This window comes from Centroberyx gerrardi, chromosome 3 (genome assembly GCF_048128805.1).
Source record: "Centroberyx gerrardi isolate f3 chromosome 3, fCenGer3.hap1.cur.20231027, whole genome shotgun sequence".
Lineage (NCBI taxonomy): Eukaryota > Metazoa > Chordata > Actinopteri > Beryciformes > Berycidae > Centroberyx > Centroberyx gerrardi.
Window position 1 is genome coordinate 25290457 of NC_135999.1, and position 63702 is coordinate 25354158.

A 63702-nucleotide genomic window follows, 5' to 3' on the forward strand; every position below is an offset into this window, starting at 1 on the left:
CTGCTCTACTTAACTTACTTACTCGTTCTACTGTGAAAATGTGACTTTATTATTTTTCAGTTACAGGCTACTGTAAGCTGTCGATGTTGCTGTAATTCCTTTGTCGCCAATAGAGGTCGATAAACATCTTAAATTACTTAATGCCACGTTTAATATTTATAGCACAGAATATGTGCTGTTAAAGGCCCAATCCGTCACTGCAGTATGGTGCCCACACCGTGTACAGTTTTCCTCCATTACTGCCTTCGTAGCAGGTGTCATTCTTATAAATTATGTATTATGTATATATAATTATGTCATTTTGGAATGGAATAGTTGGTGTTTTAACAGTATGAGGCAGACTCTGCAAACCTTTAATGGTACATACGGGTAATGTGTCTCGCCAAGTCACTGTGTCGGAAAGGTCTGTCTTGTGACTTCCAATGGAAACGCTCTCTCATAATGGGTTGTTAGCTGAGCGAGACTGTGCTCCGTCTCACACTTGACTCATGACACACTGACACACACACAGGCCTGCAGGCACACACACACACAGAGAGAGAGAGAGAGAGAGAGAGAGAGAGAGAGAGAGAGAGAAGCCTCCAGGCACAAACACACACTGAAAGAAAGAGAGAGACAGATGGAGTAACGGAAAGAAAGAGAGAGAGATTGAGAAAAGCCTGCAGGCACAAACACACACATTCGGAAAGAGAGAACAAGCCAATTAGAGAGAGAGAGAGAGAGAGAGAGAGAGAGTGAGTCTGCAGGCACAAACACACACAGAGCGAAGGAGGGAGAGCGAGATGCACAACAACACAAGGAGCGTTAATATATAATCATGGTGACTCATGCGCTTTTGTCAAAACAGTCACACACACACACACACACACGCACACACACCAAACACAAAGCCCCGGTTGCCATTCTGCCCCGGTCCTTTCAAACAGCAGATGAAAGCGGCAGGCCAGGAGTGACATGGCAGGGTGACCCACCGCACCAAATTGCCCTGATGTAACAGGACATGCCCCGCCCCACCCCTCCCTGCCCTGCCTCGCCCTGCCGACCCTCCATAATGACAAAGTCCCCCCCCCCCACCCCCCCCCCCCGGTGTCAGTAATGCACTTCACTTTTCCACTTCTTCCTTCCCCGAAATCAAGCTTGGCGCCCAATGACAGCTCGTTCGGGGGGCAAAAAACGGCGTGCGATTGGCCGCCTGGGGAGAAACGGATAATCCTTGGCTTCTGATTGGCTTGTTCAGTCTGACGCTACTTCTCTTGCTCAGACGCTTTACTGTAACCTGCTTAACGATACCTTCCCTCTCCGACAGGAAACATAACGGACGGTTGGATTCGATTAGACAGAATCTTTACTGTAACTACGAGACGGCTGGAATACGTTCTATGGTGATGTTTTCTGTTGATAAGATGAAGATCGATTACAGGGATGCAGTAAATCGAATCAACCTCAACATTTAGCAGGCAAGCTGATTATACTCACAGAGATGTATGTCAGGCCTATGGATTTCTAAAACTTCAATAAGCCACAACCTATATGCCAATGCATACAGACAGTTTCAACATGCTTCATATTTTATTATTTGTTTGTCAACTATTCGATTACTCACGATTTGTTGCACTTGGATGAAGATCTTGGGCAATAATCCAAGGTAATCCAACAGAGGTTGAAAGGGGGTAGAAATGGGTGTATATATGTGTGTGCATTTGTGTGTGTGTGTGTGTGCATGCATGGGCTATGTAATAACCTAGCTTCTTTCAAAAGAAAAAAAACATTGATACATGCATCCAAAGTAGGTATATCAAACCAAAATGGTGCAATAAACAAATAAATTAGCTGTAACAATAGTGTAGCAATAGCAGTAGAAGACAGTTTCTCTTCTCCTCTTTCTCTTCTATTCTACCTTAGGACACAGCATTGATCAAATATACAAACTGTTGCATTTTTAATAAATGTGTAAGGACTCCAACAGGCAACATAGCATGCACTCCCTAGTTTAGTGAGGCAATAACAAACACCAAGCCAGAATCATAAGAAAAACACCACATACCAGTGATGCTTTTATTACTTTATAGTGATACAGTACTATGCTTGTCAAACCAAGCATTACTTGGATGGGGGCTGTGAGTGTGTGGTGACTTCAGAGAAAGCGCGCCGAGTCGTGTCACGAAGTCTCCATTAAGGCTCTGGTGATGACACTGTGGCGCTCCCAGGGTGATTCACCCCTCCTCATTTCCTGTTGATCACATCCAGGGAGCCACAAAGCGCCACTTGGATGAAGGGGGACGGAGAGCAGCGGACCACCCCAGATCAGAGGCGGGAGCGTGACTCCTCCGCGGCCGGCCGCTTCGTCATCGTGTACGCCGTCGTCACGCCGCGTTCTCATTAGCGGACGCGTGTGATATGATAAGGTGTGAATGACGCCGGGAGTCTGGCGGTCCAGATCTTACACTGTCGTGGCCTTGCGTCTAATTGGCCTGGTGGCAATTGTACTCAATGTTGTGGATCTTGTTGTTGTTATTGTTGTTGTTGTTGTCATCGTTGGGGGAGGCATGGCTGGTTGGAGGAAGTATGGAGATAACGAAGCGTGAAATAACAAAGGAATGTCTTTGATACGCTTTCACACAAACCCCAACCCACACAGGCTCTCTGCACATACACACACACACACACACACAGAAAGGGATACAGGCTCCCTCGCACGTATGAACACACACACACATATTCTAACACACACCCGCCCACACACACACACACAGGCACAAACACAGAAACACACACAAATACAAACATGAGCACAACTTCTACAAAACAACTACACACTGGCTAATACACATATACACACACATGCATGCACAAATACACACGCGCCCACCCTCACACACACGCACACACACATGCATACACACACACACACACACGCACACACACACAATTACATCTTCAGGCTCTATACCCGCAGAACAAAAAGATGCCACATTGAATTCCACTGACAGAGGTGTGTGTGTGTGGAGGGGGGTGGGGGTGGTTGGGGGGGGGACATCGCAATTACCACTCTCATGCTACGGTATTACTGTATAGCCAATCCTACAGGATTAAGGGTGCAGAGGAAGAAGAGTTAGTCATTATCCTCGTATGCACGTCATCGCTCCCATCATACCATTCATCTGGTGTGCAGATAATATTAATTGTCGGGCTAACAGGAGCTTCAGCAGAAGACAGGGGATGAGACGTTCAAAGTGCCTCCACAGCGGGGGAATTTCAGCCGCTGCCTCCATCCTGCTTATGATGCATGACGCAGCTGTCAGATGAATTCAGGAGGATGAGGCCTGCATGCTAAGAACACTGGCTCCCGCTCCATCCACCTCTTATTACTGTAACAGCAGTAATCCTCAGCGTGATCCTCAGCGTTCATAAACACTGCAGGTAACCATGGTGTCTTAGCAAAAGGAAACAGGCTTTTCAGGGGCGAACAGCCAAAACTGCCTCTCCGTACCATGTCGCTACTCGAGACACTTAGAAAGTTGCAGGTTTTATATGACGGGAGGGGCGGAGGGGGAATTGTTCAAAACTCTGTGATAGTTCCTGTTCCACTTTGCTGCTGCATGCAGGTCAAGATGTCCCTGCAATATATTTGCATTTACTCGCACCTTTCCAAACACGACCAAACACGAAAACCTTCCAAGAAATGTTTACACATTCACACACACATCATGAGTCACACCTCCCATGTCAGTTAAAATAATAGCCTGGTAGCCACACCCCACAATGACTTGAGACATGCCTTAAATACTTTAGCATGTGTGTAGCAAGTATCTACAGTATTTTGTATTAATATCACAGCCACAGGAATGTGTGTTGGCTGAGTCAGCTGATGTTGGCGTGTGGCCAGAAAGCCTAGTTTCCCCTATAGGACCAAACAGGTCCAGCCAGGACTGACTTGTTGTTTATGGCATTCAGTTTCTCCCAGTATTTCTCTGATTATGGGCTGTATGTTATATAAAAGATATAAATAGGAATATAGTTTTCCATCTAAATGTTTTGTTCTTGAGCCTGTAAACGGAAAATGAACTAGTTAGAACTTTTGAAGTTTGTCCTATCACAAAATATAAGTTACAATGTTCAGAAACATTATACAAACAAATGTTTTATAGCTTCCAATCCATGTAAAACTCATGTTTAGCTGCCACATACTGCCAGTCATTGAATCAAAATCTCACATAATAAATTTCAGAATTAAAAAATCTGTTATATCTAATAAATAACAATGTAAACAAAGTCAGTGGTGGGGCGGTAGTGCTTAAATAAAGGGCACAGTCCTGCAATTATGGATTGGACCTTTAAGCAAAAAGCATTTTGGTTATGTACTATGAAGAGTTTAATATCAAAATGAGATATAATCCATTTGACAAAAGTGGTATCTACTCTTACATAACTTTTTGAAGGACAGAATTTAACTTTTGGTTGAGAAAATTACACTTTTACAACCTGGATCCTGTATATTTTAGAGATATTGAATGCTGAATTTCAATAAATGGACATGTCTGGTCATGTCAAGCCCTACTTGGCCCTGCTGTGGAAACAGTCCAGACAAACAGCAGCCACCAGTCATACGGCCTGAGGCTCGGAGCCAGTGGCTCTCCCCCGCCTCGTCATGTGGTGTTCAGATCAAGGCCTGGCCTGTTGGGGCGAGAGGTGGATGACTGAGAGAGAGAGAGAGGGATGGGTTGGATAGAGAGAGGGAGGGAGGAATGGGCAGAGAGAGGGTTGAGTTGGATAGAGAGAGGGATGGGTTGATAGAGAGAGAGAGAGATGGGTTGGATAGAGAGAGAGAGGGATGGGTTAGATAGAGAGAGGAGTGATGGGTTGGATAGAGAGAGAGAGGGTTGGGTTGGATAGAGAGAGAGAGGGTTGGGTTGGATAGAGAGGGATGGGTTGATAGAGAGAGAGAGGGTTGGGTTGGATAGAGAGGGATGGGTTGATAGAGAGAGAGAGGGATGGGTTGGATAGAGAGGGATGGGTTGATAGAGAGGGATGGGTTGATAGAGAGAGAGATGGGTTGGATAGAGAGAGAGAGAGGGATGGTTGGATAGAGAGAGGAGTGATGGGTTGGATAGAGAGAGAGGGATGGGTTAGATAGAGAGGGATGGGTTGATAGAGAGAGAGAGGGATGGGTTGGATAGAGAGGGATGGGTTGATAGAGAGAGAGAGATGGGTTGGATAGAGAGAGAGAGAGAGAGGGATGGTTGGATAGAGAGAGGAGTGATGGGTTGGATAGAGAGAGAGGGATGGGTTAGATAGAGAGGGATGGGTTGGACAGAGAGAGGGATGGATGGGTTGGATAGAGAGAGAGAGGGATGGGTTAGAGGGATGGGTTGAATAGAGAGATGGATGGGTTGGATAGAGAGAGGGATGGTTTGGATAGACAGAGGGATGGGTTGGATAGAGAGAGGGAGGGATGGGTTGGACAGAGAGAGGGAGGGATGGGTTGGATAGAGAGAGAGAGGGATGGGTTGGATGGAGAGAGAGAGGGATGGGTTAGAGGGATGGGTTGGATAGAGAGAGAGAGAGATGGGTTAGATAGAGAGAGGGATGGGTTGGAAAGAGAGGGATGGGTTGGACAGAGAAAGGGAGAGATAGGCTGATGGAGAAAGGGATGGGCTGATGGGCCGTATCTTGCCATCCAGAATAACAAAACTGGTGACTCATCATCCCCCTCTTTTATTTCATCATTCCCTCAGCTACATGCCTTTTACGTTTTCTCCATTTCATGTGTCACATGGCTTCTTCCCAATGCCCTTCTTTGTCTTTCACACACACACACACACACACACACACACACACACAGTCAGATGCCTGTGGCTGCCTGTCAGTGACACACTCTGTGATGTGCCCCTGTCTCAGCACTGACATGTCTGCTGTAATCAGACTGCTGTGGCATGTTGACTTCACTCTGTGCTCTGAGAACACAGAGCTACATTCATAAAAACAAACCAGGTGCACTGCCGGTGAATCAACCTCAGAAACCAGGTGTGGACCAACAATATTGTCGGTGACCTGGAAAAACTTTGCATATCCAAAAAGCTAACTTTAGAGACTAGAGGTAGTTAAAAAAACAAAGAAAAACAACTAAGAATTTAAAATAATAAGCCTCAGCATTTTCATAAAAATAAATGTACGTTTTGCTACTCACCATTGCCAAGTGATTTAACACATAAGTGATTGAACCTATATCCAGATCATGAAAATGTTTACACTTGCTGTTCTAAACACCCAGTGTGTGGTAGATCTTTCCCGGGAAAAATCCTCTGCCGCACAGGAAGTGATGCGCTTCCGGCAGCAGCAACAGCAGGTTGGTTTGGAATAAACAGAAGAAGAAGAACTGGGTAGTTAGCATGAGAACTGCATCAACAGAAAATCCAAGGAAAAAGAAGTCACAGTACTGGACACACTGTTTGATTGACAGGTGATTTCTGGGAAGCGCAGCGCAAAAACAATGACCGCTTTTCAAAATGTCATCAAAATAAAAAATAATGTGGATTCACAGATTAACACTTTAAACTACCTATTATCCCTTAAAAAGCAGCACTATTATTTTTTATTCATTAATTTTTTTTTTTTACTGTATGCATTATATGTCTGTGTGTTTGTTTTTATACCTGCCTACAAATCAGTTGCCCTCTGGGATTAAAAAATAAAGAATTTAACTGAACTGAACTATCTTTCATCTTGTAAGAGTAGGTGTCACTTTTTCCAAATGCTGGACCTCTCATTTTGAAATGTGAGTCATACACATACTCATATACTGCCTACATACATCTACTCATACTCGTATACGTACATATCCTCTATGCTCCTCTATGTTTCTTCATGAAGCAAAGCAGACATTATGAGATGTGTGTTTGGCAGAGCTCTTGACGTTCGCCCTCCCAACAGCCTTGCGGTTGCACATTTCACCTGCCAAGCCCTGAAAGTGTCTGAGTCAACAACATGAGTGTGGATGAGTATCATCTGAGACAGCTCCAGGCCAGCTGCTGCGACTGGATAGGCCCTCTGAATCCACAGGACTTTCCTCTGCCTCAACAGTCCGCACTCCTACACACTCATATACAAAGAAAGACACAGATACGAAGGTGGATTTTCGTTATTATCCTAGAGAATCAGTACCTGCAACACCTGGAGTATCAGTGCTACATTTGACATACGTTCATACGTTTGCGTGTTCGCTACTTTGATATTTATCTCCACACGCAAACACATATGCACATGTACAGATATACACACCCATACACACACACAAGGGTGGGTACAGGAAGCATTGCTGATCACTGAGCACATGGCCGTGGGCTGGTATAACTGGAAAACTATTTGATTTATGATACTCAGGTTGGGAAATACTACAGGAAAGCTAAGCAGATGGAGACAGACAGACTCAATTTGTCTGTAGACAAAACATGAATTTATCATCCTTACATAATTTAGAGACCAAATTATGTCATCAAGGTCTAAATCAAAGGCTACAGCAACTGGATTGAGGGTTACAGTATACTCATGATGTTAAATGTAAGACCCGCTCATATCAGTGGTTCACCTAGGCTAATGTTAGCATAACCAATGTCGCACATCGGTGACCTCAAGTAACTGTTTGAATTTTGAATATCCAAAAATCAGGAAATGTGACACCAGTATACTGAGCACTGCTTGGACCTGTGGGGGTGGAGGTGGGGAAGAAAATCAAGTCAAGTTTATAGTCCTCAATCACAAAGCATGTCTCAAAAGACTGTAGAGAATGAGCCTACATATCTAATCAAAAAGCAATCACAGAACAAAATGATGCAATACAGTATGCGAACAAAATAAAAGACAAGGGAACACAACAAAGTACAAGACACAAACTAGCATGCTGGAACGACATAATGGGCCTATTTTCTTCCCTCTGCACATGTGGATGGAGAAGAAGTCCACCTGTTTCTGGGTGATCTTCACATAATTCATGTCCACAACACGCAATCTGCCGTTCGGAGTTTGTGCTCCTTTCATGAAAATTAGACTATGTTGTCTTTCGTTTTGCAGCCCCACTTTGTTATTTAGGCTGATAAATTGTGTGTATATTTACGTAAAAATCTGGCCTAGTGCAGCTTTAACATTGTATTTACTTCCAAAAGAACTAGGTGTAAGTTGTTGTCTACAGTCAGTTTTAACAGCATCTGTTTTTACCGGCTAAAGTTAGCGTTAGCTGGCAGACACAGCTAGCATAAACAATTTAACTGTCAAAGAAGCACCATGAAAGAAGCATATAGGGTAATATTGGATATCTCTAATACTATAGGAGTGTAAATGCTACCAGTTTATAATAATTAGATGCAGTTGGTTTGGAGATAAATATAACATTAATGACATAAAGTAGGCTAGCTGTCAGCTAACAATTGCTAACTTTATTGATAGCTGAGCAGTCTTTCCCTCAACATCGCAGACATTTTTTCTTACATCTGCCTCACAGCTTTCCACGTTCTGTGTTCCCCGCCCCGAGTATGACATAGATCAAACATGGCCGCTGTGTGAATGAGTTGAATTACGGCCTGTCCCCCCCGCTCTGCCTCAGTAACACAGATTCATTCAGAGAGGATAAAGAGTGATGGAGCGACGAGAGGAGAGGAGACACTTTCAAGGATAAGTCGAGCGTGGATGATGGATCCCTCCGGACTTTTTTTTTTTTTTTTTTCCAGATAGCTGTACAGTCGTCATCGCTCTGGTGCGACGAGCAGAGCACTGACAAGTCACACTGCATGACATGGAGACGGGGTGTGTGTGTGTGTGTGTGTGTGTGTATGTGGAGAGACAGGAGGAGAGAGAGGGAGTGGGCAGAGAGAGGGGAGAAAAGGAGAGAGAGAAAGAGGGAAACAAGAGTGAAATGGAAAGAGAGTGGGGGGAGAGCGGAGAGGAAGAGAGAAAGCAAAAGGAGGAGAGATGGAGGGGAAAAGGAGAGAGGGGGAGCGAGAGAGAGAGAGAGAGAGGGAGTGGGGGAGAAAGATGGAGGGAGGGAGGCAGGGAGAGGGAGAGAACGAGGAGTGAAAAGGAGAGAGAGTGGGGGAGAGTGGGGCAGAAGAGTGTGAGCGAAAGAGAGAGAAAGAGAGGGGACGGGAGATTGAGAGTATATTGAGAGTGAGGGATGGAGAGAGGTTGGAAGTGGGTGGAGGGAGAGAGAGAGAGAGAGAGAGAGAGAGAGAGAGAAAGAGAGAGAAAAGTAGAAAACAGTCCACTGTAACCACCGCTTGATAAAAATACACACAGTTAACCTTGACTGTTGAACAAGGACAGCCTGCCTGCCTGCCTGTGTGGTGACATCGTGACCAAGTCAGCACCAGGGAAGTGTGTGTGTGTGAGTGTGGGTGTGTGTGTGTGTGTGTGCACCTACATGTGTCAGCAGTAGTTGTCTATGTAGAAGTGCGTGTGTGTGTGTGTAAAGCAGAACAGTGGAGATGACACGTCACTCCACCAACCAAGCGCTCCTTCACACTTTTCAACAGTCACATCTAAAAGGGACGGTGCTCAGCAGAAAAGGGGAAGGGGGGCTGTGTGTGTGTGTGTGTGTGTGTGTGTGTGGTGGTGGTGGGGGGTCGATGTGCAGAAGACAAAGACCTTCCTACCGAACCACGCAAGGCTGGGATTCGTCACTGGCCGCCCATCTGTCACGCTGTGAGGCAGACAGGAAGCAGCGAGCGCTGGCTGTTAGTCATGTTCGGCCTCGCCGTTTCCTCCGTTTGTCTCCAACCTGCTGACCGGCCGCAACACGCCGCTGTCACTCATTTAGCGTTTGTTTGCATCGCGAGTCCGAACGGGATTCATGGAAAACGTCGGAGGAGATCTTGACCATAAAGAAGGCGGCTGGTCGAAGACTGGCTCTGATGCGATGGCTTCCTCCAGGAGCAAAGACACAACAGAAATATTGTTGTTGGGGGAAAACCTTGTAACCTTGTTTTCATGTTTCATCTTAAATTGAAGGATTACAAGCTGCTCTAGGGGTTGAGAAAGTTCAGTGACCCCTGGGCTTTTCAAAACCTTTCAGAACCCATTGGATAAACTGAAAAATGCATGCAGGTTGTTGAGCTAAAAACCAGCCTGATTTTCTTCGTTCCTGAAAATGTAACGTTTGGAGAAAGGAGGTTTTCACCCGACAACAGATATATGTGAAAAATAGATGCACAAAAGTTCATATTTTGTTGTTAAAATCAACTTTGAATGTCTCAGAAATGCAAAACTCCTACTGCGCAAGTGCTGTTCTCCTTGTCCATTTGGCATTTTAGTGATACGCAGCCCAAAGACCTGCTTTTATTTGGATATCACAAAAAGTTGCATATTATAGCTTTAACCTTTCAGTTGAAATCCACTTTGAACATTACAGAAAAGGAGAACAAATTCTAAAAAGCCACAATACTGTGGTCTAAAGCAGTCCATTGGGTTTGCAGTCACTTTATTTTGAGTGAATGCCAAACCCCATGATTCATTGTTAGAATGATGCATCAACTTAAAAACACTTATGCAAGAGTTTTGTAATAATACATCAACCGCCATCACACCTGCTGCCAACAGCCTCCTCTCCATCTAATTTTATAATCCTCCTCTTATTAAAAGCATTTCTTTCATCATGGCGGTAATTAGCTGGCATGAATCAACTCTATTTTCATAACATTTGAAATAAGCAGAACAATGAGCACCTGTGTGTAAAGTGTGACCATGCAACTGAAAGCATGCAGTGAATCTGAGGTATTTGAAAATGGTTTCTCTGTGCTGGCATCTGGTGAAGTTCATTGTCTACCCAAACATTCGGAAAGGAAAAACATTCTCCACAAGAATGCAAGCACTAAATTCTTGGTGTTGATACACAAACACACACAAAGTGATGTGTTATGATTTCTGCTTGGATATTGATGACTGATTGACGTCTGATTATCTCCACCAGCCCCAATCCCAGTTTAAATAAGGATAAAATGTGCAGCAATCTTTTTCACTGACCTGGAAACTTGCTAGAAACTTTTTGGATTGCCTGGGGAATCGCTGGAGGAACAGATGATTGTTTGTTGTGTTTAACGGAGGACTTTTTCAAGGGTGCATCTGTTGCTTTTTTGCCAAGTTTGACGCACACAGCAAACACAGAACGAGGAGACTTAAAAAAGATTACAGTATTCTTCATGTTCTCCTCCATAGTCGCTTTGTAAATACTCTACAGGCTTCCTTCAAAGTGTTTCAGCAGCTTGCCAGCCCAGCAGTCCACCTGCCTCTGGTCTGGTCTCTCCAGGCTTCTCCACCTGCCAACAAAGAGGAATGTATTTATGGGAGAGGTACCACTCCTTGTGTCAGTTGGCTGTTCCTTGTCTCTCTCTGTCCCCAACGCTCGCCCCCGCCTGCCACAGCATCCTAATGAACTCCAGAGAAGTCAGATCAAATTTATTTATGAAATGCTTTTAGCAAACAGATAAAAAACAAGAGACACAAACTCTAAGAAGAACAGCAACAACAGACAAATGAGGGTCAGAGCCAACATGTCCAGGCTTAATCCTCCTTTCCCTCATTAGTGTTAACCAGCGTTTCTCAAACTAAGGGCCAGGAGCCAAAATGTGTCTCAGCCAGGCCCTGTTTGTGTTTCTGGGTCTCCACATGACAGGTGCGCTAGTATGTTTTAGTGATCCTGGAGCACCAGAGCAAATATAAACTTTAAATCTGCGTCCCGGGCTCGAAAAGTTTAAGAATGGCGTAAAGCACGTCGGTTTTCGACTGTTTTAACTTGTGAGTCACCGAGGAGAAATCTGTTCAAATACGCTCTCCGTCTGTCAAACCCCTCTTTCATCCTGCTGGATTAGCTACTTGAATTCAACTGGCAACCAAATGAAAAAAAAAACACACACCACGTTTTCTGTTTGCGTGGGCGAGTCGCAGGTCAGAACGTGGAACTGGAACATTACCGTCCAGGATTTTTGTTTTGCGTTCGCCAAGGACCGAGAAGACTGGAGTACGTGAGGTTTGGGGTCGGAGTTACGTGCCTGGTCTCCTGACAGCATGACTAACGTCACACAGAGAGAGAGAGGGGGAGAGAGAGAGAGAGAGAGAGAGAGAGAGAGAGAGAGAGAGAGAGAGAGAGAGAGAGAGAGAGAGAGAGAGAGAGAGCTAGTAATGACTGGCTGCCCTGGAGCTCGGTCAGATCCGGGTCATGACGTCGACAGGCCTCCAAACCAGCTCTTCTCCCTGCAACTACGATTACACTCACTGTCTGTCTGACACACACAAACACACTGATACACACACACACACACACACACACACACACACACACACACTTATAATCTCAGGCACAATCATACACAAATGGAAATACACCTGCATGTACACCTGGAACAAAGTGCACACATGAAGCAGACACACAAGCATACATGCACACATAGACACATGCATATGACCCTATATGGATATACATGCACACACACACACCCACACACCCACACACACATACATACACACAAACACACCACACCGCCTGATCATCTCGAAACTACACCACACCTCAGCTCTTCACTGCACCCCGCCTCTCTCCTCAGAGATGTGATACATAACTTTCCTTCACCCCCGACACACGCACACACACACACACACACACACACACACACACACACAACCCCATCAGGAGTGAAGGACATTTGTGGGGAATTGCTTTCCTCCTCTGATAAGGCCGCTGTGATGTCAGCAGCCCAATCGCCGTGGGGACGATGACTCATGTGGATCACTGGAGGAACCCCCCCGCCCTCCCTTCCCCACACACACACACACACACACACACACACTCCGCCCACCCAGCCTCCCGTCGGCCCACTGGCTCGCTTCACTTCACTTTACCTCCGCAGGACCGATTCCACATTCCCCCACGGGTTTCCCCCTGTTGAGCTATCAGTGCGGTAATTGGTTGCTTGGGTTTGCTTCGCCGCATGGGGAACAGGGAGAAGGGGGATAAAGGGAAAAAAAAAAAAGAAAAAACACAACAACATGGAGATGAGATCCAGAGTATGAGTCATGCATCGGGGAAAGGAATGAAAGTGCAGCTGAGCAGAGCGCCTCCTGTGACATTTCTTACAGCCAGCCAACAGTCATTCTGTCTTATTTCCAGCCAGGAAACCAGAAGCATGCCAGAAGCATTTTAATTAGCCGTCAATAGCCCACTTTTCCTGTTTCCACACAAAACAAGCCATTTAGTTTGTCTGTGGAGAGCAGCGATGGTGTTGGATGCCCACATTCGCCCGTGTGACCCCAAAGACCTTCATCTGCAGAGTCTGGCTGCCCCAATTCAGTCCAAACCGATCCCAACACTTCATGCAAAAAGTCTTAAAGCAATATTCCACTTAGTTTTAACATGGGGGTTATTCGTCACTTGACCACCATGAAAACCAGAATATAAACTAATCACTAAGACTGGATGCAGCTAGATGAGTTTGTAGCATTCGGATTTTTACTTCCCATTCCCATTTCCCCGAAAATAGCCTGAAAACTGACACTGAAACTGAAACTTTGTGAACAGATTCAACAACAGATCCTGCTTTTAAGACATTTAAGGCATTTTTATTCTTGGTTTACACTAAAATTAATATTTAAAACAACTATCTCTCCTAAATGGTATCCCACTGCTATGTTCTCTTCTATCAATAAAAATGCTATTTGGCGAAATTATGCTCTAAAACGCTGGACCAACAGTTAATTGAAAATCACAGCAGTGGGATCTGTTGTTGAAAATGTTGTATTTTCATGGCCTCATTCAAATAAATGGGAAGTAAAAATCTGAACGCTACAAACTCGTTCCCGCTGCATCAGATCTTAGTGATTAGTTTATATTCTGGTTTTCATGGTGGTCAAGTGCCAAATAATCCCCCATGTTAAAAATGGAATATTGCTTTAACTGGTAATTATCCAAGATTATTCTCCAGACGTCCAAAAGCGATCCCACTCCACTGTTTGTGCTTGTGAAAAACTGGCGTCGGTCTCCAGTTAATATTTGTCAGCAGTGCCAGTGCGAGCCAATGGGGAATCAAACCATTTTTTTTTCCAAAAACCACATCCGTGCTTTTCTATTTTTACTTACATAATACAAAGCATGGACTTTGGATAGTCAAATGTTGATACTCAACTATGAGGTGACAAAAAGTAGATGTTCAACAAATTGCCACTTGCCTCTTCTCTCCTCCTCCTCCTCGTCTCTATAGACCAGGGAAAGGCAACCGTGTGTCATGGAGGGCCGAGAGTCTGCAGGTTTTCATTCCAACCAAACGCTACAGCAGCTGATTTATCTGATCAACAGCTGCTGTAGTGTTTGGTTGGAATGAAAACCTGCGGACTCTCGGCCCTACATGGCACACAGTTGCCTGCTATAGACTATGTAACCCTAACCCTAAGATTAACCCTAACCCAGACATTGAATAGCTGTAGACTCTTTTTCACACTACTGTATCGCCTGAAACTCATCAGATCTTTCAGTGACACATTATAGTCCCTTGACAACTTGCTAACTTGCTAACTTCTCCAAGACGGAAACGTCGGTGTGACAGCTGGCAGAACATCAACACATGAGTCTTGGCTGGTGATCAATAGCTTCTTCTTCTTCTTGGAAAGATTTGCTTCCTGATTAGATGGTGAAATCCAAACCGGGCTTGTTGGGACTGCTATTGTTGGGACTTTTTCTTCATCGTTAAACTTGCATTGCGTAATCTACAACTCTGTGGCTTTGTTTTTGAGAGATGAAACCTTCTTTGATGTGAATTCTGGGCTGTGTAGAAACCTGAGTCTGTAGCAGTGCAGCATTCAATTTAGAAAGCATGAATCTGTGTCAGGGGTTCCCAAACTTTTTAACATCTTGGAGCCTAAAATAGATTCACATTACTGCAGGCCACAGATGCCCATAAGTCTGATTTGTCTGATGAACCTCCATCTCCAGGTTGTTAGATATGATTTAATTCAGAACTGCAGGAGGGGAGATAACACATGCAGAGAGGGAAACTTATGATCAGGATAATCATTTTCTTATTGTGATTGAAATATTAGTGAAAGTAAACTCTTTCTCATTTTTTCATTTTAGTTGTTGAGGCAGAGGGAAGATTCTGTCAGTCACCTTCCCTATCAGGATTTTCTGCAGGGATTCTTGTGACCTCACAGCCTCGCTTATCTTACAAAAAATTTTTAATATTTGCTATTTTTTCATGCTGTGATCTCAGCAGGCCCTCTGACGTGGGAGAGGATGTTGAGCCAGGAGATCTGCAGTGCTTTCCTGCAGCCTAGTGGTGTGGTAAATGTAAGCCTGGGCTCCTCGTAATGTTCAAATACGCATTTGGGGAGTGACGCTGTTGCAGTCGCCTTAAACGACCATGGATGTACTGGATGTACTGAATGTACGAAATATTAGGGACATTTAGTCTTTGCATGAAGTACACTGATGAGGTGAATCCAGGTAAAAGCTGTTATCCCTTGCTGATTTATCTTATTACATCTCTACCAATCACAAAGAAGATGTAGATAGAGAGAAGCAGCCGAGTTAGAGAAGGATTTTTAAGGCCAACTGAGATGTGGATTGTGCAAACAGGGGCTCAATATCAGGAAGATGACCCAAATATTTTGTACATTCAGATTTAAGATTTAAGAAGATTTCTGCTGCGATTTCTTCTGTCTTCATTATATAATTGGTTGTCATGCCTTTTGATTGAAATGCCTGAAAAGCCCAATTCACTGTACAAAGAGTAACACGACATACTAATACAGCATGAAGTGAATTCCTAGCTTTTTTTTTTTTTTCATTTTCTACGTTCCACAGAGCAGTTTTAACAGCACACTGGTTAAACCTGTGTGGTTCCCAAAGTTATATCCCAACCTACAGTGTAGAAACGTAAATAATTCTCTATCTCTTCTTTATCAGCTATGTTTTTCATTAAATAGCCTCTTGTCCAGTCACACCATAAAATGGTGATTAGGTCCAACATCATAAATTAAAATGGATCTGGGTTCATTTTCCCCATTTTCCAAGGCATCGACTCACACGTGAGTTGACTGTCCCCCTAATTCAGTCCATCACTACAGTGTGTATAGACATGATTCAAACACATTTCCATCAGTGTGTTGTGGCTTGATGTGATACACATATTTAAAAAGCACATACAGTCAGTGGTGTTAATTCTTACACATAATGGAGAGTGGAGACTAGAAAGCATTATGGTTTTTAAGAGTCAAGTCTGATTGTCTCATTTCCAGAGCAGCTGCGCCCCCTAGTGGTTCAGTTCGGGACATGCTGTGAGAAAACCTGCAAGCTGGGTTCATGTTGTGTTGTTTTGTTGTGTTGCATTCTGTTGTGTGTCTGTTTGGTTTGTTGGCTCATGCCACAGTGATGTTACCATGCAGAGCTATTTACTTCCCAACTGTGTTTTTTAACACACGTTAAAACTGTACTAGAATTTGCACTAATCACAATCCCCAGACTCAATTTTAAATTTATTTTAAATGTATTAATTTAAATTTAATACACTGGATAACACCACTCAGACACTGTGGACATTGAGACACTTTTAATTGTTTTATATTTATATTGTTATATTGTTATGTATATTGCCTATATCCTTTCTGCACTATTCTTATTCTATTATTTTTATTAATTACCTTCTCTTTGTTCTGCTACTGTACTGTACATTGCTGTGACACCCGGATTTCCCCTAGGGGATCAATAAAGTGCATCCTTATCCTTATCCTTAAAATGGCAACTAAGTAAATAACTGCCTCTCTTTCACTGTGGTAAGATGCAGAAGTAAAATAAGTCTTTTGGATATGCTAATGATAGTCTGATAATATGTCTTAACCCTTTGTTGATAGATACTGTCCTATTGATAGATACTACTGTACATACTTATTTAGAATACTTACCTTATTACTACATACGCTGATCATATCCCATGTCCTTGGCCTATAGATACCATTGATAGTGTGTCACTCAGTACTTAACAATATTTAACTTAATTACAAAATCTATTTATTGCACATGTGGCTCCACTATTCACATTATTTCATCTGATCAAAGTGAAAGATTGGGTGGTTGAGGTAAGCTGTACTTTCAACATGCAGATTCTAGAAACCACTGCTCTGTTTGTCCTCTAGGCTGCAGCATCACACTGAGTTTGACGCTTAGTGATGCAGCAGCATGCAGCCTGTTAACTGTCCTCTGCAGCTACTGCACTGTCAACAAAATGGCTCTTGAGTATCATAACATTCACCTCGAGAAATAAAAGTCCAACACCTTGGAGAGATTAGATACAGTTTAGGGCAATAACAAGGGTTTGATGCATTCACTTTCCCTTTGTATTTTCAGTTTAACTCATATTCTACATTTTTGTGCCTTCGTAATGAAGTGATAAAGTAGCATAAATTCTCATAATGGTTCATGGTTATTGCTATGAGAAGCATTTAGCTCAGTCAAAAATATGCAGTATTTGCCTGTACACTTAATATTTCCTTTATTATAATAAGGGCAGGGCACAATTCATTTGAAATGGCTGAAACTCCTTAAACATGCCTATGATGGTTATGGATTTCAGCATTAAATGTTCAAAATGATAAAAAAAAAGAGAAAGTTTCATGGAGTGTGAAACCCCAAACAGAGATGAGACACTTCTCCTTTGATTTTTGACACAGATCCTAAACTCTTCAAAAACGATTTGTCCACTGCAACACTTCCTTGTTTCTAGAGTGGGACATGGCATGTTTGCTTCACTTTTAAGACGTAAATAGCAATACATGTGGACACAACTTCCGTTATTAGCACACACAGCAAATCAGCCTGTTATTTGTAAGTGTTGATCTTTCAGTGACAATTATTTGGAGTTGACAAGTGTTGATTGGAGCGTTGTTTATCCACTCATAGAGCTCATGTGGTGTTCAAAACTAAAATGTTCAATTAACTCTGAAGGGTGTGAACTTCTATAAACACTGGCATAGGGTTTATCTTTTTTTCACTCAGAGTTAAATTAATTCATTTTGTTCCTGTTGTCTCAAGTTCGACACATGGATATGTTGAAACAGACAATTGTTTTTAAGACTGCATATTTGGCAATTTATCTTGACGATGCATCTTCGAAAGCAAATCACTTACAGTAAAGAGTTACCAAGAGCTTTTCGTGGAACTGAGGCTGCAACATCCTCAAAAGAGACTTTCTCACACTGGTGTAACATTGTGGTTTCGTTCAACTTGGGAGGTTCGTCTCTCTAAAACCACTTTTCACAAGCTCTGACCGCTTGAGAAGAATATTACATGTGGTGGATGCTCATGTGGTTTAGCAAAAAAAACAACCAAAAAAACCCAAAAAAACAAAAAACACTTTGCTGCGTGTAACTTTCCCCACAAGATTCCTTTGATCACAGAAATCATGTGATCTTAGTCAACAGATTTGTAGCACGAGTTTACAGTATGTGTGACTGTATGAGTAAGAGTTTCATTCCAAAACAACACATCCACCATTTCGGAAAATGTGACACATAGTCACCTACATTGACAAAATAATTGCTGGTATTAAAAAACTATTGAGTATTATTGCAGTTAGTAGCTATATTTAGCTAATAAGCACTTTACTTACAATACAGAGCAGTGGTTCTCAACCTTTCAACTCATGATCCTAAAATATGATGCGATGGTTGCTGACATCTTCCTGTCCCATGTAAACACTAAGAATTGTGAACTTTGACACCAAATGATGATTTTCATTTTACCTTTACAGATTATTTCACTGGATTAATCAATGGGAAAAGCCTAGACACTGCAAATACTAATCATTTCACAAGAAAAAGGGCATATTCATTACAAAGATTAAACCATGATTTGGACATGAAAACACATTTTTTTTGCAGATTTTATGAAACATCTCATGACTATCTGGGGGCCCACAACCCCTAGGTTGAGAACCACTGTTTTAGAGGATGTAAACATCTGGGTTTTTCAGCAATGGACAGAAGTAACTGGGGTTCAACCAATATGGGTTGTTGAAGGCTGATACCAATATTTTATGCTGCTATTCAATATCTTTACATTTTTCTACTTTTATGCAAAAAAATAAGGATTCAGTGTGTTATGTCTCTCCAAAATGTTACTTTAATATAATTGTATATAACTATAGTGTTTTAGACTGATACTCTTTATATTTATTTTGGGTCCATGTGAGTCTTTGCTCCTGGGAAAAACAGACTGGTTGAAGCATTCAGGTTTGACAATCTTGGTGTTTTTATTGTAAGTATTGCATCTTCAACTTACACAGCTAGAATCATCATCAGAGTGCATGTTTTACAAAGGATGGCCACAAGTTCAGAACAACAGGGGGGTTCCCTAAAGTGGGACTGCTCGTCCGGGAGCTCGGTCGGGCTAACTTGACCTAGCCGACCCGTCCGGGAGTGTCAGTCTCCCACGCCTCGGAGACGGAGAGACGGACGCCGAAATGGAGTGTGGGTTAAAGAGACACTGCCCTTCCACTTCAACAGGCTGTCACCTTTCTGACCGAGCTGCAAAGTCAGAACTCAACACCACTAAAACCCTCACCTTCACCTTCACCACACTCAACACCTTATGTCTAATCCTAACCTTAAATACAGAGGCAAAAATATAGCTTTTAATCACCAATTTTCAAAGATATGTCCATTTTTTTTGACTTTGCAGCTCAGCCAGAGTGTGAAAACCACTTTACTCATCCTGATCCAAGACCTGGTGGGATCGGCACCAGAGTTGGGGTCAATTCACTGTCAACTCAAAATGTAAATTGCACTGAAACGGCAATTCATCAGACGATAGAGACTTCATTTGCTATAATCTCACACTGGATATCCCCTTGTCTTTTTATGACAAATGATATCCAGCTTTTTGAATTTTGAATATCTGCTTCATGAAGTACATGAGTAGCTGGTAAACGGACCCCAACTGTGATCAGTGCAGACTAATCTGGACCAGGTGTCTTTCCCGCATAGCCTTAGTAAAAACATGGAGAACACACACACACACTCACAGGAGAGAGGAGGACAGACCCAGGGTCAATAGCATTAAAATTATTCTTAGCGTTTGTTTTATCTTGCTTGGAGTACCAGATCGGAGCGGTTTGCCACGTAAGACGATACAATGAGTGCAAGAGAAAAAAGGAAAATAGATGAAAGTCAATGTATTCTACCTTTCTGTGATTGACATCTTAACCCAACACCATCAGAACTGTCCCGAAGCGGTAAACCCCACCCATCTGGTACTCCCAGCAGGTCAAAACAAACACCGAGAAGATCTGACCCAGGTCTGGAGGAGGAGTGAAAACTATTTGTTGTCAAACATGGGCCCTTTTTCTCTCAGTAGTGCAGGTTCATAAAACCAACAGATGAGCAAGAAAAAATAATAAACAAGGAGAAGATGGAGGTTAATAACTTAAAAAAGAGGCAGAGTAAAAATGTAAACTGCCCCTCAGAGCGAGAGAGAGAGAGAGAGAGAGAGAGAGAGAAGAGGACACTGAGGTGTTCTGAGGTGGTTTTGGCGTTTTTGTTTGAAGATGGAGCACCAGCAGCGGTGACTTTCTGATTCAATGCCAAGTCCGCCGACATGTCAGACGATAAACACCTTAACGACGTCCTTCTGGGAAACCAAAAGATTTGTTCTGTGTTTTTTTTTTTTCTTTAAATCCTCAATCGGAGGTCCTTGTAAATGTAAGACACATTTTGACGACTAAAACGCAAGTCTAATAGAGACTACAATCCTCCCAATAGAGGAAAGTGGAGTTTTAGACCCCTTTATTGTGTAGTAGCCGGCGCAGTATTTGCCAATTAGTCTTGGCTATTGGTAAGCCTTGTCCAGAAATAACCGCCTTTTTTCCCCCCCGAGGCTCCACCTTAACAAGTCATTTAGTCTATTATCGAGTACTAAAATCTATCTTTCTTAAAACAAGTGAAAAAATCTGCCAGTGGTGAGCTAATTTCACTTGTCTCCAATGCAGTTTCACTTGTTTCAGGAGTTTTCTAGAAATGTGTCAGTATCTTGAAACAAGTCAGAATAAGGCAGATCACTGCACTACTATCAAGAAAACACTTGATTCTACAAAATACTTTAAACAAGTTGATTTGCGTTGGAAACAAGTGAAATTATCAAACCCCAGTGGCAGATTTTTTCACTTATTTTAAGAAAATTCGGATTTTCGGACACAATATTAGCCTGAATGACTTGTTAAGATGGAGTTGTTTTTCCAGTGTGAGACACTTCAGAAGACCCAAAAACAACCGGACAGGTACAAGTGTGAGCACAAATGTGCACCGGTAGGCTGGGCACGTAGGGAAGTGGAGGTTCAGCCATTTTGTTTAGACCTACCCAGCTGCTTTAGATCTGCATCACTGTCCCAGACGTAGATGGGGGGTCAAGGGTCGGCTTCGGACGAGGCTGTTGACTCTAAACAGGCGAGGCTCAGCACTAGGAGCAGCTTAGGGGCCAATTACATTTCAAGTGTCCATCGAATAAAGCATCAGAAAGAAATGAAAATAAAATGGCTACATAACTTTTTTTTTTGTCCCCTCCCCTCCCAAAAAAATAACAATAATCCATAACATATACAATTCTTAAAATAAGGAATGAGGAATAAGCAATCATAAAGAGGAGTAAAATAAGACAGAACCAAAATAAGTTAAGCTTTTTCTTTTTTTTTTCATTCTTTGTGTTCGTTGAGGGATTGAGAAATAAATACTTAAAACAGTCAATTCAGGGTGGTGTTTTTTCTTTTTCTTTCACACACGAAAGGAGTCATGAGAGTTGAAAATGACAGTGGGAAAGAAAAAAAAAAGAAACAAGAAGTGCAAATTTCGGGGCGACCTCAGTAATGCCAGGGGAGTTGGGATGGCAAGTCATTGACATCATACACCCTTTTTTTTTTTTTTTTTTTTTTCCCCCCTCACACACTTAAAACTTCTGCTCCACAGATTACCAGACCACTAGTGGAATGCCATACAGCTTTTTTTTTTTTTCCCATTCATGAAAATTAAAAACAAGAGAAAAGAAAAAAAAAATTCTAATAAATAAAACGAGTGCCACGCAAACTCAGCATTCAGGAACAGAAGTCCTGCAGGGTCGCTTTCCCGCAACTGGAGAGGAAGTTGTTCTGTCTCATTTTTGTCATCTTGAAGTGTAACTTTTTCTTTCTTCTTAGGGCAGCTACAGAATTAGTAACTTTTGAACGTTTCAACCAGCAAAATGAACAAAGTAATACTGTCCATGCCACATTCACTGCCACTCTGAAGAAGATAAAATCTTTCCAAAAATATAATTTAAAATGCACAATAAACACAGGTCAAACAGCAACAGAGGCAATAGTTCTATCCATGAGCTCTACCTTTTTTTTTTTTTTTTAAACTCCTTTTTTTTATCTTTAATTTATTAAGCTATTTGTATATATGTACAAAAAAAACCAAGCAAGTTGAATTTGCTTTTCTGGACGGTCTCACACACACATGGGCATGTGTCTTTAGAGAGAGAAGAGAAAAAAAATGGGAGTAGTTCAAACTGACGAGACAAAAACGACTACAAGAGTTATTGCTTGTTACTGCTGGAAAGAGGATGGACATCTATTCCAAAGTTTGTTGTTGTTTGGACTTGACTTTTTTGTTTGTTTGTTTTCTTACTTCTTGGTTTGTGCCGGTTTTTATGAACAGCTCTAAAGTAGGCAAGTGCAGGATAGCTTGTTGAGTAGCTGCTTGTCGAGGGAAAAAATAAAAAATAAAACAAAAAACACACACAAGTTACAATTTCCACTCTTTGAAAATGCACCGAGCACCCACATTCGACAGGAATGTATATATATTTTTTTCCTCCGTTTTTTGTTGGTGTTTTCCTCCCAGGCTTGGATGGAAACAATCGCAGCAGACACGCTCGCTTGCTTTCGAAGCTTGGTTGTGGATCTGATCTGCTTCCCCCGTTGGTTTGTTTCAGAATAGCACCAATTCGAGTGTCCAAGCTGCTGCGGTGTCAAGCAGAGGTAATGAAAGACATAAGACAAGGATTCAATTTAGAAAAAAGAAAAAGGACGTTTAACAGGGCCAAGCTATGTTGATATGGCAAGTTAACCCACAGTGTTCGTCAATGTCCAAATTTAGATGTGCTCCTGTTTATCCAGGTCCGACAGCAGAACGTTAAGGTTGAATACACAGGATCAGCTCAAGACCCTTCCACATACACACAGAACAAAGAGAACCAAACAGAAACTGAATTATTTCCATATTATATGAATTTAAGTGCATTTTGGATCAAATCAGGGGTTGTACGTCTAAAAAACAACTCAGACGATTGAGGGTTCAAGGAGACATCGTCCTCAAAAAAGAAAGAAGTAAAATCAATTGTTCCCTTCGATTACGTGGGTTTAAAAAATCAAGATGATGCTGATCATAGATTTTTCATATCAACCGAGCGTCTGATCTCCCTTTAAAAGAAGCTTAAACCTAAAACCAATTGGCTCTCGTATCGCGATCATCAGCTACTGATTGAAGAGCTGGCTCTGTGTTTGGGTCGAGCGCTGGATCCCTGGCGTCGGTGTTGGTCTGTTCTGCTCAGAGGTGAAAGAGGGACTCCCAGTAGGACTCCTCCGACTGTGGGTTCAGCAGCATGGAGAGGGGTGGAGGGGTGAAAGGGGGGGGTGGAGCAACTAAAGGCTAGGGGGCAGGACGGGAAGTTGCTGAGAGGCAGGAGCGTCAGGGGCGACGAGAACGCCATTAGCTGGGGGGCGTGGTCGTCGTCGGAGGCGTCGGATGCATGTACGTAGGCATGAATGGATGGATGGGTGAAGAGACGGGCGGGCAGGCAGGTTTGGCGGAGGAGGAGGAGGAGGAGTAGGGGAGGAGGAGGGGTGTGCGGGGGTCTAGGAGGAGAAGGCAAGTTTGACGCTGCAGGAGGAGTAGCCCTCGTCGCTGGCCAGGCTCTGCAGGCTGCTGTGGTCGTCCAGGTCGCTGGTGCTGGCCGTGCTCACACTGTCCAGCTCTCCATGGGAGAACTCCGTGCTTTCCACGTCCACCTCGATCTCCTCTGCAGCCGAGAGACGAGCGGAGAGACGGGGAGAGAGAGAGAGAGAGGGGGGGGAGAGAGACGAAAGAGAGATTAAACAACTATCCCTCACAAGAATCTCTTAACCTTTAATAATGACTGCTAACAAGAACAGATTCAGTTCAGTCCCACGGAGCATTTGCGGTGATGACATGTAGATCTAATAATCAGTTAATTTCAATGTGATCTCAGCTCTCTCTAGTTCATCAGCTGCCTTTTCTAAAAGAGAACACAGTGCACAGAGAATACATGTTAGGCTACTGGGCTTCGTAATCTTAGCAGCTAAACCTTAAGCAAACATAGCACATCATAAAACATACAGAGAAGCATCACTTATACAACGATGTGCTTTACTGTACAGTGTTAAAGTATATGTTGTCTTGCGGCCATAAAATGATTTAGCTATATATATCTATCGCTATGTACATCACTGTATTGCAGCAGTCCATGCAAACTAAAAGATGAAGAACCCAGAAGTAAGTTCTCCCATTGTGTGACATCGTCAAAACTCTTTTGCATGCAAAGAGGAAAATTGTAGCTAAGGTGTTGAGATTTGTACAACTTTTATGTTCCAATTTGGCTCTTGAAGACCACGGCACTGTGGTAAAAAACAATAAAGGCTTTAATATATCGCTGTTGTTAGGTGAAAACCTCCTTTCTCCAGGGAAGGTTTGTTGAACATGCTTCTCACTTTCAGCAACACCGTGCTTAACATCTGGGTCCTGACCAGTATAACCAGTTCTACCGAGCAGCTCTACTGGAGCAGCTGGGGGTTAAGTGCCTTACAGTCCCTAAGCTAAAACCCCGGTTAAAGCCTGCAGCCCGACTCACCTTGGTCAGAGTCGGAGCGGTCGGAGCAGAGGGTGGAGCCCACACTGTCCATGCGTATCCTCTCTCCGTCCCCCGGGCTCGGGGCCCCGGCACCGCTGCCTCCGCTCAGCAGGTCCAGCTGGCGCTGGAGGTGCCTCTGCTCGCGCTCCAGGGACTCCAGCTGGTACTGGCTCTTCCTGTCCGCCTCTTCAAGTTTCTGGCCAGGGAAAAAAGAAAAAGAGAGAGAGAGAGAAATAGAGAGAGAGAGAGAGCAGGGAAAAGGTTAATCACCTCAACATTCTTAGACCAGGGAAAGACTGAAATGGAGGCAGACTAAATGAAATAGTGTGGAGGAAGAGGAGAGAAAGGTGGAGATGAAGAAGAGGATGGGAAAAAGAAATAGGTGAATGAAAAAATACATGGTGAGGGAATAGAGATAGATAGATGGGAAGAGAAGAGAAGCGACAGGGAGAGTGGGACAGTTACCTCTACTGAGGAAGAGATCAGAGGGAGACTGGGACGAAGGACAAGAAAAAGACAGAATGTAGAAAAGATAAGAGTGAGAGAAGGAGGAGAGTTGGAAGAAGAGGTGAATTACTTAAGAAATAGTGGTGAGATACGGTGGAGATAGATAGATAGATAGATAGATAGATAGATAGATAGATGTTGGTGGTGATGATTTATTAGTCCATAAGGAAATTATTTTTGCATCACGAGGCTGTCAGATGAGAAACACAAAACAAGCGCTATCGGTTCCACAGCGTCAGCGTCGGTCGGCACTCAGCCACTAAACTTATCTTGTCCTTTGGATCTTCTACCTGCCAACAACAAAACACCCAGGTGACTCCCTCACTTGCCTTGTTTACACCGTGTCGCCCTCTTCACCAGATGCCTTTGTTTACGGCTGGTGCCATTACAATATGAGCGAAGGCCATGGCAGCGATTGATACGGCCGTGTTGTGCGCTAACCTTGTCGCCTCACGTCACGGTCGCCAACAGCGACGAGCGTGACCCCCGGCGACGGACCAAAACAATGAGCCGTCAATAAGCGATGGAGAGACTCAAGTTGACAGCAGCAGAAGCGTAGAGTGGGGGGGTGGGGGTGGATGTGGGGGGGGCGGATCCGCAACAACAATGTCGGCTTTATGCTTCTCCTCTCTGTTACGTGAATGCACGCTACGCTTGGCTTTCCACATGCAGACTGCTCAATCTCAGACAGTCACATGCTTGTTTTTAAAGTGGATGGTAAAGCGTGAGATAAGATGTCTGAACAGGTTATACGCTCCGACAATACTGGACTATCAGGCTGGGAAATTAACACCAGCGACCTGCCGAATACTGGTCAAATCTGGCTGATAGGTTTGTGTCCACAAAGCACTTTTTGAAGTCTGCGGAAAATGTATTATGTTTACACACCCAACAATGCGTCTTTGTTGAAACATTCGTCTTTTAATATGTTGAAGAAAAATAATATTGGAGTATATTTGACTTTCTTCCTACCAACTTGAACGACTGTAGCAATATGATATTTCCTTTACTTGTCATTTAAGCAATGTCCTGTCTTTCGGTTTGCCTCCTTGTTGAGTTTTGCTATAGTTCAGTTGTGTCTTTGCCATCTTGATATTTTCATTTTTTGGTGGTGAAATTTATCTTTGAAGCCACTCCGGATCTCACTATCTCACTTGCACAAATTGTGATTTTTTTTCCTCTTCTTTCTCTTCTATATATGCCCAAATAACTAAACTGAACTAAGCATCAGCTGTGGATGGATTAGTTACCTTTATGTGTGCTTTGGCTTTGTTGAGCAGGCCCAGGGTGGTGTGGCGGTTGCAGTCGGGTCCCAGCGGTATGAGGGTCTTCAACCGCTCCAGACACAGCCGCAGGTGAGCTCGTCTGCACGGGACAGAGGAAAAAGGAAAGAGAGGAAGAGAAAGATTAGACAAAATGAAACTTTCTTTGTGGACATAAATTAGAAAATGATTATTCCATCCTAAGGGTTAAGTGTCTTGCTCACGGGCACCTGGAGGGAAGTTGTTCAGGGAAAAGTGTGTTACTCATTCACTTTTCCTGACCAGACTTTTCCAGCCGGTGGTGGGATTTGAACCGGCACATTTTGGTCACAAAACGGCTTTTCTAACTTGTAGGTTACCTCTTCCCCTATCATATATCAGAGGGCAGGAGGTTCTTAAAAAGGAAAAATCTGACCCAAAACCTTTTAAAAATAAGCGATTGCCAATGTACCTTCCATTTCTCATTTCTTATTCCCATGGATAACTGACAAAACACAGACAACGTCACTTTGAGATATAGAAAACTGAGATACTAGCTCTAAGATTGAAAACCACCAGTGAGAAAAAAATAAACTCTTGTAGATACAGCTGAAGAGTTTACTTTTCACCTTTACCTCACTGGAGGTTTAGAGCTACTATCTCAGTTTTCTATAGATTTGATTCCTGTTCCCACTGAGCACCTATAAACCTAAGGACTTCACTACTTTTTCTTAACCCACAAGGGCACCGAGTGTTACTTCTGTCATTTTGAGATATTTCCAGTGCAGCTACAATGGAGGTAGATAGCAGAAAAAGCTGAATGATCACACTTTCTAGCTATTTATATGCCCATACGCCCACCTTGGATGGTAAGCAACAAGTTCACATGCCCCTTATCTAGGGGTTGTCGAATGTGTTTTCCTGGGAAACATATGAAATCACTAACTAAAGAAGAAGTAGATGAGGCAGGTTGAGAGAAAGTGGGTGCACCAAAAAACAAAATTACAGCACTTCATCGCAAAATAACTCCTGGAATGCATCGAACATCACAGACTGATGATCTCTAACATTTTAGGCATGTCCAAGGGTGGATTTTTCCTTTAAAACATGCAGTCCAGGAACCAAACGCGAATGTGATTCTCTCTCATTAAAACACACGACTACTCTTGCCTTGTGAGAGCCCACCAGCAACAGACCCACAACTCACTTTAAGCCGTGACCTATAGTTCAACAGAACCACGGTTCACGTGTCATGTAAGCCTCGAGACGATACATTATCCTCTGCTGGTATTTCTTGCGCCCTGCCCAGGCTTTAGTTACCCTTCTAGCCTACATTACAAAACAACAAGTTTTAGCTGATAGGCATGGGGGGAGGGAGGAAAGGTGTAATGGCATTTCCTGGACCCCGCTTCGGCTTCTACTCTCCATCATCCTGACAGTCCCTTAGCCCGTGACTGCAGACAGGCCCTGAGTACTATCTATCCCGCTAATGGCCCCGAGTTGAGAGGTAAAGAGAGATAATTGAGGCTATAACACAATCAGCGCTCCATTAGCAGGGGCTGCCCTTTCAGCTTGCCTGAAGGGAACGGCGGGGAGACATTAAGAGTCAGTGGACTCAGCGGAGCGACCCAGACCCAGGCGCTATCTCTGGGGAAACCCGGATGACAGGCCCAGAAGACCAGACCAGGAACTCACTGCACTTTTTAAACTGGGCTAGACTGCTATGTTCTGCCATGCTCTGCTGCTTTAAGACTGGTGGAGACATGTGAGTGCTGGCTGGCTGGAGTATGCGTGTGTGTGCCTGTGTGTGTGTGTGTGTGTGTGTGCATGTCTGTGTGTGCGTGTGGAGGAGGGGAGGTTAAGCTATGCATGGATGGCCCTGATAAGAACATGAGAGCGAGCCATTACACCCGTGTGTGTGAGTGTGTGTGAGTGCTTAAACTATGTGAAAAACAAGAGCACTGCATGTCTGTTGTTGGGGGAGCGTGAGAGTAGGTGCCGAGACACTGTTCGTATCACTACAAGTAAGGAAGGTATAGGGGGGACACACACAAGTTTTCAGTCAGTGGGTGGGGGCGATAACTATCAGTCTGGCCCAGGTCATCTGTCTGTGTAATCATTTCTATTCATGGGGCTCAGCAGAGCTCGCCTTTGCGCTTTATCAGTGAACAGTTTATCTGCGTCTGTCTCATCTGAAACCTACGACCATCATCTTCACCCTGCAGGCCCACACACACACACACACACACAGAGATATCAGCTGGCAATTAATCACATTCTCCTCTGTCACAGCGACCCGGGGGGTTACAGGCAACCTCACCTAGGACACGCCACAGAAAGGACATGGCTGAAGATAGATCTGTATGATTGTAATCCTTGCAAAATTATATTTCTGCACGTTTGCCAACTTTTGGTATATCAACATCTTGACCATTTTCAACTACAGCAGACCTTGTACATGAAATGAAATGTTTCAATTGTGCAGCCCTAGTTGAAGAGCTCATGCACACACAAACTCACACAGCCTTACACTGCTTTATACAGATGTGCATTATGTGCAATAACAAAAAACGCACTTAAAAAGTCTCACTTTCGGTCTTAAACACAAAGCGTACCACTCATGCACGTGTGTACTCAAAAGCCACACTCTCACTGTTAATGCAGACACGTGCGTGCTCAGACAATCACTCACTCTCTTTCTCTCTCACCCCAACAAATCCAAATAAACACCTTCTCTAACACATGCACACTGCGGCGTGGACTTTGACTGATGAGGCCGGCTGGCTGGGAGGGCAAGACGGTCTGGGCGGTCTGGATGTGTCTGGGCCTGTCTGTCTGGACCTGTCTGTCTGGACCTGTCTGTCTGTCTGTGCGGCCAGGCGTCGGGTTAACAAACTCCAGACACCGGGGACCGACTCCTCATTCTCCACCTCCTCCTCCTCCACTCCCATAGAGATAAAAACAACCATCTCAGCAGACAACCTCAGATAACCCGCCACTTACTACCCCCCCTCCGACCCACTGACAAGGAGTGTGTACGGAGGGGAGTCGGGGTACACTGACCACACCGGCACCGGAGAGTACCGCAGCGTCCTCCGGCACATTTCTAGGAGTGGCTGTGATCGAGATAGCTCATTATAGTTCTTAGGACTAAGACTTCTATTAGTGAGTGCGGCACGAGGCGTCGCTCGTCGGACTGCTGAATCACCTCTTTCTGCCGAGTCAGTGTGAAACCACAGACACCCTTCCACACCCAGATGACGATGATGATAAGGAGGAAGAGGAGGAGGGTGATATCGGCGAGGCCGTCACTGGAGGCTTGTTTCTGCACTTTGAGCACAAGTCCTGTGTCTGTCCTTTCACAGCTACCTTGTGTACTGTGAGCTCTCCTCCCATAGCAACACTGGCTTCTGGCTGGCAGCATGTTGGCTTCAAACACCCTCACTGTGCGTCTTATTGATAGACAGGCATGTGATGTGTGTGTGTGTGCACCACGTTTGGCCTAATCTCTGTCTGCATGACACGCTCTTCTGTGGGACATTCTGATAAGTACAGAAGCCACAAACAGCATCAGAGGGAGGGTGACAGAAACAGACAGAGAGAGAGGATATACTACATCTGTATCATACATGACAGGTGTCTTCATGAAGACAGAAAAGCAGGGAAAACAAGTTATTTCCCCCATCAGAAATGATTGACAATTGTACTTCAAAAAGAAATCTCTGCAAATCAGATCCCTGGAGCCACAACAGCACACAACAGAGAGAGAGAGACAAGAGACAGATGGAGCAACAAGCAGGTCTATCACGACAGTCCACATCACCAGTACTATCTCCAACTGTCTCACTAAGGGGGTTAAGGGTCACAAGCTCCTGGCCACTGGTGTTGCTCACAAGATAGGTCAAAGGTCCTAATCCCCAAACATGCTTGTTTATCATTTAGGCCCAGAGCCAAAGACCTTAAGCCCCTCACGGCTTACAATACGAGTGGCTTGTGAGCATAAATACCTGCGTGCGGCCACGTAACCCAGCAAAAGCGGCGTACTATTGCCCGAGTTCTTAGAAAAGGCTGTGGCTCGTTACATAAACAGCTATGGATTTACTGTGCAGCTGATAACTTTGTCGCCTCTGCTGGTAGGCTGAGGATAGGTTAGGTGAAGTTTGTTAAGGGATGCGACATCACAGGATCCCAGGCAACATCACTAGGATGCAGCTAAATTTGCAGATGTGGCATTTCCTCAAACGGGTTAAATTGCTCTCCTGAGAAGAAGCAAGCAATAGCCTGTTAATGAGCCTCTCTTATTCTATGTCTGTTTGTTTTTTTTAATTGTGTGTGTGTGTTTTTGTGTGGCGTTTTTAATTGCCTTTTACTGTACATTGCTTTGTTTATTGCCCTTTTTTGATGTCTCTTTTGTGTAAAACACTTTGTAACCTCAGTTTGTAAAATGCTACATAAATAAAGACTTACTTACAGAACATGTGGCTACATTAGCCCACTGTTTTACAATCATTACTTGTTATAATCGTTGACTGTTGTTTATTGACATTTGTTTTGTTTCACGCTTTGCCAATTTTTACTGATGTTAAACTATGCTAGCAAAGCTCTTTGAATTGAATTGAAATTGAACTGATAAAATGTTTAAGGTAACATTAAAACCAGTGATAAAAATAGAATAAAAAATAATTTGTGCAGGTGAAAAGACACATCACACCTCAAAACCAGCAAAACTAAAACAACCAAAGCAAAACAACAAAAATCTAAATGACAAGACATAACTGGAATGAAGAACAAAACCTATATGACAACAGACGTGACGGAAACAGTTGGACAATAAGCAGATCCATAACGTGACAAGAGGAATAAACATAGATTAAAAATAGCTTTAATGCAGACTCATGGTGGTGAGGCCTATTGCTCTCTCACCTTGTTTACCTATCCACCAATGAATGGCATTAGCTAGCTTTAGCTTGCCTGAATGGGGAGTTTTCCATCTGTGGCAGATTACGTAACACATGGCCAGGACCTGTGCTCCAAACTGTCACGCACAGCAGGGATATCAAATCCCTCACTGACAATAAGACAACAAAGGCAGATAGGCCTAGTTTTTCCTTGTATCCGGTGTAGGGGGAGAGAATCCTGGGAATGCAAAGGAAAATAATAGCATGGTGTTTTTTTCTGCCTAGCGGGTAAACCTTTGTAAACAGCTGCTTTTTAAATCCCACGCTCTCTCTGGAAGTCAGGCGGTGAGCTTCTGTGAGCCCTGTGTCTTAATACAGATCGATTTCTGATGTAACCGTCTATTCAAGGGAAACCACGCCTACTGCTGAAGTTGCTGCTGCTATGATGAGCTCCCATATGGGTGTATGGGAGTTACCTTCACTTGTAAGTGAAGCTATTATGCGGTCATCTCTATTGCCTCATTGCCTGTTGCATGCTTCTCCTACACACCAGGGTCAGATATTAATGCCGGTTCGGGGCAAAAATGCCCTCGAAATTTCACAAAATGAGTTTTGCACGTTTTTTTGATCAGACAACAACCAAACATGCAGCTTGAAACAGTAGAAAATGATTGTTATGCTGTTTATGTGATTGTATATGATTTAAAATAAAACAAATCTTACTGGTACAAATTGAGTGTTTATTTGCCAATATGTAATGCAAATGTGTTGTCTCATAGTTGAACAAAACTGTCCCCAAAAAGGACTAAAAGGCCCCTAAAAAAACAAAAACAAAAACAGATCAAGAGGGCAAAAAATGCCCTAGAAAAAACCCCCACTTAATTTCTTACCCTGCTACATAGGAGCATAATGCAGGTATGCAAACGGCTCCTATATACATTTAATGCAATTCTCTGTTGTATCCCAAAGAGGCATAAGTCACAGGCTTGCCACAGACAGCCAGCCTTCCCTTTCCTCCTGAGACAATGGGGCGCTTCCACTCCTCCATTGCGTGTGTGTGTGTGCATATGTGTCTCTGACTGTTTGTGTGTGTGTGTGTGTGTGTGTGTTCCTGTGGCTTGTGTTCCTGATGGGCCCCAGATGGGTTCACAGGCAGGCAGCTCTGCCTTTTGGCTCTGCCGTGTGAGCGAGCAGCCAGCCGGCCCCGGGTCACTGCACCACACCTTTCCTCCTCACCCACCCTCCTTCCTCACCCCGACTCCCCAGGAATCACGTGCAGGCCCGGGCGTTTTCTCTCAAACACCACCGGTCTCTGTCGTTTTTTTTCCCTCAGTTCAATTCAATTTAACTCAAACTCAAAGTTTTGCTTCATCGGCAAGGCCAGATACTATTGCCATGGTGGTTTGCATTACAGTTACGGATGGGATGATACGCTTATCTCATGATACAATTCGATACGCGATATGAGGTTCACGATTCGACACAACCATGATACGATGTAATAAATAAAAGTTCAATGACAAAGTCTCACTGTGCAGAATTATGTTTATTTCTGAGCCACAAATCGTTCTAGCAATGGCATTGGCTTGCTAGAATGTAAACAACAATTTAAAAATGTCATGTGAAATTTCGTTTGTGATTACTACAACAGAGTAAAATGTAATTTTACTCTGCCGATTTTAAATGATTAATTTTTATGCCCCACGATACGTATTTTTATTTACATATTTTTGTATTGCAATATATTGAATGTCAATATCGTCCCATCCCTAATTACAAAATATAACAATTACATCAAAGCAACAGAGAGATGTGATTAACCGATTAAAATCATATGATTGGTGATAGAAGAATAAGACTATTTTATACTAAATGAGAAAAAATGTGTTGTCGTTGCTGCACTGCTCCCCCTCTCACTGCAGCCGCCTCGCTTGTTCTCCGAATGCGTCAAAACTGCCTCCAATGCGATTGAAGTGCAGCCCTTTTTAAAAGGAGCACTTTGAAGCTCTCGCTTGTTGGTATGGGAGAGCTGCCCACCACAGCTCTTACCTACGCACTACATACTTCTCTAGTCAGTATGGAGAACACCGGCTCTGCTCCCCCCCCGCTTGTTTCCTTTCATCCAACGAGAGAGAGGGAGAGAGAGAGAGAGAGAGAGAGAGAGAATACACATACACACACACAAATGAAGGGATCACAGCAGATCATGTGATTCTGACATCCTTCTATAGTCGAAAAACAAGTGTCAGAGAGACAGACAGAGAAACAGAGTTAAATTTTCATCTTATATCTGAAAATCTTATCCAGAGTGACTTAAAACGAGCGCAACGGCAGATACAAGCTCCAATTCCTAGATCACCAACAAGACAAGCAAATGACAGCGATGGCTGCAACGGCCAGAGCCGGAGAGCTTTGGAAATATTCCTGTGACTCTGGAGGAATCATGTAAGAGAGAAGTGTGAGGATAACACAAAGAACCCGAAAGTGGCATTTCTAAGGCTCTGTCCTGTCCTCACTCTTGTTTAAATACGAATACACTGCCTGTCTTGTCTTTAAAGGTATTAAACTGTATATGATGCTGACGGAAGCTTCCAGCATCTTGAGGTTTTATTCCCCTCTTTCTTTAAGAAAAAAACAGAAAGCAGACCACCTTGTGATTCTTTCGTTGTGCAGTGATGTTGTTTCGGAGGTGAATCTTGTGACTGAAATCATGCGAGTCAAAATGCACATCCATTTTAAATTTGCTTCTCTATTGGCCCAAAGGAGAATCATGCTTGGTAGTCACCTATCTCGGCAAAGATCACTCTGCCTGAGACTAGAACATATAAAATACACAATTAGGACATCATCTAGCAAATTCTACTCTATTTCTGCTCTTACCCTACAGGTGTATACTTTTTTTTTTCACATTAATTTTCCTGTGGGAAGTGAGTATTGGGAGGGGAGGGGGGTAGGCAGGAAAAAAGAAAATTAATATTCATGTTCTATGTATGTGTTCTCTATCTGCGAATAAAAATAAATGCCTTAAAAAAGAAGAGCTGGACATGGAGAGTAAAGCTGATATAGACAGAATAGTGTTTTCTTTTAGAACAGCTGAAAACAGCACTGACAAACCAACGCTAGTTTCTGCTTATTTTTCATTCAAATTCCTCTGGAACCAACACCATTAGTCGAACCGAGAGCGGCGGAGGAAAAAATATGGCTGCCCTAGATTCCAAACTTGTGAATAAGTAAATAATGAATGACTTCTCAGGCCATCCAAGATGTCTGACATAATTACTGGATGTGCTCTTAAAGGGGAGGGTCAGATTTCCAGCCCAGATACCAGTCAATACGCTTCCCTTTGGCAAATCCCTCACTCTCCCAGACCCCTTTAACACACACACACACACGCACGCACACTCTCGTACACGCACACACATACACGCCAACCCCCAATTTGACCTACTTCTATCACGTGCGGAGGGAGAGGAAATGTGACCCTTCACCCAGTTATTACACTAATTACACATCACCAGTGACCGCCTCAGTGGTAAATCTCCTAAATTGACATGTGAAAGGAAATTAAGACATCATTACACAGGCCCGCTTAGCAATTCACCAGCCAAAAAAAAAATAATAATAATTAAATAATACAATAAAAAACACACAGTGCTTGACTTTGCAAGTGTAAGGGAGGGAGTTCTTTTGTTCCTCTCCTGTCTCGCTCCTTTTCCCGTGTCGAGGCTCATTTAAGGCGGCCGCAAATCAGGATTCGCAGCGATGTCAAAGATTATTGGAGTGATTACACTACTTTGTAATGCAAAGCCTCATTTAAACTAGACTAGGCCCTGTCCGATGAGCACTACATCAAATCAGCGGCAAATTATCTCTCTACTACAGGGAGGGGTGGCAATCCAATCAAACACAGAAGAAAATGTGGGGACAGACGTTTTTCTCTTTGTGATTCGAGTGCTCTCATTTTCAAAATATGCTAATTCATAACTTGCTAAAATCGGTAAACGTGAGGTGCTGGTTGCTTAAATATTGCTTAGTGCAGTCGCCAAGGGGAAACCACATGTAGGGCCCCGTCTCCCAGATCATACGGAGCATGTGAGCACGTGGCACACTGATCTATACTCTGTAGATGGTGACATACAATATACATGTGTAGGGGCTCAGCCCACTGGCAGCCTATACATTTGTCCTATACGATGCTTTGTTGCGTGACCGTAGGAACCACTATTGTACCCAGAATGCACTCACACACGGGCGCACTGTTGAGGACGGATGATTCCGGCTAAAATGATCATCTAAAATTACTTACTGGATTACAGGAACTTAATTGTTTTATCACGCTTTAGGCATTTTGAATCAACACCTCCACTATTTACAACTACAGGTGATGTTCTCAGTGAAATGAAATGAAATTAAATCTTTCCATTTGGATACTTCTAATTAGATGAAGAGAACAATAATTTGATTTAGAGAGTAACCCCGAAATGTGCAATTACACTTGAGTAATTGTGCTGCTCACTGTAGCCCATACACGTGAGCGTTTACAGTGTTACACACTCACTCACACACGCCTACACACCACATCACACCACACCATACACAACGGCTCTCTGTGTTTGCTCACCACCTTTGTTTACTGGCTGGCTAGGCTAACACAAAGAGAAGGGTTGTTTTTTCTGGTAAAGATGCCTCTTCTAGGATTCTCTACTTTTTTATCCCTTCTGTCTCTCTCTCGTTCTCTCTTTCACAGAGTTGGGGGGGGGGGGTCTTTCTCTCCCTCTCTCTCTCTTTCTCCCTCTTTCTCTCTCTCTCTCACATGACTGCTATGGGGTTGCAGCTTGGGTCACATGTTTACCCATACAGACAGACAGTGGCACCTGACTGAATAGGGTTTTTTTTTAATAAGGGGAAACTACCACTCACTAGGTTGACTGCTGGAACAGTCATCAACTAAATAACAGCCTAGCTGCAAAACCGGAGCTCGCCATATGTGCTTTAGCCAACTACTGCTTTATTATCTCTGCTATAAATGGGGGAGAGTGTTCAGGAAATGACTGCAGATGGAAACAAGCTTATATCTGAAATGGGTCTGGACTTGGTTGGCAAGGGCTATTATTCTAGGTTTCCCTCGTTATGGGTAACTTCATGCGTTATGATTTGACGGATGGTTCTAGCATTAGCCCATGGCTGGCACGTGACGTATAACTCACGCATAATGCCATCAATACCCATTGGACAATTCCATGATAAATGACATGCTTGTTACTGGGGCAAAGGTAAACAAACAGCCGGCCTATACATTGAAGCCAGTGTGGTGAAAGTAATATTTTGTCCGCTGGTGTCACACATCAGCTAATCCGTCACATTTCTGGTCGCACACGCTCACACACACACACACTCACGCACACACACACACACACACACACACACACACACACACACACACACAGGCACACACACACACTCAAGATTAGAACAGTCTCTGCCCCACAGCCGCTGTAGGCTTTCTTCCACTGACGGACTGATGCTTCTCTCATCTCCTTTATGAAACATAGACAGATGGGATAGATGGAGAGAGAGGGAGAGAGAGAGGCAGAGCGAGATGGAGAGAGAGGGCGAGAGATAGAGAAAGAGAGAAGATGGGGGTTGTTCTGTCTGTGTAATCTGCCCAGAAACTAGCCTTCGGCACAAACGAGAGTCAGGCTGGGTTACACTAGGTTTACCAATGGCAAATGACTGAAATCTCTTCTGCTCATTTCAAGTTCCCTTTCAAATTTGAATATCAATGCAACATTTTCAGTCAAAAACTCTGGGCTGAACATAAAATACATGCCATGACATGTATGCTACTTTCATGACTTACATCCAAAGCATCATATAGTGCCGCGAGTGCATACATTTTAGGCATGGGTGGGAAACTGAACCCCTAACCCTGGCAGCTCGACAGCTCGAGTGGACTAACTGGACTGAACCAGTAACAGCCTTCCCTTTGTCAGTTTTGACAGTTAGTGCTCATAAGGCTACTTTGACTCGGAGTGGTAGAAATGTTCTGATAACCTCCAGCTCTTCCCCCCTGGCACCCAACAGGACAAAAGAGCAAGAGAGACAAGGAAATGGGACTTTGTGTCTATTGATAGAAACACACTTTAAAACCATCAGCCCTTAAGACCTAGGATGCCTGGCAGGAAAAAAATGGTCCACTTGGATGCTGCCCTCTGAGTGTTTGTGTGTGTGTGTGTGTGTGTGTGTGTGTGAAAGTTAGCCTGTGGCCAATGTCCTAACCGGTTCAATCGTCCATTGAGTGTTTTACTACGCTCTCCAAACTGACGGCCAATTGTTACATTTGACAAACAGGACTGAAGAATGAGGGGAATGCTCATGTCTCTCCTCCACACTCAGCACACACTCACACACACCTTCACACACACCCACACACAACACACACACCAACCCCCTTCCCGCTTGAGGAACGAAACAATTATTAACAAGTCTTGGAATTCCTCGGGAACCACGCCGGATGATGACCTATATTCTGGGTAGATGGGGAGGAACGAAAAAAAATGCAGAGGGGTGATAATTCATTGCTGCAAGTGGGTGGGTGGGTAATGGGACTTTGATTCCCCACCCTGACGTTTTTTGAAGATTCACGCAGTTGTGACCTCAATCTCCCCCAAAAAAAGAGATTCAGTGTCTGTAAGAGAGCGTATCTTTCCGTTAAAAACACACACGGATTCAGGGTTGAAACCACACTGGAAACTGGGAGCCATAAAACGCAAATGGGAGCTTAAAAATCAATGCGGACTCGCAGGGACACGCCCCCACCCCTTCCTGACCAATCCCGAGTCCACAAGCGGTAAATAAAGCGAAGCGCGGTCGATTGTGCTGGGTGGACCGACGCTTTCGTCACGCTAACCCGCTGAAGCCATGCCAAGCCACAGAACGGCATCCCTGATGATGCATAGCAACAGTGAAAAAGAGGGAGGGAGGACAGATTGGTGAGGAGCGCTTGTAGGAACAGAAGAGAGAGAGATGGAGTGAAGGATGGATAGCTTAAGAGAGGGAAAAAGGGCAGACAACTGAAAGACTGGTGTAGCAATTTGGCTCTGTTCAAGCAATCATAAGACATATACTGTAAATACATGTACGCACACACACACACACACACACACATGCAGAGAGTTCACTGGAGTAAAGAGAGGGAGCAGGGGGATGCGCAAGCTGTGTGGTGTGTGTGGTAGGGCCAAGGGACACTGGGCTGAAACCCATCACTAACACACGGATTAGTTCACACGTGCACACTGCCTTTTAATCTGCTCCACTGACAAAAGCTCCACTCCGGGAGAGAGAGTGAGGGAGCGAGAGAGATAGAGAGGGAATGGGAGAGAGAGAGAAGAGAAAGAGACATAGAAATAGAGACAGAGGGAGGGAGGGAGGGAGGGGAGGGAGGGAGTAGGGTAGAGTTAGTGAGTTGGAGAGAAAGAGGGATGGATACAGAAAGAGAGAGGAGGGGGGGCATGCCTTTAGGTGGGCTGTAAAGACTCACGCCTACAAAACAAACACACGCACACACACACACACACACACACACACACAGTGGCAGGGATCACAACAGATCATGTGACTGATATCCTTCCCTACTCAAAGTTCCACATCTCCATCCATCTGTCCAACTATCTATCCATCCTTCCTACTGTCCTCTTCCTGGCTGCTGCCCACCCCCGCCCCACCCCCACCCCACCCAACAGCACCCAACAGCACCCAACACCACCAACCCACCCTCACCCTTTAACCTGGGGTGAACTGATGGGTCAGTTAGAAGCTTTGGATTAAATCTCCAATATGGCCTGGCTCCTAAAGCGGGCCTGGTGTAAACCCAGGGAGATCCAGCCAGATGTTGGCTCTGTGTGTGTGTGTGTGTGTGTGTGTGTGTGTGTGTGTGACAGTTCCCTACAGCTGTGGAACTGTCCAGAGCTGCTTTACTACATCTGATGACGGGTGGGGGTGGGGGACTAATCCAAATATTCTACATCCGCCTTTAACACACACACACACACAAACACACACGTATAAATACACAAATACACATGTACAGTATGCGCCCAAACACACACACAATCACTCACTTAATGTATGTAGGTTAAAATCACCAACGTATCTTAGTAAGTCACTTAACCCAGTTGGCACAGCAGTCACTCCGCTAGGGTTACGGTTTAGTCCTCACCCCGGAAATGGCAAATAACGACATTGTGTCAGTCTACGTGCTGAGGAAGCAAGAGGATGTGAGGTAGCTGTGGGTGGGGGTAAGGGGGTGGGGACTTGTCCTCTCATTGGTGAGCAGCTAACCTCCGCAATTGGTCAGAAGCGAGCGGTGTTTTCCCCTTTTCCCCGGCTGTGTGGCTAAAAATAGAACACATAGTCATATTTAGCCTAATTGAGTCTGTCTTGTGTTTCCAACAAGCATCCATTTTTTCCCCCTTTTCTCTCTCTATCTCTCTCTCCTTTAGGTACAGATTGAGTTAGCCAGGCTGCTAACGAGACATGTTGCTCCAGCAAGGGGGAAGGAACACAGGACCATTCCTTCCTGGAACGCTATGTAACAGCGGCCCCATCCACTTGGCCCGTTGTGGGCTTATCAACAAGCCTGACACGCTACTGTTAATGGCACGGGTTGAAAAACAAGCTGTGTGGGAGGAGCTGAAAGCTTTGCAGGAGGTTGCAGGAGAGACTGAAAGCACCGTCCCTTTTTCCAAGTTGATTAATTTGACAAGTAACAAACCGATTCCAAACAAAACATTTCCATTTCTGTCCTTCAAAATCAAAACATGCCCCGAGTCGGACGCCCTGGGCTTTAACTTGCTGACTAAGCCCGTATGCCCGTCCGGCCTTGTTCCGTTTGGTTACACACTGTCCTTCCACAGAATGCTGTGAGGATGCAGTTTTGCTGTATAAGGGCACAACAAGAAGGCGCCAAGATAACATGAGTCAAACAGGCGGGATGTGAATGATGGGTGAGCTGTCAAGCGCCGACACCTAATCCCCTGTGTGGTGCCTTCTCTACACCTGTCTTCTTTTACAGAGCAGTGGTGTGGGGATGTAGGGTGCTCAGGACGCGGGGCAGAACAACGGTCACCTACGATTTTTCAATGTCTTCTAATATCTTTTGTCATCGGACAGCAGGCCAATGGGTATGGCTGGACATGTGGCTACTGAGAAATACGCTAAAAATGATCCATAATAATGCTTGTATTCAGAGTTGAGATAAGGGCACATACTGCGGATTTATCTGCAAACCTGTGTGGGTCGGCATTCAGACTTCAGCCTTGCCTGTGCACTGAAGCTCTCGCTAGGCGCCTCTCGAGCAGCTACACATGCAGGGCAGAATTTCCCCAAAAAGAAGAGCTCCCTGACATCTCTGGGATTCTGACTCCGGGAGTCTGTTCTACTAAGCGATGTCTGCTCTGGAAAAAAAGTGCCCTAAGTTCAGCAACCATTGTGTGTTTTTTGATTAGCCTTGCATTCAATACCCAATAAAGACAACATCTTCATTTTATTTAGCCTTCAATATAGGCAACCTCTTAAACCTCAAATCATTTCCAGATTATAGCACTTGATATTGAAATCAAAGCCCATTACAGGCCTTATGAACGAACAATGCAATGATGTAAGTCTATATATTATGCTAATTAATAAAAAGCTATCATATAATTAGAAATATGGCACCGCTTTTAGACCTATTTGATATATGCTATGATGCAAGAGAGGGATAATTTAAATATTCTCCCCTGCACTGCCCCAACTCATAGCTGTGTGCCCGCATTGCACAAGTCAGAATACGAGTGTCTTGTTTTATGTAGATTTTATTGTGGCTGAAGGACGTAGGAGCGTGACTTCCGTTTGCCAACTCTGAATTGGAGCTACAGTGCATATCAGTTATATATTGCAAGGCAGGAAGCCACAGTGACCAGTAAATCCCCCAATTCAAACTAGGCACTTTCACTATCTTACAAAAAAAGGAGACATAAAATCGTATTGGACCTCCACATAACAGCTGGGTACCGACCACAGTGGCTGGTAGAGGAGGCAAACTTCCAAGCCACAGCCACAATTAATCAGCATTTGACTGGTGGTGGTGGTTGGTGTGAATATCCCACTCTGATACTGGCTCCATGCGTATCACTGTGTTAATTACAGGGTGGAAATGGTTGCACACACTGACACACTGGGAGTGTAGATCAGGCTTGCATGCTGCTCAAGGCTTCCCTGAGTCAGGTGTGTTTGACCTATCCCTCTGCTCATCCCGTCAGCCTGTCAATTACTTCCTCGTCCTCTGACACCGTCGTCAGTTAAGCCGAAGCTGGGCTGGGACCGGCACCGGACGGTCGGAGGGAGGGGGGAACGTGCCCCAGCACGTGTGCGTGCTGTAGCTGGGCTCGCCAGACCAAAGATCAAGTCCCCTAAGCTGCTTTCCTGAGCCAAGAAAAGCTTACAAGTCGTCACGTTGGACAGAACAAATGGTCCCGGCTTTAGGCCCTGCAGCGAGGCCTCAGAATAGGCTGCGCTCGCTGGGCAGACAACAGAAAGACTGGTGCAGCAATTTGCCTCTCTTCAAGGAGCATCAGCACATCCAGAGAAAATGTAGCCCAGGCTTATTCATGTGTGACTGCTCATGCCACCCCAAGGCTGGAGCACAAGTATTAAGTTCATAGCCCACTGGTTGGAAAGAATGGGAATACATGAAGGGCTCCATTCCAGAAGGAGATATACATTATTGGAAAATGTAACAACATGCCAGGCATGACAGTAAAACTACTTTTATTCTACGATAGGTTTTTGAGATGAGACTCTTCATGTCAAATCGATTTGGAAGTTATCTTGTTTGCAATGAAATAACTTTCATTTTAAGATGGGTAAGAGGAATAATTAAAGTCTTATCTGACCATATATCAATTGGTCCAGACAGGCTCACATTTTACAGCTCACTCAGTTCGTGACAACCAAAGTGTAGGCTCAATCCAAGTGGAAAGGTTATGTGTGTGTGTGTGTGTGTGTGTGTGTGTGTGTGTGTGTGTGTGTGTGTGTGAGAGAGAGAGAGAACACCCACACCATTCCAAAGTTGATCGCAAATGAGGCGTGACCATCTTCATTTACCACGTGCCAGTGAGCCAAAACAAATACCAGGGGGGCACACCTCAGGGATGCTCTTTACATGCCACCCAAGGGCAACAGGCTCGGGCAAGAGACAGACCTGTTAATATTCCACAAACCCACGCTGAAAGGTGTTTAAGACACGCTGTTTGCACAACTCCCCTCGTAAAGAATCGAGTGGAAAAACTAATAACGCTTCCATGACCTGGGAACTGGTGGCAATATCATTTCCCATCTTTATTATAAGCCCAGCCCTGATAAACAATATTAAAATGAATAGTGAGTAGTGGAGGAGGAGGGCAGATGATGAGCAACAGCTCCCTTGGATTTATTGTGGCAAGTAAAAGCCTGTCGTATTGATTATCCATAAACAGAGTCATCATAAAAAAACATGCTAGTCGAATAACAACAGATTAAACCCAGTGCCATGTAATGCCATAGCTGTTTATTGTATAGCACATCCTCCACCTAACAAACAGCGCTCAACCAACAACTAACCTAAGCTGGCCTGTTACGCAGTGGAATTTGTCATCAACATGTTTCAAAGAGAAATGACTAATAGGCGCAGGCCTGTGTGATCAAAGGGGTGGAACTGCAACGTTATCTAGTGGGGGCATGCAAGCCCCCTTGGCTCCTAGCTTAGCACAGCATCTGTACATACTGTTAAACCCTACTAAGGCGGTGTAATTTTGTAGTGACGTGGAAGTGAAATAGGGCTGTTACGAGGCACATGATCAAAGCTTCAGGGCCATGGCGTTATCTGGTTGCGCCGCTCTATGTGAGCATCTGGAATGTGTTTTTTTTTTTTTTTTTTGGTCCCTTTTATCTGGATCCTGTGGTCTCTGCTGACACGACTCTGCTCCTCGCGGGGGTTATCAAGGCCTGCGGTAGCCGTGGAAGGCAAAGCGTCTCGGCCGCAGGAAGATGTGAGGGGTTGATAAGCGTTGAAAAAAGGCCCCAGTCAGGATGGACCATAAAGGAACCGCCTCCAATTTACAGCACTTGGAAGTCTGCTGAGATGGAACGAAGGCTGCTCCTGTTGCAGAATCATGGTATAAGCCTGACACACTTGGGTGAACAACTATGCCTGATACATATAGCTTACAGTGGGGCATGTGCTTAAAGGGAATTGGATTAACTGCTGGCAAAAAAAAGGGGGGGGATTATAAGCGATTTTGACTTTAAGTGTGCTTCTTAAAAAAGATGGATTACCATTTCAATTTTTTTTCCTCCTTCTTTGCTAATGGAAATTTGATTAGGCTTGTACTGTTCAACTACCAAGCAACAACATCACGCTCATTGTATTGAGGTGAAAAAGAAGAAGGCGGTGGGGAACAAAACAAGATCTCAGTGTATCATGACTTGGTACAGTGGTGTGGTACAGGGCGACATGTTCCAGGCCTCTTCTGTTCTGCAGCAGATCTCTCTCAGTCTGCATCGCTTGCTTTATCTCTGCCACATCCCACACACATGCACCAAGGTGTCAAGGTGGAGCCAGAAAGGGGAAGTGTGTTAGACGGCAAGTTTCGATGAAGCAGTGGAATGTAGTGACAAGACAGAATACACCATTTTTTTTGGCTATAATATATCAATTTGATCATATTTTGACTTTTATGTTTCATTGTTTCAATTAAATAATTAAAACTGGTTCAAAACTGGGAAGTAGTCCATAATTCCCTGCTGTGCTGGCATGTTAAACCACGCCAGCTGAGCCAGGATCGAATCTTGTGTTAACACATTACTTCTGACCTGCCATCTACAGCTTTGAGTTACTTACTAGTCTGTTACTTTTGATTGGCAGAGCCGACTATAGGCTCCCGACCTGCACAGATGTGGCATGAACAAGCCATAATACAAAGAATGGCTGCAAGAACATGGAAGTAGTGATGAAAAGTGGCTTTAGACTGTTTTGTTGGGGCAAACAACAAAGGCTGCATCTATTTTTTTATGTGTTTGAGAAGGAACACTGCAGCCCCGTATGGGTGCCGCAATCTGCCGGGGCCAGTCAGCCGACCGGCTGGCCTTGTGTGGCAAGATGGCTTCGCATATGAGCACCAAGATGACACATCAACTCTCGTCTATATTTAACTCACTGGACGCCTCTCCTTCCAATGTTCCCATCCATTTAGGAGAGGCTGCCAGGGAGAATGGCGAGAAAAACAGGCCGAGGTGATATGTAATTACAGTGAATGGATCCGGCCTCCCACATCCTTTCATTGTACCCACACCCTCAGAGATAATGAAATGGAAGGCAAGCTTTTTTTCTATTTACCATAAATCCTGCGAGTCTAGCCGCTCTTATTTATGGTCTCAAAGCAAACTCTTTATAGCTTGACTCTTAAAGCTTGCAAAGTCACAAAGCATAAACACCAGCTAGCACCCTATGTGGGTGGTGGACTCACAATCTGATAAGGGCTTCTAAGAAACCACGGTCTTTGCTCTCTTCAGAGGAGACTGAGGTAAACCATCACAAGCAAAGGTCTCCCTCAATACCCAAATTTTCTTTGCTTGCAGATGCAATCTTGACAGAGAATGCAAAGATATATCTCAGTAGCTCTATGCTCGAGCTAGGAAACCACAAAAAGGATACCATCTAGGACTTCTTGTTTTGATGTAGGGACTGACTTTGCACCGATCAAAAAACATCACAACAAGCTCTGCACTTTTGTCTTTAGTTTCAGCCTGGCCTGCATGCACCCTAGCCTGTCCGTGTAACTCAAAGCCCTTAGCAACCACGCTGTTGCGTAACTCAACATAGAGCTAAGAGTGTGTGTGTGAGAGAGGGGAGAAACAGAGGGAGGGAGAGAGAGAGAGAGAGATAGAGAGAGACAGAGAGAAAGAGAAAGAGAGGGAGAGAGAGAATGAGAGAGAGAGAGAGAGAGAGGAGAGGAAGAGGGAATGCCCTTAGCTTAACACAACTAGGTCACCCTTTACTTTTGGCTTTAAGGACCTGTTGAAGAAGAAACGCTCGCTTGAGGACGGGCTTAATGAAAGTAAGATCTGAGGGACTTGTTTAGATGTCAGGGCAGGGTGTGTGTTCCCGCATGCTGCGTTCTACGATTTAGAAGTGAAATAGTTTGAAAACTCAAAGCCAACTCACCTATTCTTCTCCAACTCATTATGTGTGGACCTGCAAAGAGATAAAAACAGAAGTTGTCATACAAGGAGGAAATATGCAGAGACTACAGCTGTTTTGCATGCCAAGTAAGCAAAGTACTGGACTATCTGTTCCTGAAAAAGCAATGCGTTCTGTTAGGGGCTTAGGGTAATATGTATATAGGAGCTAGACAACCAGGGCCTGAGAGAGACACATTGGCTTTGTCTCATTTGAATGAATTTATTAATTAATCCCAAATGAGACAGTAGAGTGTAGGCCAAGTGCACCGGAGCCTTCACACATGACAGCCGGGCCTGCACTGTTGCATTACACACATTACTCTTCCTCAACTACTGCACAGCAGCACTCTGCGTGTGTGTTAGGTGATGTGAGCACACACACACACACACACACACACACACACACACACCCACATACCCTCTACACGCAGCAGCCAGGGTTCAGTGCTCTGTTAATAATGTAAAGTGAATCAGCTGGTCTCTAAGAATGTCTTTGTGTGGCAACAAGCTGAAGGGAGACGGGCCTCCTCCTGATGCTTAAATGGCTAGGTTCCTCTCCACCCAAACTGCACAGCATGGGGTTTGGGGGGGGGGGGGGGGGGGATGGGACCAACCTCTCCTGGATCATGACAACAGCACCTCTCTATATTGTGGACTATTAATACCGCAACACGTTTCATTTTCCGCTCTTTTTTTTCCCTGTCATACTGTGCTGATCTGATAGTCGGTTGTCTTGTTAATACGGAAGCAGGAAATAAGAAGAAATGGGGGATAAGAGAGGGGGAGGAGGGAGGATGGAGGGGAGGAGAGATAAGACAGAGGGATTGAAACAACAACGATGGCAACGTCTCCTTGTTTTCTGAGCGCTGAACGTCCGTGGCTGCGGGGGAGTTTGTGGGAGTTGGCTCTGCTTCAGAGAATTTTTTTTTTAAAATATGTTTAATTATTTACATCAATAAAAACACCATATGTCTCCATTAGAATACATTACTGTCCATGTAGTTGTGTATGCAAGACTGGGTGTCAAGTCAACTGTGGCAGTATATTTGATTTAACACGACAAGGTCTATGGCCAAGTGGACTTGCTGCTATCACAGCAATCACAAAGCTCACATGTAAGCTGGCCCGGGCCGTTTCCTGAAAACCTGCTAGCGCCTAAGTGCTCACATGCGTGCTCCTGACAGGTTTCAACTTACATATTCTACAACCCCGTAGTAGTCATGGATGGCTGTGCTCTGCATGAGCCGACCAAGCCGCACACAAAAACACATCACAAAAATGATTTATCTAAACCGGCTTTATCTGTAAGGCATCCACCCCCCTCCCCTCCCCTCCCTTCCCACCCTTTACTCTCCCCCTTTACTCTCCCCCTTTACTCTCCCCTGTGTAGCTGCCATTACTCAGAATCAGTGACAGTCCTCAGCCCGGCCCTGGTCCCAGTCCCCCACATCAACCACACACACACTACATCTTTGTATGGCCTCCCATTCAGAGAGATCAATCTAAGTCAGCTTGGTTTCCTATAGGCTTTTATCATCGTAAACCCCTTCTCTGCCTCCTGTATCAGCTATCAGCGTGTCTGGAGCTCAATGACAATGCAATGCAGATTATGCCTGTTACAGTGGAAGAATAGGCACAAGGCCACACGCCAACAGCACACTTCCTTCTGCAGGCACGTACACACACACATACACGCACACACACAGTGGGTCAATGAGATAAAAGCTGCCCTGTAAACGGGAGGCGAGAGAGGACAGAGTCAGATAAGCCCATCACTTTAAGCCTCGGCATGCCACAAAGAAGGTGGCCTCACCTGGAGCAAGCCCAGACCTATATCTGATCATGACTGTTGCCATGCAGAACTAGGCGGCGTGCTGCACTCATGATGAGTAATGCGCAGTTCCTGTTTGTGGCCCGTTCTTACATTAATATTAAAAGGTTCAGAGAGCGAGAGGGAGCTTTCGTTTGATGTATGGCTGTCAATGGACAGATTAATGTAAGCGGCAGAGCAGCAACAGAGGAGCACACAAAGCCAGTGGGTCTTAACTTAGGAGATTCTCGGCTGCTGCTCCTACTCCTAAATACAAGTTTCTCCCTTCAATAAAAGCATTGTACTAGACAAGAGCCTCAACCTTTATGGCAGCGAATGATGTGATTATCACGTTATGTTACATCGAGCTGCACAAGATTAAATTATTAAAACCATGTTCCACAACACAGAGCAACAGTAATGAAATACTGCATGCAAAAAAGTGCAGCCATGTTTTTCTTTATAGGATAAAGTCATAGACAATTAAATAACAAATTGCTAATAACTCTATATAATCTAAAAAATATATATGTGATTCATAAACCCATTATCAGTCCTGCAAAAGGCTCCACGTATTCACCTTGGTTGCCTGCAAACAACACCAGCCATAAATAGCAGCTTTTCCCTTTTAGGGCTAGGGATGAAACTACAGTTCACTACCACAGCGTAGACTACACGTGACGTTGAAAAGATGGGCGTTTCTACCAGCAAAAAAAAAAAAAAAACCCAACTAAGATTAAAAAAAAAACAAATATATTGTGACTTGTTTAATTATGAATGTGGAGAAGATGTCACGTTGTAAAAGAGTTTTCATTTCGTTTTACGGATGTAACTTTCGACACGGTCCCTAACCTCCGCCACTGCAGTCGGTTTGACAATCAGCTGATGAAAAGCTAGCAGAGCTGTTGGTGCTTCCCCCTCCCCCCAAGCCAACTGAACAGCGGTGTGAACGGTCACTATGTGCACTACTATATTAAACAGGTTTCTCAAAGTCTCAGTAACGTCTTTTCCTGAATACGTGCTAACTTTGTTTGAGTTAGAAACCTTGCGTGTCTTCGGCAACGTGCGGCTTCAGAGCAAAGTATGCTGCCAGCAGCCCATTATACAAACTCACTTGTTTACCACACGTTGCAATAAAGCCATGGCAGCAAGTGTGTAATCACATGCTGCCTGCAACATTGTCACCCCAGTTTACGCCATCACACACAAAAGTAAAATCTAATCATCTATGACTTTAGTAACAGCAAATGTGCAGTGTTTACAATCATGTAAAACCACACTTAGCAATAGGGATCTCACACCATGAAAGGGACCATGCAGTTTCTTACCTATTATGGTTATTGTTGAACTTCTTATTTCGGAATTTTCTTTGCCTCTGGTAGTTTGTGTTCTGATTTGACGGAAATGTCGAAGCATATCCGTGTTCACACTCTGTTGAAAGAAATTGCGGTTAGGGGGGAGTTTGACACTTTCTCTCAACCGTATGCCACACAATGCTGCCACGTAAACATACAGACAGTCGTTTATAAACTCTTCTAGATCGCGGTTATAGTGTTAAAATACACCAGCAACGCTTTCTTACCATGTTTACTAAAGCAGAATTTACCATTTTATCAAACTGTCATCAAAGCAGATGTTAATGTTGTTCAACGAGCATTTGTTAATTCCCAGCTTGACAGACCACACACATTATTTTAACACATTACCTCGTTCTCTCCTTTCTAGATATTCCGCAGCTTCCAATAACCGTTGGATATTTATCAGCTGAACAGCCGTCATTCTTTGCTATGAGGCTGGCGTTAACGTCAGCTATCCTCTCTAGCTTTTTAACTTTAGCTTTCAAAAAGACAGCTACGACTAGTCAGTTTTAACGACAGCAAAGACAGTGTCTCGGTTAGTTTAACACAGAATGTTACTTATAAAATGTCTTATATTGTCTTGTACAGTGTCTTCGCTGGCTCATCAACAGCCTTTGTCGAAAGGAGGAAAAAAAAAAAAGCCAGTGTTTCCAAGCTAGCAAGCTGCAGCCAATCCTTGCCAGAGTTGGTAGTTAGAAAATCTCAAAACCAGTGTAGCAAAGTATTAAAAGTTTCTAGGAAACACGATAATAAATTGTACAAAAATGGGTATAAACAATATAAAATTTCCCCCGAGAGAGCCCAGAGCCAGCAAAGTGCCTGCTGCTGCTCGTTTCCTCTCCTCCCCTGTTTGTTTACCTAGCTGCACAGCTGAGGGGCGGGGAGCTCGAGGAGCGGAGGCCGGTCTAAACGCGAAGCATTCTGGGAAACTGAGTGTTTCAGTGCATTTATACCAAAAACAGAGTCAAACCTGCCAATAATGCACTATAACTGCAATTTGTCAAGTATTAAACATTGTCAGTTGTTACTGTAGGTTATAAATGCAACCCTGGCAGGTTAGTTAAATGAATTAATACACCAATGAGACAGTACAATAGGTTTACTTAAATTAATTGAGTTGATGTAGGGCATTGCATATAGTGCTTGTTATTCTTGGGAGGCTTATGTCGAGCTCATTGTTGCAATTGATGATGATGTGGAGGATGAAGAGAAAGAAGAGGATGAAGACTTTCATCATTAACAGCCTTTGGATTTTGTATCACATCCCTATAACAGTATAGGGATGTGCTATCATGTGTAGCCTACACATCACCAGTTTAGACAAGACAGGCTATCTGAACTATTACCAATCATTAGTGGATCGATGGAGGCGGGTATTCGATATTTTACTTATTGAGAACCAATAAAAAGCTATCCATTCACAACTTATCTCGTCATTTATTCCTCTCACAGTCACTCTCATCGCCAAAAAATAATCCCACAAAAACCTACAAGTCCCGAGATTCACCGGTACTGTGGGGGTGTACTTGTCGGCCGAAGCCAGGCCCAGCAACACGTGACGTCACGGCGAAGCGGGCACTTGATTGGCGGGAGGCCGTGACAGGCGTCGAGGGCCGAGCTCGCGTTCGACCAATCGCAAAGCGGGATTCTGCGCCATGTGGAAGCTGTGCGGAAACGCCCACAAAATACCAGGAAGCAAACAATCGGCGAGAGGAAAAAGAGCAGAGCCGCGATCTGCTGCTGCAAGATTCCCATGTTACATTATAACTGGTGATATTATATTACTCAAATGACTTTACACTGTTGCAATATGCATCTGTCTATATGTTCAACTATTTGCAAAAAAAATTATATATCTTTGTACAGACTGACGTACACGGAAGCGGATAAAAATAACATCTGGGCATTTTTATTATGACTTCAAATCAAAACGACAGCATCGTTAATAAAACAGCCGGTGTTCAAATTACATTTCGGAATGAAATCATCTTTTTAGAAATCAGAGAGGCCAGGTTCTCGTTGCAAGTGGAGTGTGCAAGGTTTATCTTTCTGCAATCAAACCTATCGAGTTGCCTATAATTTCTGAAAGCAGTTATAAACTAATAAAATAGGTAGGCCCTACATCCATTCATTTTTACAAGATGTCCAAATCAACAACTCATCAGTAGCTTTTTTTGTAACGTTTTTGTTTTTTTCCAGCCAGAGTCTGCGTGGGCACAATGACATCATCCTAAACTGAGTTGGAGGGCGCTGCAATGTGGTCAGATTTATCATATCGGACTGGTTGCCAACATGCACACCCACACACCCAATCATTATGTCATATGCATCTCTGCTGCAGGAGAATATTACAGACTCCTGGTTTGATTACTGTGCACGCGCAAAAGCGATGCATATTGCCCTACAAGCTTTTGCAGAAACAAACAATGAAAGTAAGCCACATTATGTTTATGCTCTCCTGTAATAGCATTCAGTGGAGCACTTGTGTTAGTCTAGTGCAGCAGGCAAAGGCTGTGCTCATCATAGCAGGCAGTGGTGCTTAGTTGAATGAACTCAGCCCTTTGTTGTCTGAGTCTGTTGACAATGAAAGTCTTGTTTTCCTGAAATTCAGAGGCAAAGGGAACAGAGATCAAACGCAGCAACAAATAAAACTCACTTCCGTCCTTCCTCTCGGCGCTCTCAATAAAACTAGCGGCTTCCAGCAAAACTTGTACGTTTTTCAGAAAAGTGTTGATCTGCTCCATCGGGGAGTCTGCGGAGTTGAAGACGTCATTGAAAGGGCAACTAGACATCTCGAAATCTTGCTGGTCCAAGAGAGACGCTTCGGAGTCAAAAAACACCTCTTCGCTCTTCAGACTTCTTCTTTGCCTCTCACTTTTGGCCATTTTACTCTGAGTTTGTGCGGCTTCTGGAGACTTTCTGAGCAGAATAAACAGTGAGGCAGCTACCAGGAGACGCTGCTCTTGTCAGATGGCTTTTTTTTTTGTGAATGCGGGGTGTATAATGTGGAGCAGCGGCCAATGTCTGAGGATGGTGGTGCATGGGGGGAATGAGAGCCCGGCCCCCCTCTGTCTGAGGAGCTCCGCAGGGTCCAAGTGTCCGTCGGCCTCAAACACTTCTCACACTTTGTAGTAGCTGCAGCTATGCAAACAATAAATAAATAAATGGATATATTTATATGTACATAAAAGCTTGTATTGTATTATATTGCACACAGTTATATTTTATATATAATCTTGACTGAGTTGGATTTCTCAATATCTGTAGGTTCATTTTGATGATTATAATGATGATGATGACTAGAGGTAGCAAAAGTATTAGTAGAAGTAGCCTAGTACTATACATAGTAGTAGTAGAAGTAGTAGTAGTAATAGTGGTAATAGCTGTAGTAGTAATACTAGTGGTAGTAGTAGTAGATGTCGTAGTAGTAATGGTAGCACTAGTAGTAGAAGTAGTAGCCTAGTAATGATAGCAGTACTAGTAGTAGTAGTAGTAGTAGTAAAAATAGTAGTAGAAGTAATAGCAGTAGTACTAGTAGTAGAAGCAGTAGTAATAGTAGTAGTTGTATAGTAGCAGTAGTAGTAATATAGTGGAAGTGGTAGTAGCAGAAGTGGAAGTAGAAGTAGTAGTAGTAGTATAAGTAATAGTAGTAGAACTAGTAGTAGTAGTAGTAATATTAAAGTCGAGATGAAACGGCATTTCGAGAGTATCTAACTTCCGTATCGTGACGTATTTCCGAGTGAAACAGGAAAGACAGGCGGGACATAACGTTGGGAGGAATTTGATTTGAACGTTGAAAAGTGGGTGTGCTGTTGCTAGCTAGCTAACTAATGAATCTTAGCCTCTTAGCTCTGTGCGCTAAAAGTTGAAGATTGATTGATGGGTGGATGTCATGATATTATTGGTTGAAATTAGTTACGGGCATGCTTACGTAAGCACACGGCATATTTTGTTTTACAGGAAGAAAACATGATTGAATTTTGATATAAGAATACAATGAAATTGATTTTTGGTATTTTTTTTGGCATATATTGTTAAATAGGTGCACAGTATGACCGGGGATGTGATCTAAAAGGGTTAAAAAGGCATTTTTCATTTCATCTCGTCTTTAAAAGTGGTACTAGCAGTAGGAGTAGGAGTAATAGTATTAGTTGAGTGTCTCTTTTTGCATTTGACATTTCAGGCCTGTGAGCATCAAATCCATGACATCTCCCTCAACAAAACTAGTCTGAACCTGAAAGAGAGCGACTTAAATAATTGCTTGCAGTATAATACTGGTATAGTGTGTCTGTAGAACTTCCTCCTGTATGTGACAGGCATGGTAACTGAGAGATAAGTCCTCAGCCTTGATCCTGTGCCAGTCTCAGCAGACCTTTAGCTGAGCTGTTTTTTCACTGCGGCAGAGTCCGTTTTGAACTGGAACATGTCGAGGCAGAGGCCTGTATTCAGCTCTGATACCCCCCTCCGCCACTTCAAAGAGCCAGCAGCGGCCCATGACCGTTTGATGTAAAGTTCACAGAGACAGAAACTTTCAAGTCCAACGCACAGGGGAATCTGTGAAGGTCCCTCCCGCCCCTGCCCCACCTCTCCACCCTCGGTGAGGGGTAGCTGTAGAGGAAGGAAGCCCATCTGAGAGCGGCACTGTTTGGAGTTTGAAAGGTGCCACCGCCGGCGCATTTACAAAATGAGTGGATTTGAAAAGTGCCTGGCCACATCCTCTATAGGATATTAGGCCAACTTCCCCATTTTGAGGTTACTGGGTGCAGTTTTGTAGGCTGTGCTTTTTAAATGCTCCTTTTCTACAGCGCATAGCTGCAGGCTGTGTGGAGTTTCCCGCAATGCACAGACACTGTCACATCCGAGAGATGAAAAGTATGAAATGATTTGTTAAATCTCTGTGATAATCTATTCAACTTTAATAACAGCCACAGCAGGTTACAAGTCGCTGTCTGACCAGTCGGGCCTTGTTTTCCAGGCAGGGAACAGAGGAATGCTGCAAAGCAGGAGGGGGAGTCGCACGTCCTACTAGACAGCAGTGGTCACAGTGTGAAGGTAAAGGCTTTACTGAGACTGTAGCTCAGGGGTGTGGACGTCCTGCAGACACACACACTCACACACACTGATGGAGCCTTCCCCTACACAGTCAGGTCAAACCCTTCCCCTTCACGCTATCATTCCAATTAAAGGCTGCCCTATGCTCCTTTAATTAAAGGGTAACACTCGTGTCAAAACAAGGGGACCGGCTTAGCCGTAAAGCCATATAGGAGCAGCTCAGACCTCCAGGGGGGAGAAGGGGACAGAGGTCAAACATTTTCAATAACAGAGGCTCATTTTTCTGAGCCTAAGGGGCAAACCATAACAACCGGCTCATCCGCAAGGTAGAGGGCAACAGCGGCGAAGTGGCAAATGAAATGGTGGGCTGCAATGACGACTGTCCGTTGACTGCAATTCCCATTGAAAAACAGTAGGAATGGTGCTGTTGAGTGACATCTGCAAAGAGTGTTGCGGTGGAAAACAGCAGTGAAAATATTGAGGGTGATGATGATGACAATGATGAGCATGGTAATGGTGATGATAAAGATGATGATGGTAATGATGATGATGCTCCTGATGATGATGCTAATGACGACGACGACCAGAGAGCGATAAGAGCCCATAAGTGTCATAAGATGGCATATTTGCCAGGATGTGAGAAGATTTTGAAGCATTTTTGAAACCAATCTAATCACTTTGTGGCCTGGGAGGAATTTGTTTTTCCAGCGCCATTCTGCGTCATTCTTGAGTCATCATCATCTGCTCAGCCTCTGCGGATCGAGGACATATTAGAGTATCTGGCAAAATGAAACTCTCAAATCTTCTGAAGGCGGCAACGTAGAGGCAGGAGATACATTGACACAATAAAAACCCTCGGCCATAATGGGCCTCTTTCGCCTGTTATTGCTTCCTGTGAAAACTCACTGACATTTTCCTAAATGTCACCGATTTACATCATTCTCGGAGGACCACTTCAGCCGGTGGTGTTCATGGGTAATTAGGCAACGTCCGCCACGTGTCCCACCGCACTCAGGGAGGTAGAGGGGGAAAAACAGAGAGTGACTGAGCGATACAAAGAGAAGGGCAATGCGAAAGAGTTTAGAGAAAGATAGTTGAGAGGATATCATCAAGTCTCTGGACGGCCCTCCAGAATGACACCTTTGTTCTGGCAGCGGGGCCTCGGAGAATTGGAGAGTGGCCATTCACACGGCTGACCTTTTTACAGCCCTGCATCCCTGTCCCTTTAGCTTCACAAAACACCAGGAGCACCCTTCTGCTTCCCATTCACCCAGTCAACCTTTTGACCTCGGCCTACCACGTTTCCACCAGGTGAATGAATGAACTCATGAACCTCCATTGCACCTGAGGGAGTTCAAACTGGACAAAAAGCAAATAGAGCATGAAAAAACAGAAGACAACATATTGGTTTCTTATTGTGTTGATGGATTTTTAAGCTTATTCTGTTACTGCACTCATTGTAAGTCACTCTGAATAAGAGCATCAGCAAAATGGCTAAAATGTAAATGTAAATAAGGATGTAAAATCAAAAGAGAAGATCAAGAATACCAAAGCACAATAAAAATAGCGGCATTCTAAGAATGAAGACAGAGCATGTGTGTGTCAACTGCAGAGCAGCGGCACCGTAAATCAACCTGTGGCCTTTCTCTTTTGTTTTGGCCTCTGTCCACTGGCGTGGTTAACAAGGCCTCTGAAAGAGACCCTCATCCTCACCCTTTATGCCTCTACCCCCATTAGCTTCAATAGGTATTTGTTCTCCATGGGAGGTCAAGCCTAAGCACACAAACACCGTATACGTGTCCTTTCTCATGTTGTTTTTCTCCACAGATGAATTACACGATTACTGTAATTCCTCGGCTTACGTGTGAACCAGCCATGGTTGCTCTTTACATACACACACAAATGCAAATCCCATGTTTAGTTGTCCCAGCCATACAACAAATAGCTACCACTGTGTTTTAGTTACATCTTATTTGCTAAACTCACTGTGCAAACTGAAGGCAAGCTAGCACAGGTGCCTGTGTGTAATTGCTATCTGCTCAAAACACCGTCCATCAGGTAGAGTGAACGCTTGTTGAAGGAGAAACGGCCGGGTGAGAGTGACAAAGCGCTTTTTGGTGGGAGCCTCTTCGACTGACCCCGCGCTGACACCCCCGGCCATGCTACTGTCAATGTGCTTATTTTCCCGAGGGCCCGGGCCGTGCGGGTCTCTGCTTTGTCAGTGCTTTCTAGCCACGATGCTAATCTGTCTTCCATCAAGATAGCAGTCAGGCTTTTCTTTTGTTTGGCTAGGACCGTGCGGCCCCCGGGGAAAGGCTTCCTGGGTATTATCTCTGCTCCAGGATATTCTCAGCCCTTCCTTGTGATACAGTATCAAAACAACACATTATACAGCTGCACCCCGCCCTGCTCCTCCAATCAGCACTGCTGCAACCACTACTGCTGCTGCTGCACCCCTCAATTCTCACTCCCCTCCTGTCTCAACACTCCTCTAGCCACACATTTTCACTCTTTATTTTGTTGTTTATTGGTGTTCTTCTGTGAGAGAAGAGACCTGAAACACTCAAACACACACTCACTCACACACACAGCCACACACACACCCTGCTGAAATGACAGGGTGAAACAGAAACCTGGTAGACGACAGAGTGACGTCGCCCCTCCCCAGGCGATTGCCCTTTGGCTCTTAGTGACCATTGTTCTCCTCTGTTCCCAGGCACTGACATCTGGTGACAATGGCCGCGCCGGGAAAGAGGAAAGAGAGCCTACGAGTGCACACACACACACACACACCCAGAAACACAAATACCCACACACACACACACCCAGAAACACACATACACACACATGTGCAGACACTTGGAGAAACAAACAAACTCCAGCATGCACATAAACAAAGAAACAAAGAACAGAAATTTGAGTGATAACACACACACACACACACACACACACACACACACACACACACACACACACATGCGTACAGATCCACAAATATGCACAGATAAGGAAACAAACAAAATCCCTGCACACAAATAAGTAGGAATTCCAAGACTCAAGAATTGAACACAAACATGAGTGAAAACACACATAAACACACATAAACACACAATCAAGCTTGCGCACAGCTTCACACACTCCCTGTCCTTGGGAGGGTGAGAGACAGGGAGGCTGAGGGACACACACACACACACACACACAGACAAACACACACACAGACATGCACATACCCATACACAAATATGTGAAACACCCATGAATAAGAAGTTAAGGAATGACATAAAATCAACACACACACAGACTCACACACTCTTTCCCAGTTACTCGACTAGACGGCGAGGCAGAGGAGGGGGGGTGGAGGGGGGACACATACTCCCAGCATGCCGCCTCTCTGCTGTCAGCGCAGCCGGCGACAAACACACCAGTCGGGACGTTGTTTGCTTCAGGTCCCGGGCTAACCTGTCATTTAGCCACGGGGGCCTCAGACTGCTGTCTCTGGGGCTCCACTGGAGGTGTGGCCCCGCACCCCCCAAAACATTAACACCAAACCCCCCCATCTACCCCAACTCTCTGATGTGGGACGCTGCCAAATTAACCAGGAGGGCCTTGGGGCAGTGTGTCTCCTCTGCAAATTACAAGGGAGAGAGCAGAGAGGAAGATGAGAGAGAGAGAGAGAGAGACAGTGCAGGTTAAAAGAGCTAATGATTGGACAGGGAGGGGTGGGGGGGTGCAGTAATGGGAGTAGAGTAAATGGAGAGCAGTGGAGGGACAGGGAGGGAAAGGACGGGGGAGGAGGCATGACCTCACCCCTGTTGCTTGCCGGTCATCGCTCCTTCTTTCCGTCTGTTTTTCACACTGCCTCTCTCACTCTCTCTCAAGCTGGGATTCCATCCAAGGATTTTTTAGGATGTATCGAATTAGAAAAGTTGAAGTTGGGAACGGTGAAATTGGCTACAGTTCTTTATTTGAAAAAAGTTCTTACCTGCAATCTTTTTGGGGGACATTTTTGCCTTTATTCGATGGTCTGTAGAGAAGAAAGACGGGAACGATTGGGGAGAGAGAGAAGCGGATGACATGCGACAGTTCTCATCTTTCTTTGCAGCCCTACAGGAGCAGCCTGAGACCCTGAGAGACACCATGGTGTGATGATTGCAAGCTCTCAGAGAAGCTGGTGGGGAGGTGAGAAGAGGAAACAGAGGAGAGGAGAGGAGAGGAGAGGAGGAGAGGAGAGGAGAGGAGGGGAGAGGAGAGGAGAGGAGAGGAGAGGAGAGGAGGAGAGGAGAGGAGGGGAGAGGAGAGGAGAGGAGAGGAGAGGAGGTTGCTGTGGGAATCCTCCTTCGGTCGTTTTCACACCGACTTCCCGTTGTCACCGCTCCCATTTCCCGTCCCAGAGGGGCTCCTCTACTCCTCTACTCTTCTCCTCCTCACACATCCCCACTTTTCCCCTCTTTGTTTTTGTTCATTTCACCGCCGGCTCTGCTAAATAATTTATTTTTTATTTATCTGAGCGTCTCCTCACCACTTTATCGTTCTTAATTGATGTGGAGTTGTGTGAAAAATGAATGATTTTCAGGTTCTGCGGGAGGAAAACGAACTGTAAAAAACATGGCTGTGTAATGAAGGAGCTATAAGCTGACTCCTGGATATGCATATGTTAAGTGTGACCTTTCCTGTGTTGAAATCCCTCTCATGTTTACCAGTCCCATGCCAGAATAATGGCTGATTTGATTGGGTCAACACAGTGAGATCCCCCCTCTTCCCCTTCCCCCTCTGTCTTATCTTCCCCTTGCCCACCTCTATCTTGCTCCCTCCTTTTCTCTTTGTTGTTTCCCCAGTTACTGTCTTTCCCCTCCTTTCCCTTCTTCACCTTCCTCCCCCACCCGTGTCTGTCTGCCCATCTCATCTCCCAGCATCCTCCTCTCCCTCCCCTCCCCTCTCCTCTCTCCGTTTTGGGAGGCAGGAGGGCAGGGTGTGCAGTCTGGCTGGGGATGCTGCCTGCGAGTGGAACAGTAACCTTTCTCTGGGTCCTTGCTGATTTCATTATTTTCATTATTGGGAGACTTCCACCGTGGCAATCCCATTAGGATAAGACGGGGCCCAGCGGGACAGGGCGCGCTGCCTGGGGGTGGAGGGTGTGTGTGAGTGTGTGTGAGTGCATGCGGTGTGTGTGACAGAGGATAAGAGACTAAACTTTAGCACGGCTGCACTTTACCCGGATTGTCGGGGGGGGTTTGAATTGCAAATGTCTCTGTTTTGATATTTGCCTAGGGCTGTTCAACTTCAATACCTCAACTTTATATTACTCATGAAAACTTGAAGAGTAATATTTCGCAAAGTTGTCCACCCAAATATGTGATGACTTACAAAGACTTCACATCATTGATTTCAAAAGTAATCTCACAACCAGCAGGGAACCATAGGCTGATACAAGACGCAATGGAAAGCCGACTGACACTTTATAGATTTCAATTTACCATAAAATAAAACGAGCTTCAGAGTAATGTTTATTGTCATTTTATGTGAAATTGCCCCTGACGCCACCGCTACACTCATCTCTCAGCTAACGTCTGTCTCTGGTTAGGCCCAGTGAGAGAGCTGGGGTGTTGTGTGTTGTGTAGAGTGGCTTGTTGTTTACACTGCGTTCACACTGTGAGCAACTTAGTTATGAGTCGCTCTGTTCTGACGGAGTGTGGACGGTGCGAGAGGCTTCCATTATCCATCCAGTGATCTGCAGCTGCAAAGTTTCCAACAGGCAAATCATGTATTTTTTGTTGCTCTGGTGTTGCCTTTCATAACATTAATAATAATAATAATAATAATACATTTAATTTGTAATGCACTTTTCATTAGAAGTAAATCTCAAAGTGCTACAGAGTAAAGGAAAAAAAAAAACAGGAGCATAAAAACCGATAAAAATGAACCAACAGCAAAGATCCTAAAAGCCACACAAAGGAAAAAGGCCTGATTAAAAAGGAAAAGTTTATAGACAATGCATAAAGACAAAAATAAAAAAAAGTTACATTATTTTGAGTTGATATTGCTAGTTAGCAAGAGCTAATTAGGAAGCATTTATTGAAAATAAATAAATAAAGTGATTCTCAACCTTTTTCATATCAAGGACCCTTAATTAGTCCACATTAGATCCATGGACCCCCATTTAATGAGATTTTGTCTCTCAGACCCAAATCTGAGAATATTTTTTCCATGACTATCTGTATTGTAGTAGAGCGATAACAGTGAAACTATGATCAAAACAGTCGTTCTTCTACATTCTCTAATTGTGTTAACTTCTTGTAAATGAAATAATGCTGAAGTTTAACCATTCATCAACTTGCCGGGGACCCCCTGGAACCCCCTCAAGGACCCCTGGTGGTCCCCGGACCCCATGTTGAGATCCACTGCTTTAGAGTTTACCGTCGACCCCAGCGATGGATGCAACTTTCTCCGAGCATCGTTTTTGAGACGCAAGTTGTATGGAACTGGCAAGTTTTGAATGGCTGTAATCAACTTCTCGTCCATTTTGCGCTTGTCAGGCAGAACTATTGTTCATGAAACTAAATCACACCGGTAGGGAAACAAGGAAGCACGGAAATCTGACCGTGAAAAGTTCAGCCAACGTTTCTCAGCCGACAAGCTTGTTGACCGTCCACACATCTGCCGAGACTCTCTGGTCGTTGAGCTGTATAGGAAATAAATGGACTTTTTGATCATGTTGCTCACAGTGTGAATGTGGCGTTTGAGAGATCGACAAGTTAAATCCCCACAACAGCCGATGTGTTCGTCCTTGTCCTTGAGCAAACCTCTACCTGGACGAGGAGCACCACTGTTGGCTGCAACTGACTGATTGATAAAATGATTCTGAATTGGACTCTGTGTCATATGGGTTAATACTGAAGAGCCCTAAAATGAGCCTGGGGGAAATGCTGTTTATCATTTTAAGGGAAACACTGCTACATCCATGGTTACCTAGATAGATAGATAGATAGATAGATAGATAGATAGATAGATAGATAGATAAAGTTAGCAGAGGGATGGGGCTGTAAAGGTGCTGAATTAGTGGTGTTTCTAATAATTAGTGGTGTTTCTAATAATAATACACATTACTCCCACACTTGTTTTAGAGCTCTTGTAGTTATGAGATAGATAGATAGATAGATAGATAGATAGATAGATAGATAGATAGATAGATAGATAGATAGATAGATTCTTTATTGCCCTCCCAGCTAACGTGTGCCTCCGTTAACCCAGTAGCTGGGGAGGGTTATTGTCCATTAATCATCTATCTATCTATCTATCTATCTATCTATCTATCTATCTATCTGTCTAGCTATCTATCTAGCTATCTATCTCATAACTACAAGAGCTCTAAAACAAGTGTGGGAGTAATGTGTATTATCCTTTTAAGAGAAACACCACTAATTCAGCACCTTTACAGCCCCATCCCTCTGTTAACTTGTGTCTCTGACAAGGCTCAGTGAGATCCGGGGAGGGAAACAGCCGATGAATCATTTTGATCCTCAGTGGCCTCCTTACGACATCATCATCTGGAGCCCCAGTCCCGCCCAGCGCTCATCACCCTGACAGTTTAAACACCCCATTTAGCGCCCCCCCCTTTTTTAGGATGTGTGTGTGTGTGCGTGTGAGTGGGGGAGAGAGTGAAGGGCAAAGGGGCCCCGTTTAGACCTAAAAGCAAGGCAGACAGACACACACACACTTATACATACACATACATTCACACACACAAACACAATAGACATATATGTACATACATGCTCACACACACCTTCGTCCACACAGGCAGATACACAGTCATGCACACACATACACTACCAGTCAAAAGTTTGGACACACCTGATTGAATGTACTGTTTTTCATGATCTTAAAGCCATTTTGATCTAAAGGCTTATGCTTAAAAGCTTGAAATTTGTTTCTTCGACAAATATAAATAGTAAAGTTGATGCCTATGTACGAATTTCTTTCCAAAGCCTTTGTCTTTCCATCAAGGCAAAAGGGCGGCAACTTTAAAGAATCTAAAATATCAGATATTTTGGATTTGTTTAACACTTTTTTGGGTCACTGCATAGTTCCATTTGTGTTATTTCATAGTTTTGATGTCTTTACTATTAGTCTAAAATGTGGAAAATAGTAAAAAATAAAGAAAAATGTGGTGTGTCCAAACTTTTGACTGGTAGTGTAGATAGACACATATACACACATAAACACACAGACACACATACACCCTTCCCTCTGGCCCAAACAGGCCCCTGCCCCCCAAACTCATGACTGCAGCTGCTAAATCCTCATAAGTCTAATGCCTGGATGTTGCTGTCAGCAAAATAAATGACCTGCCTGCCATGAATTTGGTATTACAGGGAGCCTGGGTCACGCAAGTGATGATCAAGGAAAATGCATGTATTTGCTGTGGTGTTCAATCCCCAATCTGAAATTTGGCAGGTTCCGAGTAAACATATAAACAGGATAAGAGTGGAGAACTTGCATGTGAAGGGAAAAGTCCAATAACGAAATTAGAGTTGAGACTGCAGTAAGCCATCTGTTATCTTTTCTCAATCACCTTGGAGATTTTAGAGATTACGTCATCAATGTCATCAATGCAGACTAGTTACACCCACCCACCCACCCTCACGCACACACACACACACACACACACACACACACACACACACACACACACACACACACTTCCCATCTCCTGAGTGTCTCTTCCTGTTTTTCTAATTAAATCAACCCAAACTCTCCAGTGCGAGTACGGCCTGCTCTAATCCCAAAATCAATCTCCCTGGCTGGGTTTCACTCTGTAAAGACAATGCCAGCGTTTGTCAAAAGGTATCTCAGCATCTGGTTTCTTAAACCTTAAACAATGGTTTCCAAGAGGTCCCAGGGTGTGACTATATTTGGTTATTTGGGTTGCGGGCTGAAGAAATAAATATGTAAGAGTCCTTGTCTTGAGACCAGACCCAGGTCAAGTAATACAGGCAGGGCAGTGGGTCACAAATTTCCTGGCAGCCACATCTGGTGCCATCATGGAGGTCCAGGGGAGAATTAGCTGAGCGCAAATAATGGCTACATATATAACAACTGGACTGGAAACAGAGAGACGCCTGACCTGAACAAGACTGTCATGCTGTAGATGTAGGTCAATTCAGTCATGGCATAAGTAAAAGTGATTAGTCCAATAAGGTAGATTTGTTTCCATATTTAGGTTACTGTGACACAGGACACTCTTGGCTTTAGCCCATTTGGTCTGAGTCCCTACTACTAAACAGTGAGCTGTAGCTTGAGAAGAGCTCGCTCACTTAAGCAAAACAAACAGTTGGTTTCTGACTTTTAGGGAGGTAGCCATCAGGCTAATTTATCAAAGCAACCAAATGTTAATGTTAACATGCAACTATCAGCCACTACTAACACTAAGGTTTGTTCCTACTATATACAGTATGTTAGCTAGTGCGCAAATCAGACATGTTTACAAGAAAGTGATGGTTAGCTCCTAGCTAGCAAGCTCACTTTATAGAAACAAAATCGACCAGATGTATCAGGTAACAGTGGGGAAACGGTCATTTCCTTGTCAAAACAGCACAAGTTGAGCATTTAGAAACACAATCAACTGAGCTGAGGACCTCCAATATGGCTGCCAGAGGGT

The 63702-nt window shown here is 44.2% G+C and overlaps 1 protein-coding gene across 2 annotated transcripts; it reads right to left on the minus strand.

The window, feature by feature from the left end:
- Positions 1–23681: 23681 nt before the first annotated feature.
- Positions 23682–52060, minus strand: mxi1 (max interactor 1, dimerization protein). Of its 2 annotated transcripts, none has more exons than XM_078291489.1 (6): positions 51649–52060; positions 48963–49065; positions 45808–45837; positions 26677–26791; positions 24920–25115; positions 23682–24070 (listed from the first exon to the last, which is right to left on the minus strand). In XM_078291489.1, the coding sequence occupies exons 1-6, from the start codon at positions 51875–51877 to the stop codon at positions 23907–23909; spliced, it is 837 nt and encodes a 278-aa protein (XP_078147615.1). In that variant the 5' UTR covers positions 51878–52060; the 3' UTR covers positions 23682–23906. The 2 variants fall into 2 exon arrangements, with proteins under 2 accessions (XP_078147615.1, XP_078147616.1); XM_078291490.1 differs by lacking the exon at positions 51649–52060 and adding an exon at positions 49341–49749.
- Between the last annotated feature and the right edge of the window lie 11642 nt (positions 52061–63702).

Excerpts from the sequence above, each read along its gene's own strand:
- mxi1 (XM_078291489.1), bottom strand. The coding sequence starts at position 51,877 with ATGGCCAAAAGTGAGAGGCAAAGAAGAAGTCTGAAGAGCGAAGAGGTG. Across the intron at positions 26,792-45,807 it reads AATGAGTTGGAGAAGAATAG|ACGAGCTCACCTGCGGCTGT; the intron begins GTGAGTTGGCTT and ends TGTCCCGTGCAG. Across the intron at positions 25,116-26,676 it reads AAGCCAAAGCACACATAAAG|AAACTTGAAGAGGCGGACAG; the intron begins GTAACTAATCCA and ends TTCCCTGGCCAG.